At 47.5% G+C, this 72,089-nt stretch overlaps 1 protein-coding gene and 1 long non-coding RNA gene across 2 annotated transcripts; both read right to left on the reverse strand.

Moving 5' to 3' along the window:
• Positions 1 to 8,479: 8,479 nt before the first annotated feature.
• LOC119383776 (glutamate receptor ionotropic, delta-1) lies at positions 8,480 to 54,083 on the reverse strand. Its single transcript, XM_037652075.2, has 8 exons — positions 54,041 to 54,083; positions 40,988 to 41,088; positions 40,573 to 40,663; positions 38,968 to 39,126; positions 35,892 to 36,039; positions 23,742 to 23,959; positions 21,363 to 21,649; positions 8,480 to 9,183 (listed from the first exon to the last, which is right to left on the reverse strand). The coding sequence occupies exons 1-8, from the start codon at positions 54,080 to 54,082 to the stop codon at positions 8,874 to 8,876; spliced, it is 1,356 nt and encodes a 451-aa protein (XP_037508003.1). The 5' UTR covers position 54,083; the 3' UTR covers positions 8,480 to 8,873.
• Positions 16,290 to 19,449, reverse strand: LOC119383777 (uncharacterized). Its single transcript, XR_005181732.1, has 3 exons — positions 19,273 to 19,449; positions 16,507 to 16,635; positions 16,290 to 16,377 (listed from the first exon to the last, which is right to left on the reverse strand). It is a non-coding gene; the product is annotated as an uncharacterized LOC119383777 (long non-coding RNA).
• Positions 54,084 to 72,089: the final 18,006 nt, after the last annotated feature.

Below are 72,089 nucleotides of genomic sequence, written 5' to 3' on the forward strand. Positions count from 1 at the left end.
TTCGAACATGTTGGTCGCTCACCGCTGACCGCTGCGGCGAGAGCGATCGGCCGTTTTTTTCGTTGCGAGCGAATTCGCAGACTCAAAATCGCTCTGTCTTACGTCATGTGAAACGGCCTTTACGTTATTCGCATACTTATCTAGCAAACTGTCGAATGTTATGTTTATATAACTTTTCAGTAAAGAGATACGATCGGGCCAAGTTCAGGAAAACACCGAACGAAAATTTAAAAAAAAAAACATTTTTTATATTTCTTAAACTTTGTCCACTTATTCTCCTCCACATCCGCTTTCACAATCATTAAAAACATATTGTATAATTTCGTTGCACTAATAGTTACGGCCCCTCTAATGAGACCCTTAGGCAAGGATTGGCAATTCCGACTTCTTGCCCAGGAAGTGTATAAAATGCAGGCAAGATTGGATTTCTTTTTATTAAAATGCCAGCAGTACCGAAAAAGGTGTCGACGGCACTGAAGACGTTAATTTTGAAATTATTTGGTCACTGCAGCGGCTACGAGCGTGGGTATACCAAGCAGGCGCGCGCGCACCCGAGATGCTCGTTGTAAGAGACGGCACAGTGAGAGCTCGTTTCCGCGTCCTCAGACCGATTGAGTTCGAAACAGCAACACCTCCCGGCTGACTTGAACGCACGTGCACTGGAGCTTTGCTATTCTATCCGCCCTCTGTTCGCATCGCAGCTAGGCGCTGAAAACACGGCGGAGATGGAAGCAAGATAAAAACTCCATAAGGGAGCTATGAGCGCTCGCTTCACGCACGCTATAGACATTAGACCATTAGACTCTGGAGTTTTCAAGATGTGTGGCGCCACCTGTCGGAGAAGTATTGAGTAGTGCATAGACCGACTCTCTCGCACAGTTTGCTATGGGACCAGGTGCAACTAGCGAGTGCGAAACAACGATTGAGCTTAATATCGCGTGTGTTTGCGCATTTAGCACTCAGAACGAGACCTGTGAATTGCTCTCCGCTAGTCGGACGCGCCACCGAGCCGTCGTGAAGTGCTTGCTGGATCACTTGCCTGAACGACGGCGAAAACAGCAGCAGACGAGACCCCTCCGCACGCTACGAAGATACTCCGCAAAAGACGCACTGTTGCGTTGTGAATTGCCACGGACGTAAAAGACTGAATAACAACGTTCAGTTTTACCGATTTCCATAGTTGTCGTACGAAGAAGAAGGGCGAGAGCGCTGGATACAGGCCGTTGCGAGCGTGTTGGGTAAGCGACGTACCCGCTTTCTCCACAGCCGGTGGCATGAATGTGTGGCTCTGCTGTTCTTTTGCGTAGCCCTGATGCAAAACCGTGGTAACCTTGACTATGAAGCTCAGCAGAGGCTCTGACCGCGGTGCTTGTCGTGTAACACGAAGTGAGCAGCTAGAGGCAGACTGGAGACGCGTGATACGCACACCGCGACGAGTTGGTCGTCACAACACAGCATCGCGGACGTATGTAGTACGTTTTGAAGGCTCAGAGTTCTGGTTCTAACTAGCTAACACCACGTGCGTCATACAAGTAAGTCGCAGAATGTTGGTCGTGACTCCCTTCAGGTTTGTTTCGCCCGTGTCCTCCGCGGTTGCCGTAGCTATCTCGGAGGCCACGGTTTTGCCTTTGGTTGTACCCCGCGAAAGTGGACACGCACGTATCCCCATTTGCAGTACATACAAACGGAAGACGACCATCAAGAGACCATTTGAGGATGCGTAATCAAACACTCCAATGCACAGGAAGCGAGAGATGAATGAAGAGAGAATGCAACTGAAAAGGCGAAAATCGCCGGAGCCATTCGCCCCTGATGAACCGAGTTTTGTACCACTGATCGTAAGATGCATAGCTAAGTAAATTGATCGTGTATGTAGGTACTTTATCGCTGTGGCATACGTATATACCCGATTTTAACGCATTTAGGCTAGAGAACGGATGTCGGAGGGCTTGCCTCGAACTCGGTGTCGTGTGATGCTCGCTTGTACTTGCGAGTTGCAGCGCGCGGGAATAACTAAAACTTATTTTGCATTGTACTCGCAGTTCGCTTTGATCAGCTTCCTTTGTTTCTGAAGCGTGCATTGGCGGAAGAAGCTTTCCATGTCTTTGATTTTCAGGAAACCGCGCCTCGACACCAACGAAAGAGGAGGGTTATATTGCGGCCTATGCACATTCGCTTGCGGGCGGCTCTCTTTGCACTACCCAGTTAGTGCCAGGGCTACGATGAGGGCGCTGGTGGCAGTGTTTTTCGCAGCGCCGCCTGGGCAGAGTCTGACGTCTATTGCCAGAGAAACTGCGCTGCGCCACTTGCGATCAGTGGAAAGCATGAATGTGGCGCTCCAGTGGCAAAGCAAAATATGGAATGTCTAAGGAAAGAAAAGCAAAACTATTGGTGACCGGTTGCGCTTGCCTATCTTAGATGTCGGCAGCAGACGGCCTGAACTGGCCGCGCGTTCGGTCCGCTGTTCACACTTTATTCGACGCCGATAGTGCTTGCGCTTTGCTCTTACTTTACTCTTCCTGTGCGTCATATGGCGCGAAAGTATAGCTCTGAATGAGTGTATTGTGGAGACTACATTTCGAAGCACAAGAAGCTTAAAGGAATACTGACACGAATTTTAAAAAATTTCGCATTGTTGCTTTAAATAGAACACTGGTGTCGAGAAACCTAAAACGACTATTGTGGTGCCTGGGAATGCATCTTATATAGTTTAATTAGCGCCACCTTAAAAAGACACTTTCGCTGTCGATATCGAGGGGGTGGCTTCTCAGTGTCGTTTCATAACAGTGTGACGTCACTGAGATACAGAAACTCGCGACTTACTAGCGGGAAATCCGTCATCTGCTCGTGGTGGAATAGACAACGATGAGTGAATTGTCGTCCAGTGACCCTGACAGTGATTTCTACGATTTAGGCTGCATGCAGGACGCAGAACTCGCGAACTCGGAGGAACTGTCTTGACTCGTGGGGATAATGTCCTTGCAGTGTGGCTGGCTTGCAAATGCTCAGCGACGAAAACTTCAAAGTCAAATTAAAATATTTTAACGTGTTCTCCGGCTCCAGTGTGTGGACAGCGTGGACACTGCATACCAACGAAGCAAAAAATGTCCCTTTTGCGATGTCTCAAAATTGTGTCAGTACTCCTTTAATTATTGCAAAGAAGCAAAAATTTCGCAGAGTTAACGACCTAGACATCAATGCTTTGAAGGAATGTTTAACACCCGAAAGATCAGTGACTGTCAGTGAGACGGACTACTTCTGCTACGCGTGCTTTTGCTACGACTGCAATGAAAGAGCTTCACGGAACGCGCAGCTGAACGATGGCATTCTTACGCCCCCTGAAAAAGAAATCGACGTCATTAACCAGATCACTGCGTCTACCGGCATGTCCTCTTTGAAACCTCCTGGCACAGTTAGAAGTCGGTTCAGGCCAGCCTACGTCGAGAGAAAACAAACTGAGGCGCAGAAGTTGGTTGCCGAAAATGTTCGCTGCAAGATACGGTGGGCCTAAAGTTAAATGGCGACGACTAGACTTGAAGAGCGAGTGGTCCTTCCTGGCAAAAGGCGCATTATTCTGGATTTTCGGCAGCGTTTTCTTGTTCTTGGCATCTATTGAAGGCCTTGTAGTGTGCTACAGCTCTTCTTCGTCTTCTTCGGAGTTCGTTTTATGCCGTGCTGTTTCGGATAACTTCTTCAAGCCAAGCCAGGCCAGGCTTCAAGCCAGGCCAGGTAAGCCATGCTTGTAGGCTGTACTTTTCTTTTGCCCCGCCGCTTGTGCGCACCAGCAAGAGCCTTCATTCTCAAAAGCAAATCCAGTAAGGCACTTGTGGTTCTGAGCTCTGCAATAAGAGAGCTCAGAAGAGCAGCGCATGTGGCATCTGTTTCAGCCACTACACAAAATCGCTGCAGCTGTCTCTCGTCCACTGGATGCTTCTGCTGTTCTTCTTTCCAGGTCCTGCAGAGAGAGAGGAAACATCAATGGCATGACACATTTGCAAAGTACCCATTCGTTGTAGGAGAAAAGTGCCATTTATAACTCTGCCTTTTCTCTAAAATTGTGACATTTGAGAGCGCGCGGGACAAGGTGTTTTTAAGGGATCAGATGATGGTGATAAACCATTCGGGAACAGCGTTTTGCTAACTTTTCCGTTATAGGTTTATTATTTGAATAGAATACTGAAGATCAAAGTTTCATTTCTGATAACTACACACCTGAATGTTAGTATCACTGGTTTCAAAGTCTTTCTTTTGTGTGTTTTGGTAAGATTGGCTCAAAAATGTTTTCTGAAACTTTTCGTGTTAAGCTTCCATCTCTCTACGATGTAATTGATTTTTAGCAATAAAGAATTATGTAGGTCCGGGCAGAATCCACAAAATCTATGAAACAAGGGCAATTTAGTGCAGGAGCCTCAAAATGGCCTCGCCAAGTGTATTTTGTGTCGCTGCAAGAGTGGTATTTTCGGTACTGTTAAGGGGGCAATTTACACATCGTTTATCATATTCAGCCTCTTTTATGTTCATATCAGGATGACTGACTTTCCCAATTTTCTCCAATTTACCCTGTCCTGTACGAGAAGAATTTTCTTTTCAATGTTATTTTTAGTCCTCATTTTCATACACTAAATGAAGGTCTGAGAAGCGCCGTAAATTTTAACAGTGGCATGCTTCAAAGTGCCCTGATTCTAAATAATATGGTATGAAATCTTTTGCATGGCCAATTTCAGTTTTGTTTCCAGGGGGTTATTCTGCGTCTTGGTGTCTTGATGTAGAAAGTGGTCATGTTGGGAACAGGACAGTATCATGTTTTGACCACTTCCCTTGGCTCGCTGTGTCACCTTTATGCTGCTATATGGCAGGATCAATGCATCGCTACATAAATGACTAAAAGAGCCAGAGTCAATACCAAAACATAGCAGAATATAACCCACTGAAAACGAAACAAAAATAGGCTGCACAAAAGCTTTTCTTGGGCACTGCTCTGATTCTTAGCAGCATGTTTTCTATGCTATTGGCCTCGTGCTCCACAAATGGTAGCACTGTGGTTACATCAGCAAGACGACTAGCCTTTGTCACCAGCTGCTATGCTCCAGCTACAATAGCTGCCTTCTCAATCACTTTCTCGACGACGCGTTTTCATTTATCCACACACGTACTCCTGGATTCTCTGCCCAGTGGTACGTGTGCTGCCATCTGCCGGAGCACGCAAAGCATTCAGATGATGCGAACTTACGCATGACTAGGGTTACCAACAGTCCCGGATTTTGCGGGACTGTCCCGACTTTTCATAGAGCGTCCCGAGTCCCGCGCGGTCTTTCCGAATTTGTTCTGGATCGCCCAGTTAGAGATTTCTGTGTGATCACACGCACGCCCAACAGCGCGCGTCACGATACGGGACACGAAGCTCGCACTAATCGCACGCACGAAGCAATATTGCGATTGCTAGCGGTGGCTGCGGCTGCGAGGGGCTTTAGCCCCTATAGCTGAACTTCCGCGTGAAGTGCGACAACTTATGCTCTTCAGCAAGAGAAGTGTTGCGAGCAGCACGTAGCCAGCTGAAGTGCGACAACTTATGCTCTTCAGCAAGAGAAGTGTTGCGAGCAGCACGTAGCCAGCTGAAGTACAACGTCAAGAGGCCGAAACAATGGACTTGTCTGTAAGATACATCAATTAAGAAAACTGATTTCGCTGCCCCCTATGTTACTGTACGCACCCCCCCCCCCCCCCGTCCAGACTTCCTTCACTAAAGATTTGGTAACCCTACGCATGACACTTCTTTTCTTTATTTTTGTTACTTAGTCTCACAGGCGAGAGGTAGAAGCTGGTAGTGATTTAACGCTGAGCGGCATCCCATATCTGTAAAAAAATGCACACGTTCCCTTATGCATTCGCCTTAGATGACTCCAAGATGAAAGCCTCCGGTGTGGCTATCTTACCGTGCACTTTATATTTGACGTCCAAAGTTCACTAATGAAGTGTCACAAATGTAGCGCTCTTCTAATTAGCATTAATTAATGAACTCAGTACTAACGTATATAGTGAAAGTTACATGGCGATAATAAAAGCCAATTAGCATTCACTAGTTAACCACCCCTCACTCACTTTGTTTTGATTATCGTCATATTCATGCACGATCATGCTTTTACTCGTTTTTGCATTGCTTTCGCTCCCGTAGACGTCAGTAAGCCGGCTCACGCGAACGCCGGGCGCGGCTATGCGGAAGCTTTCCGTGACGTCTGCTGCGCCAGAGATCGTCGTCTTTATCTGTATCGTGTGGTTATGTAATATCAACGCGTTAGCGCTGCAAAGACGAAGCGAACGCGCAGCTGGTGCTGTCACGTGATTTTTTCGTCTTTTTTTGTTTTGTCAAGAGGTCACGTGACCTCTAAAGCGTGCATCTCAATCGTAAAATTTAGGGAAGGGGCGAACTAACATTGTGCATGTCTATATTGTCACGTGGTGTTATGTCGACGAAGACAGCAGCCGGCGTGTTCAAGACGAAACTGTTTATTTGGCCGAACTTGTGGCCGGGAAATGAAAACTCAAACTACAGCAATACACGCTGTACACTGATAGCGGCGAACAGGGCGTCGGCAGTCGATAAACTGACAAGCGGTGAAGCGCGTCGGCATTTATACATGTGCCGTCGAATATTCCAGCGTTATCGCTGGTTGTAGCGCGAGCTCTAGAATAAGCTAGAGTGTACGCGTCTTGCGCGCAATCTCCACAAAACGATCTACAATAATCGCGAAGCTTCTCGAACAATGAGGCGTGGTTTGCACTGAGCGTTGCTGACAGTCTTTGTGGGCGAAAAGCGAATGCAGCAAAAGTGATGATAAGAAACGCACGTGGCAATATACAAACGCACTCGTACAAACAGACGCACGAACATACACAAAGGGTGGTTGAACCCTCTCTCCCCCTACCCCGAAAAAAAATTTCTGGCTGATGCCTTGCATAAAGTGGATTGACCATATTCGGACACCTGTGTACTCTCTTCAGCGTTTCGCAAAGCCAAGATTTGGTCTTGCGTAGCAGTTTTGTTTCAGTGCTGCATCCGCAATACTTTCTGATGTAGTAGTCCTTACTTGGCTTACTTTCAGGCTGAGCACTTTATTTGTAAGGTGTGTAAAGCCAAACTGGTTTTTGACGAGCACCAAGAACTATGGAAACTGCAATGGCTTTCCCAAAGGCTCCCCATATAAAGCTTTGCACTGAAATTAGTTAACAACTTACTATAGAATGTGCTTGATACGGGGAAGGTTCCAAGTCGCTCAGTCATAAATGGGCGACGTTTCGTTTTCTACATCTTGCGCAATTACATACAGCCGAGATTCTCATTGCAACTACTCGCAAGAAACGGCTTCGGTGCAGGTTAGTTGCCGGTGATTCAGCACTATCGCATGTCTATTGCTAATTCATATATCTGCCGCAAATAATCTTTTGCAATCATCTAAATAATCCTCTAAAAACCTCTAAATAATCGAAGTTGCACAGCAAGTTGTATGTTTATTGACTGCGCTAATTTACATGCATGATCTTTAGAATGCGAACAAAAGGAAATTGGAGGAGATACACAAGCATCACGTGTTTACGGGCTCGGGACTGCTCTGTGCATCCGATGTGGAGTTCACGCAGCTAGAGTTAGGGTTGGCAGATTCCTGTTGGGATCACCAACAATTTTTCAGTATTTTATTTCCCTCCCCGAAACATATGTGGTCAAGTGGTGAAAGCTCACGTGTCAAATGCGCAATGCGCAGCATGTTTCCGGCGGAGAAGTCTTCTTTCAGTATGCAAAATGTCCGCTTTAATTTCCTGCGGGCAAATGTATCACTAACGTTTCCATAGTGCGTGTTGGGACACCATCAGTGGTGTAGCCAGAAATTCTTGAAGGAACTTTCTTCCCAGGCTCCCTTCACACACATCCTAAAATTATTTGAGCCCAAACACACGGCACGTACCACACACGCACACACCCACACATCCAGGCCCCGACCACGTACAGCGCTCTGGACGTGTTTGGTGCCTGTATGTGTGGGTGTGTGAATTTGCCGTGCGTTTGCGCTCAAAAGCAAACTAGCCCAGCAACAAGGTCTTTTCACTCACATTCTGTAACGGAATACATTATTGGCGACAACTTCTGGCCACATTCGCTCGCGTACAACCATCGCTGAGGAGCACTGGCCAATGTTGTCTAAAGTACGCCATTACTGACTGTTGCTAGCAACATGGCAGCTACTGTTGGGCAACCTTGGTTAAATGGTCGTTTGTGTAGCGTAATGTTCACTGAATCATGGATAGTGCTAGCTCTACATTGGCTCATGTTGGCTATAACATCGACATTTGCCTTCATTCAATCGGAATTCAATGATTGAGTTGCCTTCTAAGTTTTATTCGAGGGCCTTATAGCCTGATCTGGAAATCAAAATGGTGGCCTGTCGACAGACAGAGAGAGGGGGAATAAATAGCTAAAGAGAGGGGTCCTTATTTCAGGATGTCTTAAGCTCTAACAGCGTCCTGGGCCCTCGCGACCAATCTTAGCTGATCGTCGAGGTTGCAGCTTACCGAGGCTCCTTCCCCGTGCTGGTTGTTGGGGTGGGAATCGGGGGGTTTTGTGGAGATTTTCTGCAGCCTCCTACCGTATGGTGAATGGATGGGACGCAAGTCATCGGCAGAAGTTTTATTGTGGACAGAATTATACGCAGGTGCTGTGAGGTTATTTCTGGTTGGTCGGGGAATGTGTTGACCTGTAGTGCTGGGAGTAATTTCTCCTGCTTTCTACGCAGTGACTTCTGTGCGGGAGGGTATATACGTTCTGCTGTCTGTCAGATCCTCCTTGCAGGTGGCGACTGAAATTTTTGGTATGCATCCCGGCTCTAAAACACCGCCTGAGCGCGCGTGCGCATGAAGGCTCTCCAGTGACCGCCTCGGCGCATCTTGGCACGTCTCTTAAAAGGAATCTCCGGCGACGTGCTATCGACACGCGGACGTTTCAACATCTCGATGACCAGAGCGCCGGCGGCGGCGCACATGACGATGCCCCAGAGCAAGAAGGTGGCCAATGTGTCGTCGATGGTGAGGTCTTCGGCCACGTGCTCGCCTGTGCGCCTCACACAGCGTTGCCAGTCTCCCAATTCGTCCGCCATCCACTTGCTTACCAGGCCACTTTCGTAGAGCCATGTGACCCTGCGTGAAGTGACTATTAGAACTTGACTTGAAAAATCATGTGTACTGACATCTTCCACATGACGTCGCGGACTCAGCTTCCTTACGTGCTCGTACTGCAGCATGGTGTCTGTGCGTGACATCAGTGCAAGCCACCCATACAGCTTACGTAGAGAAAAAAAAATTGGGAGTCTTTTCCCTATTGGGAATATGGGGGCACGCCACGCTTGGCGTGTGCGTGCCTGGCGTACTTTTTATTTATTTATTCATTTATTTAGTTATTTGTCATTGCGCAATGCTCCCTCCTAAACGTTTTCCTTCCTCCATGCGGGGAATTCGAGCTTTACCCACGTGCTTACAAGCGAAGCACTTCTGTGTCTGTAGGCAACAACGGTCATGCGTGAAACAATTAAATGCAACAATAAAATCCGGCAACGTGAAGTGACAAGTGACCTATGTAAAAGATTCGAATACTGCAGACTATAAGAACGGCTGATCGCCGACAAGCCCACGACCGAGAGAGCAACAATGATTGGAAAACGACGCATATGCAAATATGCATGCGACCACCGCACATTCGAGGGCCGCATTTCTGTATACTCGCGTTTCTGCATATCCGCCGGTGCCGGGTTGTTCGCGTACCATGCCGCCGCCACTGAAATCTGTAACTCACAAAAGTTTCGCTAAAAACAAAGGAGCATTTCGATTGGCCACTGTCACCTGAAAGGGCACAACATCTGCTTGTGCTATTGACAAAGAAGGAATACTGAAATTACAGAAACAAAGTGAATTTTCACTACGATGAAGTTTGTGGGTTGGTGCAGGCTAGACCACGGCCGGTCTAGAGGCGCGCGCTCCAGACCGGCCGTGGCTAGACATAACGTTAATAAAGGCCTTGTTCTTTACAAAACATGCGTGAACGAGGTTGCGTGCGTGTTTGTGACGCAGCTGCAACGCTCTTCATTTTCGTGCACAGTGCAAACCTCGAGTTCAGGATATGGCACCTTATGTAACTACCAAATCTTGCAAAATGCGCAGAATTTTAGGGCCCTTATACAGCCACTTACCAAAATAATTGTTCAGATATTTCGTCTCATGAACTGGCGCTCTTTGGCCATAAAATGGCCCTTGTGTTATAAAACATCATGTATCATTATCCTTCTCTTCAAAAGTAGAATAATCTAACGCAGAGCTCTGGGTTTGCTACCATCGGAACTTGCAACATATTTTTGTTGCAAAGAGACCTATTTCTGCGAGACGACATTCTGCGCGTCTACACGCGCTCGTATTTAACTGTAGACATGTCCAATGGATGTTTTTGTATAGCAATAAGTCGGTTGCGTCACATATTTTGTGTGTTTCAGACATGTGCTTGATACTTCGAATCCCTTCGCTCGGTCGATAATAATAACTGGAATTTAACGTCCCAAAACCACGATATGATTATGAGGGACGCCGTATTGGAGGGCTCCAGAAATTTCGACCATCTGGTGTTCTTTAACGTGCACTGACATCGCACATTACACGGGCCTCTAGCACTTCACCTCTATCGGAATGCGACCGCCGCGGTCGGGATCGAACCCGCCGCCTTCGGGTCAGCAGCCGAGTACCGTAACCGCTACACCACCGCGGCGGTCACTTCATTAGGTCGAAAAGCAATTTATACATGTGTTCCCGCTCCTCATGAGATACACCTAGCCGGGTCCTGAATGAAATAAATTGATGCGATGTGATTACAGGAAATCAAAGGGTATCGCAACGACACATTGTCTTATACATGATAGAGGCAACCGACTTTCTTTGCTAGACACAACCTTCCGAAGCCAACAGATAATTAAGCCTAGCAAAGCATATATGGCATTATTTATAGTTCCTAATTAAAGTGAAATAATGGTGACAGAAAAGTGAATTAAAGGGACCGACAACCAATTTTTCTGGACCTAGGTTTTTACGGCGCAATAGAAAGCTCACCCTTCGTAGTGTTTGCGGCTGCAGCTGTTAATTCCAAAAGCGCGTGGTTATTTTATTAGGAGTATTTTTGGACCTGAAAAGCCCCTGAACTGTACTTCCTCCAGACTTCCTCCAGCAACGCTATGAAGCGATAGCGATGCCGATAGCCCTAATCGCATTACGATCAAGGTTTCGCTTTCACAGCTATGGGTGAAACTCTGATTAACCAGCTTCATATTGACATTTTCGACCGTTTCAGAATATAAAAAGCCGGTAGAATAACTTTTACGAACTCTCGTCGTCACGTGGGATCCCTTTACCGCCTCGCGAGCTAGGTGCTCGTGGCCTCCGCAATTATTAGAAATATTAGGCGCAAAGAAGACGACGGACGAAAAAGGAGACACACACACAGGTCGCCACAGGCAACGCGTGGCCGGAGGTAATCTCGAAGGCCGCGAGGAGCTCTTCGTACTTTTCCAAGACGTTGGCAGGTGCCGCTAGGCCCTCAGCTAACAACGTTCATGCTGCCGCTCATGAGCATCGGGTTATACGGATGGATGGATGGATGCTATGAGCGTCCCCTTTTAACGGGGCGGTGACATGTCTGCCACCAGGCTCGAAGGAGAAAAAAAAACTTCCTTGTTTCATGTTGTCCTAATGCCTTATCTACATTGATTAAATCTATGTTATTATAACAAAAAATATAAATTCACAGTCCATCTCTCTGCCTCTTAAGGCAGAATAACCTTTTTTCCCCCAATTATTTATTTTTGTACTTTATCTCTACTTTTCTGCCACCAATACTCTAACCGTCTCTTACATATTTCTATCGCGGGCGTGTTCAGCTTTCCATTGTTGTCCCTAAAACCCAAGGCTTCATGTAGACTCGTGCCCACACGTATACCTGGGTGAATATCGCCACATTCAATCAGTACATGTTCCATCGTTTCCTTAGTTCCCCCGCAGCATGTACATTGTTCTTCTTCGTTACTGAATCTCGCTTTATAACTACGCGTTCTAAGGCAGCCCGACCTTGCTTCAAACAGTAAAGCGCTTCCCCTTGAATTATCATAAAACCTTTCCCTCCTTATTTCGTTTTTTTCCTTTTCGGTAGTTACTCAAAGCCGGCTTCTTTTCCATCGCTGTCACCTAATAAGTCCTCGTCAAGCGAAGGCGGCGCCACTATTCCGCTCAATGCAAACGAATGCGTATCTGCACGTTTTACGTTATAAAAGATTGTAATGAAGAGTGTGCTGTATTTCAACGATAATAGAGACAATTATTGGCGTACACCAGTAAAAAGTGACGTGGTATGTACAGGTGCACGTTCACTTCTATGCCGCCAGAGGCGCCGAAAGTAATTTTGAGAGCGTTAAGCGAAAAGTCAGAGAAGCGAAGAGGATTTACTGGACAGCAGCTATGGAGAAAAAAACCGGCTCTGAGTAACTATTGAAAGGATAAAAATGAAATAAGGAGATAGACATATTAGGATAATTCAATGGGAAGCGCTTTACTGTTCGAAGCGAAATCGAGTTGCCTTAGAACGCGTAGTTATAAAGCGAGATTCAGTAAAGAAGAACAACAATGCACGTGCTGCGGGGAAGATAAGGAAACGGCGGAGCTTGTTCTGATTGAATGTGAAGACATCCACCCAGGTGTACGTTAGGGCACGAGCCTACATGACGCCTTGGGTTTTAGAGACAATGGAAAGCTGAACACACCCGCGATTGAAATAAGTAAGAGACTGTTAGAGTATTGGTGGCAGAAAATTAGAGAGAAAGACAAAAATAAATATTGGAAAAAAATAAGGACATTCTGCCGTAAAGGGCACAGAACTGGGCTGAGAATTTAAGTTTTTTTCCCCTGTAGTAAGATAGATTTAATTGAAGTAGAGACATTAGGCCAACATTAAAAAACAAAGGGAACGAGGAACAAGTCTTTTTTTTTTCGAGCCTGGTGGCACACCTGTCACCGCCCCGTTATAAAGGGGACGCCCATAGCATCCATCTATCCATCCAGTGAACAAATAAAAATATAAATCTGCGTTTAATGAGAAAAACAGGGTTCGCTTTAGACTATACAGTAGACAATCCTTCTATTAGCGCGGTTATCTCAAATCGTGTTCTGAGCGGTTGACGGTCCCTTTAAAGAGGACGAAAGGACAACTCGCCACCGGTAGGAACATGGCAATCAGCAATGCGTGTAGACATACGTAACCCCCTTCCTTGCGAGATCCAAACTTACACTCCAATAGCCCACGTGGAAAAGGCACTGCCCCCCTTTGAGCAAAGGTGTCATCATCCTCACTCCTGGCCAATACGTCGTTCCAAAGTCTAACATGCTCTAGTAGAACTCGTTGTTCAGCTAGTTGGTGCATTGCATCAAGGAATTATACCAGCCGAAAACAGACAATGCGCTTTGGTGATTAAAAGAGTTGGTAGTCTAGCCGCTTTCCTGTCTCCTTCACCGTTTCCTGTGTTCGTCTGTTTTCGGCTGGTATAATTCCTTGATGTCCAACATGCGTCGTTTCGAAAAGGTGATGACAAAAGAACGCCAAGCTTACATATAGATGCGTGTGATGTCAAAGAAAATTTGTTTTCAAGCGCCTTGCCATTGTTAAGCAGAGGTTGGCAGGGAGCGAAGCTTTACTGCGGGGGCATCATGCGGTTTTCAAGCCAAGCTTGTATTGCCTTACTCGTGTCGGCATCGGTGTCATGATTTTTCGCAAAAGCTCATAGCGTGTATGTGCCCCACTACTTACCACTGGTGAGTAGTTAAGCACATACGGAATAAGTAGTGGGGCGTGTCAGCATCGGTGTCACGGGTGTTCGCAAAACCTCGTAGCGTGCGTGAGCCCCACTACTCACCATTGGTGAGTAGTTAAGCACACATTGGATAAGTAGTTTGGCGTGTCGGCCTCGGTACCGTAGGTATTCGCAAAAACTCGTAGCTTCTACATGAGTAGTGAGGTATATAGTGGGTGAGTAATGGGGCGTGCAGGTGTCGGTGTTGTGGGTATGGAATGGAATAACTTTATTTAGGTCCTTCGGGACGTGAACTGTCCGCAAAAAAAAAAAAGAAAAAAGAACTCGCAGCGTGTAATATACCACAGAAATCGGGCAATGCCCACTAATAACCACTGGTCCCATAAAAACGAAGAAAACTGCGCGCCCGCGCTTGGCAGGTCCCCCTCTTCACCCGCAGATGGCGCGCAAGAGGAGATAAAGGTAGTCCCTGGATATTTTTGGGAAAGTACCGTCTTTCTTTTAACCAAGCCGCCACGCCGACGACCCTCCTCTCCCGCCTTCCACCTCCCCGCTTCACGGGCCGTCGCCCGGGAAACGCGCGCGCTATCAGCGTGACATAGCATTTTTGATATTAAAGTGGCGCGAGCCGTGTTATACACTCTTAATCGCGTAACCTTTAGTAGAGGCATACATTTTTAAGATTCGTAGCTGTCTAATTTAAAGGTTATGCATTACCTTTTAATATGGTAACTTCTACTATATAGGTCACGGTAGTTTTATAAGTCACAGAGAAACCTTTAAAGCAAAAGGTAACTAGCAACCTCTAAAATTGTAACTTTTATTAGAGGTATAGCGTATTTGTGTCCGTATAGGTATTTGAAAAACTTCTAAACTGAAAGGTTATACAGTAAACCTTCAAATGCAACTTTTATGACAAATGCAGCAGACCACTGCATGGAATTAACTTTATACAACCTGTGCATGCCTCGTGCAAAACTCTTCTATCAGAGAAAGAACATTACACGGGACATGCAGAAGTTGTGTGTTCATATTCCTTCCATTCAGCAAACTGCATTTTCCTTTCATTCACCTGGAAAATAAAGTGCCCTGAAAGAAAGACAGGCGTATCGGCTTACCATGCTTTTTAGCTTAGTGGTACGCAAACTTTCTAATCAATAAATGTTTATAAAGCCTGCGTGTGCATGGTAATTTCTGTGAGAAATATGTGGAATTGTTTGGCATACACAAAGCCGAACAGTTCATGCAGGAGCATAGGCTCTCAGACAATCGTCCAGATGCAAAGCAAATTAAACAAATTAGTCAGAGGAATAAAAAGCATGAAGCACTTTATTTAAAATTCAAAAATATACAGTAATTCAGCTATACGTAACTGAAAAGCTTTTCTTGGAAAAATATTTATATGAGGACTTCCAAACATCTGCCCAAATAATATTTGGCAATAAAGTTTGACCAACCAATTGCATATATAGTGATCAGACTTTCTTTTTCTTCAAAAGCGCCAAGAAACACTTCAATCGGTTTGAAATAACCCCACGTGGGATAGGTTCTTGAGGTCCTAAAAAAGTTTTTCAACCATATTCAGGGTCTGCGAAAAAGCAGACGGGTACATGAGGTTTTTCAGATAGTATATGAGAAAGCATATGACGACGGCACGCTCAATGTTCAGTTCCTTCAGGTGAATTATTTCTTCCTTGCTGCCTCCATATACCCAAGCTTGGTCCTTGTATACGTATACATGTGGTGCAGCAATTTTTATTTCTGTCGGTAGAGCAGCCTGTAATTAGAATCATCAAAGACCCGAAAAACAGTGTTATATACTAAATGCAGCCATTTGCTAGACATTCAGCATTAGTCCAAGTCTATTTTTCGCACGTCATTTGACACATGAGCACTTATCAGTGCGTCTTTCACGCTTTTCGAATACAGTTAGGCAGAGAAAAAAGAAAATAACTTACCTCAATGATCAGTGAGTGCTCTGACGAACCTTGCAAGTGCTTCCAGAGCTCTAAAAATGAAGTTTCCCTTCCTTCCTTCTCTGAGAAAACTTGTGCCGCCTTTTTTAGCCGTTGTTCCGCTTCATCCACAGTGAAGCCAAAGCGCAGTTGGAGCTCAGCACAAAGCTATGGAAGAAGCAACAAACTTATTTCCCTTCACGTCCCTTAAAAAAGTGAATTTGAAACAAGTCATTCGGCCAGACCTATGTTATATTAAACCTTGAGAGTAAAGAAAAAACAATCGGGCCTTGAATACAACGCCACAAGATTAATTTTCCTGTGTGAGTTTACAACTCTACTGTGTGCCACTGCTCAGAAACAGATGCTTTACGATGTTTTAAATCAACGCTGATATGAAGTATAAACTTACAGTTTCTTCCACAAAAACAATTTGGCAAGGGGTCTACATGGTGCTGGCAGCGGTCTTGGTATGTGGCTCTCAAGAGGCACAAAACCCTTTCGTAGTTGATTGTGGCCCCTTTTAAGCTGTTCGAAGCCAATAACTGGAATACACAAAAATACAAATATGACAAAACAATTAAGGCCCCCATTGAAATGGAAGGATAAAGAACATAAACGTCCTTTGGGAGCATTTTGTCTCGTATGAAAATTGAATAAAAATTGCAGCCTACCTGCAACTCTGCCAATGCCACCTCTTTTGTTAGTTCTGGCCTGGATTCCTCCAAGAGAGCAGTATTACTTCTTTTCTGTTGGTGCCGCTGCATTTTTCTTTGCAGAGAAAGCCCCCGTATGAAAACACTCTGTGGAAAACAGTAGAATAGAATGAGCATGAAAACATAAAAATATGGTGGAGCCTATTCAGGATAGAGTAATCTGCCCAAAGGGAAATAAAGCTCAGTACATCGCACTCAGAGTTGAAAAATTTCGTCAGAGACTGCACCATTCATAGATCTCATTATGTTAAACGGCTATATCTATCAGTTTCAGCAAGGCCACTAATCTCACGGAACAATAGTTTTAACTGAAGCATTGCTTTGCGATTTTAACCCATTTTATACCACATTCTCTCACCTGACCACTCTAATTTCCTATTATCTCTTTATTTATATGCCGCTTCAAGGACACTGCGTTAATCTAAAGACCTCTGAATATTTGCTTTAAGCTTATTCCATGCACGTATTTTTCAAAAGCTTGAATAAACACGTCATGACATGCTCACGTGAACAGCACTTCTCGTGTGCTGAATCCGGGTGCCTGGCTTAGGCGTCTCCCACTTGCAGTGAGGGTGCTTTTTGACAAGGGCATCCCCTAGGGCTTTGTATTTCCACCTTCTCTCCGCTTTATTCCCGCAGTCTATTTGGCCCGTTTCACTTCAGAAAAGAAAATAGCGAGTTCATTCGCCCATATGAAGCACAAGAGCAACGGCTAAAGCTGCATGTGTATTTGGTACACAACATGCCTAAAGCAAAATCTAAGAAGCAAATACACACCACATTATGTCTACGGTAAATATAAAAATATATAACTCTCTCAAGAAATATAGCGACTTCTGAGCGAAGTTGGCGACACTGGCTCTTATACAACCTTTCGGGAAGACCTGTCCCTTGAAGTACAGGCTGTACGTACTCAGAGAAAGGCGACGGTTCTTGTCATGCGTAAAATTTTTTTTAGTTATGTAGCGAAACAAAAAAAAACCTGCATCCTATATTACCTACCATCAATACGTTTTTTTTATTATTTTTCGCATAACGATGAGCTACTTGATCATCTAGAGTACATTTTGAAAGTTGTATGTCATTTCAGAGTCCTGACACATAACTTTGAAGCCTAGATAACTTCTGGGATAGATATTTATGGACACATGCATCATCTAAAAAATATCGACGGTGAATATAGGCTAGGACATGAATAGGCTGAATTGTGATGTGCATGTCGCGCAACTGCACGAGAAACGCCCGACTTCACAACATCAACGCCACCTTGGTCTAACGGTAAACAACCAACGGCCACCTGATTCACGAGTTCGTGTTAGCTGTCATCATCCTAGCCAGCGCTCTTTGCTATCACACCTCTGTAACGGAAAGAAGGGGCGCCTCCTTAGTGGACTTGCACGGGTGTACAAATGCTGACATCCTTGCCCCGGCAATGCAAATGTAAGGGAGAGGGGTGACGCATATATTTACGACATACCAGAGGGGATTATAGCAGCACCCTGAGAGCCTTGGTTGAAAAGAGTTTTCAATTCGGTGCTCATGTGAACGCGGTTTTGAGAGCTGACGTAACCAGCTATGTTTACACGAAAAGCGGTCCCGCCTCACTCAATGCTCTTTTAAACCGAAACTTCACTGGGCACCAGAACAGTCTTCCAATTATTAACCATCACACGCTCAAGTAAACGAGCTTTCCGGCCGTGATAAATGGGCCGTTAGCAACAGAAAACACAAGGTGCAAAATTCTTTTTTTTCTGTGCCTTTTTAATAATAAATACGCAGGGACTCACTGCTCACGCCAACCAGTATATGAGCCTGGAGGACGGTACAAACGGAGCACACGGTCAATCAAATCACACCGAGGTTGAACATGGCTCCGCAAATGCGGACTAGCCCGTTTTATTTCGTGAAAAGGACACGAAGCACTTCATCGATATCCCTCTTCTCGCACCACTCAGCATTGATTCATGAGCAGATTAGATGCAATGACACTCCGCAGGTGCGTAGCCACGCGTAGCCGTGTTCCCTAGGCGAGGTACGCACAAAAACCACAGCGCAGATTAAGAGCCACGACTGGCCTCATGCCCATATGCCGCCTGGCATACGTGTGCTCATATAACACCGGCAACAAGGAGCTCACACATGCACGTAGATTCTCCTACCATATATATGCTTCGGTGCACCGCATTGGAAGCGATTATTGCGCTTGGCAGCCGTAGACTAGGTTGTTAGATGAAGGAACGCACTGGTAAATGCTTATCCACTCATTTCAGCATCGTTCTCCGACTGCGCTCGCGGTGACATGAGAAGAACAAGGTGCTCGTGGAGAGCGCGAGGGGCCACACAAGTGCGCCACCGAGAGAACAGAGCCGCCTTTTCATTCGCGTGCGCCTGAGTGAGGTTTGAATAAGTCCTGGGGCAGACAACGCTTTTAGCACAAACACTACACCGCAAAACGCCACATCAGCCAGAAAATGGTACGTAATACTCCTTAGCTAACAACGTTGCGAAAAGATGCCAAGCTCACACGTGCAGACAAAGCAAGTAATACGTGCTCGCGTGATAAGTCCGTCAATTGCAAGTGAGCACGAATTTTAACAAAATATTGCCACAAAATTTATATCTAAATACTAGATTACTTAATTCTTGTATACGAGAGGCAACAACATTTGTCAGGGCATACAAAAGGGAAAACGCACAACGGCTGCAAAACAAAACTTTGCTTACCGAGATAAGCAATCCTGTTGTGGGCGCTGGGACTGTGGTCACAATAGTCGCATCGAATGCGAACCTCGGCATCGTCGAAGGCGCACACCACCATATATTGCTTGCAATCGCATTGGAGCTCATTGCACCGGCCACGTAACACGCCACAAACGTCTTTGTGCTTGACGGGCATTTTAAAATCATACCGAGCACGCCGCCACACGTCTACAACAAACGCGTCACGTTCAGGTAGTGGGATGAGACTATGGTGTAACATAGTTGCTGTATATGTGCTCCCTCAGAGACTCATGATGGCGCGAGAGGGCGCTGAGCGCAAGAAAGGTGCTATAATCGCGGAGCAGACAGCTTCGTGAACAGCCTCTGTAGCAGTTATTTCTGTGAGACTTCATATCGCGCGATTTCGTTGTGATTGTAGAAGGTAAAATTAGTAAATTGCTTGTTTCAGCCACCATAAGCTGAATTTAGAGCACAAGAGTGTTCCTGTTAGCGCTTTATGGGCGTAGTTTCCTGCAGCTCTGGCTGTTGGTCGCTAACGTGTGCTTCTGTTCGGTGTGTGCGTGTATATATATATATATATATATATATATATATATATATATATATATATATATATAGAGAGAGAGAGAGAGAGAGAGAGAGAGAGGCTTGTCGATGGTCTGCCACCGAATTTGCGAACGAGGATACAGATATCCGCACAAGGGACCATCGTTATTGACGCGCGTTAGAAATAACGCCTCGTCTCCCTGGACCCGTCGTGTTTTCGCAGTTCTCTTCGGCAAACATTGCTCCAAATCACGACTGCCGCGTAGCGGGATTAGGCAGAAAACGACGCAGGAGACGAGGTACAGAAGCAGGTACCATACTTTTTTTCTTCTTACCGCGAACGTTGCGGTAGAACACCTCAGAATGCCACGGCCCTCTAAGTATTTCATCGCTCTAACAACCACCTCGCCCACATTGCCGCGCGCCGTGGACGGCGCACTTGCCAGTATTCTAGCACACACAAGCACCAAACCATTTCAGGGCTGCTTGCGCGCGATTGGAGCAATAGAATTTCCTTTCCCGATCGCCCTCTCCGAATCTGTAACCCTTGCCCCTTGAATGTAAACGCCTAAACGTATACGGCGAAGACTCTGTCAGCTCTAAAGGTCACCGTTAAAGGTATACACGAGCCATATACCTTTAAATTTAGATTGTAACCTTTGTGAATCATCATGTAAACCTTTAAAACTTGGGAAGACAAAAAACACAAAAACGTCGGCCCATGTAACCTATAGGATAAAGGATAAATTTTGGTAAAGGTATACATAGAGGATACGCGGTTAAGAGTGTAGGGTTGGCGCCCGCACGGTGGCCGCTTGGGAGAGGATATAGATAAGGTTTGAACACTTGGGAGAAGAGGGTTGGACACTTGGGAGAGGATATGGAGGAGAATGTCGCTACTTTCTATATATTAAGGGACTTTAGGCAAAAGAAGAGGAGGAGGAGGACTACTGCCTTCCCTCAGGAGGAGGCAAAGGGACTGAGCCAATCCGCATGTGAGGGCTGCCATTGAAGAAGTACAAAGACAACGCCGGGCCGCTCCAGAAGTTCGACAAGTGGACGTCGACACGAAAAAACAATGGCAGGCCGTGCCTGAGGTTCGGGCTGCAGAAGCACAAGCGAAAGCCCAGTACTGAGCAGCTAACCCAGAAGTGCGAAGCTGGGACAGGGAATCCAAACACAAGCTACTAGAAGACAATCTCGAGCTGCGGGTCCAGGATGTCATCGGGTTACGAGAGGCTCTAGTCCAGGGCGACGACCACTACGGAAGCCGCCGACGCCAGAGCCAATCCTACTCATCCATTCCTATCAAGATCGGCGATGGCCGGGCGCTGAAAGAGCGCGAGCTTAAACTACTGGAGAGCCGCTGTCGGTGAAGGTCCCATTCCCGGCATGGATGAAGGAAAAAGTTAGGAGGGAGCATTGTGCAATGCGAAAGAAATAAAGAAAGAAGGAAAGTCAAGCACGCACATGCGAAGCCTCGCTTTCCCCGATTTTCCCGACAGAGCAAGGGCTCCTAATTTTCGTTCGGTTCTTCTTGACGATACCTGGTGTATATGCGGCTGTGCAGGTCGCGGCGCATGGAGCGAGACATGAGGAAGGAGAGCCGGTGCTCTTCGATAATCTCGCGGCCGAAGTGGAAGCTGGCCGTCGACTCGCGTCGGCAGAAGGCGGCCATGTGGAACCGCTGCGAGTTGTGGTCCACCATGAACACGGCGCGGCGCTCGATCACTTGCCGCATGTTCTCGTCCATGTACATGATGTTGCCCGGCATGGAGCCGTTCTTACGCACCACCATGCGCCACAGCTTTTTCAGCAGCGGCGATGGCGAATTCTGCGCAAGTAAAATAAAATGCGGTTGTTACTTTTTGGGGTTGCCATTATCAGGGCTGTTATGTAAATGAAATTTGGGTTATTATTTCGTTATTGTGCTATTCTTTTTGCAAAAGCTGTGGAAAGTTGCAAATTTAAAAACAAATGAAATAAAGTCGTCTACTATACCGTCGTGAATCAGCAACAGAAACAATATTACTGATTGAATTGCTAGCCGCACGCGTTGGTACATCTTCTGAGGGAAGTTAACAGCGCTAATCACAAGGCACACTGTCCCGTGTCGTTTGTAGCGCTAGTTTTTTTATATATATAAGACGGTTCTATAACCTACGCGTATTAATACAACTAATGCGGACAGAATTTATGTTTTATAGATGAATTTATTTATCAAGTTTTCTTTTTAGGTGTTCTAGTAGCTGCACTTTGTAGTACTACATTTGTCTTGGTGCAGGGTTACATGTTTATTACCTTCGGACTCATTATGTTGTTGCGGCTTTCGGAAATTATCGCATGATATTCTTCTAGAAATTAAGCAAATAAAATCTGCCGTCCAAACTAATCAGCATTTAGCATTCTCAAATGCAAACTTTCCTTTTTTTCAAATGAGTTGAACGGCTGTCTCAAAAAAGTATCTCTCTGTTTTCCATGTACCTGAAAGGGAAAATCAAAGTTGGTCTCTAGTTGAAGATTGACTATCATTTTCCTACACAAGAGAGAGCTGGTGGGCCGCCACGCCGGGGGAACTGCGCCACACAGGACGACCACTCTTGGCATAGCACCACTCTTGGCACGTCAACAGCAGGCCCGTAGCCAGGTGGAGGGGGGCCGGCTAGGGGCTCGGCCCCGCCGATGTTTTGGTGAAGTAGGTGTTTTAACAATAATAAATAGTGAAATATGTGTTTTTCTCAAATAGTCAAGGTTTTCAGCAAGTGTCCCCCCACGAAAAAACTTCCTGGCTACGGGCCTCGTCAACAGGTACATACAAATGCCCTCATCACTACGACCACGGACTCGGCTCGACTCTAAGAGCGACAACTCCGACAAGCAGCTGTTATAAAACAGTTTTTTTCTCTCTCTCTTTTAGGCAAAGGTTGTCATGACCATGAGACTATCAGGCTGCAGAACTTCAAAAGTGTACGCTATCTATATTCGCCCCATCAGTCACGACAGATCACCAAAGTAATTGTTTGGACGTGGTCCTGTGGTACCGATAAACTGACAAGGAACTAAAGCAATACATATTATGGCTGAGTAAGCATTGTTAGCTGGACATCAGAATACATAAAAGCGCCCTGGAAATTCTTAATTGCATTGGGCGAGTTGGTGGTTGGTCACGATCTTCGTGTAGCGAGTGCTAAACTTACAAGGAAGTAATGAAGGTCATAAAACGCCCACTTAACGATTGATGAGAAATCGTTGAACAGGGAATTTCGTTGGAGCCAACGTTTCGAAAAGTTCACTCGTCTTCGTCAGGACAACTGAAATGAAGACAAGTTCAGTTGTCAAAACGTTGGCTCCACTGACATTATCTATGCAACGATTTCTCTTCACTTGAAGAAACCATCTTCCCCCGAACTAGCTTACTGTTGTTATTAATTTAGGTGCGCGCTCCAACGGCTATTTTTATGTCGCAAGGTTTAGATAAGAGCATCGCTTAGTCTCTAGAATTCATGTTAAAGAGACCGGGCGTGCAAACACGGACACAAGAGAGAAGTCAAGACACCACAAAAGCCGGTGTTGGCGGTGCCTTGACGTCTCTCTTGTGTCCCTGTTTGCACGCCCTGTCTCTTTAACATGAATGCTTACCAACTAGCTCAGCTCTCTTTTATTCAAAGTCTGTAGAGAATGACTTAGCTCTTGTTTGCTTAGGCAACAAACAACTACAAACTCACCCAGTTTACTATTGCGATCAACAATTAGATCCGAAGGTTCTTTCGGTACACCATCTGAAGCGTTAGTCTATAGGTCCAACAACTGTCAGAGAAGGATATCTCCATTCCTCCGCGCATCCAGTTAATCTAAAATTGGCAAAGGTTCAGCAGAAGCTGGTTGGCCTGCGGGTACGAGACCGCTGGTAGCGTGCGTGTACTGACCGAAATCAGGGCTTCGTAGTACGAGCCCTTCCATATGAAGGGCCTCAAGTTTGGTCGGTCGACTACGTCTTGTACGCGGTCCACCTGAGTCGGTTCGTTCTTGACTGCCATGCTGGATTTGAGGTGACCCGCGAACGAGTTGGCGATCACGAGGACCGCCAGCAGCCACGAAGTGAGCACGATGCGCCCCGATGTCTGCGTAGTCGCACGCGGTGAACCTGCGGACAAATGACGCGATCAAAGAAGGGGTGAAGTGGTCGAGTGGTTAATGAAAGCTGAAGTACGTCTAATTAGTAATTAGCATACAGGGCCTGGTAGTAGAACAGTGAGTAGGCGGAGACAGACAGATAAACGAATGGAGGAAAAAAAAGCACGAAGGTCACTTGAGGACGTGACTGATTGAACATCCTACACTAGGAGAGGTAGAAAGCTGTAATAATAGATAGACAAGAAAAAAAGGAAATATAGCAAGACAACAGAGAGGCAATTAATGCGAACACATACATCACAAGCTAACTAGCAATCGTAAACTGAACTAGACTATAAGAAGTACCTCAGGGATTTTGTGCCCTTCTGCATGCAAGTATTTGTTGCACAAAGTGCAGGATCTTTTCCGCCGAATGTGTACTTTCATTCAACAGGTGAAGGAAAGCGGTCACATTGCTGAGTGCAGAAGGATTGGCAGTAATTGGCAGTGACATAAGTGTTCAACAGTATCATCACTGCTAAAAACTTCTCTTCACTGCCTCCCTTGTCTGTTTATGCGAATGCAGGCCAGTGATGAAATAGTTGCCAAGTGAAATTTACCTTGCAGTCTTATGCCAATGAGTAGTATCTTGAAGCAGTGCTAGAGTTGGACACGGAAGAGCTAAAAGTGGCAACAAATCTGAGTACCCTGCATGTTCCTGGCGGCCGCTACACAAACATGAAAGTTAAGGTGTTTATTACGTTGTTCCGTGAAGAAGCTGTATCTATAACGTACTTTGTTGTGAGCAAGAAGCTGCCACCAGAGTCTGGAACAGTGTGCTGGCTTTTCAAAAAAAAATTTACTTTGGTACGCATTTATGACTGTGCGCCACCAAGTTTTTCCTCTGGGTCGGCAGCACCCTGGGCTGCTGCATCAAGACTGCCATAGGCAACACAGCGACCGTGAACGTGAACCGTCGACCAGGGGCGTAGCCAGAAATGTTTTTCGGGGGGGGTGGGGGTTCCACCATGCTTTATGTATGTTCGTGCATGCGTTTGTATGTGTGCGTGTATATATACGCAAGCAAAATTTAAAATTTTTTGGGGGGGGGGGGAAGGTTGAACCCCCCCAACCCCCCCCCCCCCCCCCCCCCCTTGGCTACGCCCTTGCCGTCGACCGGGACAACACAGTGACAGGGCGTGAACGGACAAGCACCTCCACTAAATGTGCATGTGCTTCGATGAAGAACGAACCAGTGAAACCGGTAAATATTCGGTTGTTTAGCTAAGCATGATATACAGGGCTGTATCTGCGCGTTTCCTTCCTGGTGTTGTGTCCTTCGTGCGCGTCGTATATTATTCTTAGCTATGTACCAACACGCCCCAACATCCATTTAAGCAAAGTGGGTTACTTATTGGATGAATTCGTGTCTCACAAAAGGAACATTCACAGTACAAGCAAGTGACGCTCGCAGTGCATTGATAGCGACGAGCACGGTTGTTGGTCGTCGATTACTTGACAAGCCAGTGAAACTCATCGTCATTTATACATGTGGCATCTTACGTTTCAGCGTTATCTCTAATGCTCGCGTAGGTACCAGGATAAGCTCAACTACATCAGCTGTGCACGCAGTCATATCAGAATATTGCAAAACAATCGTGAATGTTCCCATAGGCGTGCGCAGAGGGGGGGAAGGGGGGGGGGTCACCCCCCTATTCACCTAAGAAGAGGGGGGCGCAGAGTCCGCCCCATACATTTACTTAATAGGGAGGGGGCACCGCGATCAACCTTCGCCCCCCCCCCCTGAAGGGGACCCTGTGCACACCTATGAATGTTCCGATACATGGTAGCATGGCATGCGCCGAGCAATATCAGTGGTATGAGTATTAGCCGGTAATACTCGGTCGCCATAAACATACATACTCACAATATTTGTAGAGGTTGTACGTTCCAAAACCATGATGTGGTTATGAAAGACGCCGTAGTGGAGGGCTCTAGGAATTGAGACCACCTGGTTTTCTTTAACGTGCACCTAAATCTAAGCACACGGGTGTTACTTACATTTTTTTTTATTTGCGACATGGACTCGGCCTTAAGGCATAATATTTGTTGTATATATTTGTATTAAATGTGCGCCGTTAGGCCGGTGTTGTGTATGAAGTGAAGAAGTGTCTTGTGGAATGTGTTGTAATGTATTCACCAGTCATAACTGTTTGTGTCACTGTAGCGAAGGCCTGCTTACAGGAGATGACGGGAGCGTTCCGACTGTAACCCTTGGCATGTCCATATTGTCACGGGCGAAATAAGACAGACAGCCAGGTGTTGACGTCTTCCCCAGAACCAGACCAGCAACAACAACGTTCTCTTCTTCTTCCACTCGCGTGTACGTGCCACAGCGGATGGCTCATACATGATGGCATGTGGCATTACTCCCTCTCTCACAAAAGCATCGTCTCGATGCTGGTTATGCGCACTAAAAAAAAAGGAGGAAAGAAAAACAAAACGTCACTGTACAAACGAAACAACTGTGCCCGTAAGGCAAAATGAACATGCTGCAGTCACTGAAGAAGTAAATAGAGAAAGTGGGACACAATAATAACAAGCAGAAAAGCAACAAAAAGAAAGAAGCTAAGTGGCCATTGTAGTCAAAGTCACTCGACGTTCGATTGACGACGCGAGAAATATGGCTTGAGCCTTGAAACATGAACCACATCAGTTTGTGGAAGCCGACGGGAACGTCTTGGGGTGCCTTCTGGGAGAACCTCGTAGGTTACGTCGCTGAGTCGGCGTAGAACCTTGTAGGGGCCGAAGTAGCGCCGCAGTAACTTCTCTGACCGGCCGCGCTGTCGGATGGGGGTCCACACCCAGACTTCATCGCCTGGTTTGAAGGTAACATCTCGGTGCCGGAGATTGTAGCGGCGTGCGTCTGCAGTTTGGCGACTCTCAATACGGCATCGGGCGAGTTGACGGGCCTCCTCGGCGCGTTGAGCGAACGTGGCAGCATCCGTGTTAAACAGTCCCTGGTTGTCGGGGAGGAGCATTGCGTCGAGCATTGTGGTGACCTCTCGACCATGCACTAAGCGGAATGGGGTGAAACCTGTACTTTCTTGCACCGCAGTGTTGTAAGCAAAAGTTACGTAAGGGAGGATATCATCCCAGTTCTTGTGGTCAATGGCCACATACATTGACAGCATGTCTGCAATGGTCTTGTTCAGCCGTTCAGTGAGTCCGTTTGTTTGAGGGTGATAAGCCGTGGTTTTGCGATGTTCTGTGCCACTGAGCCTAAAGACTTCCTGTAGCATCTCTGCGGTGAAAGCTGTTCCACGATCAGTAATTATGACAGCTGGCGCTCCGTGACGGAGGACGATATTGTTGACGAAAAAGTGGGCGATGTCAGCTGCGGTAGCTTTGGGCAGGGCCTTTGTTTCGCGGTATCGTGTTAAATAATCGGTGGCGACCACAATCCACCGATTTCCAGACGGAGACGTGGGGAATGATCCGAGCAAGTCCATGCCAACCTGATGAAATGGTGCTTTCGGTGTGGCGATTGGTTGTAACAGTCCCGCTGGTCGGACAGGTGGAGTCTTACGACGTTGGCAGTCGCGACATGTGCGAACGTAATGCTTGACAGTCTTCGTGAGACGTGGCCAGTAATAGGAGCGACGAATTCGTTGCAATGTGCGCGTGTAGCCAAGGTGTCCGGCCGATGGTTCGTCGTGGCAAGCATGTAAAATATCGTCACGAAGCGAGGTCGGCGCAACTAGCAGGTAAGTAGCTTGCGTATGGTCGAAGTTCTTCTTATAAAGGACTCCATCCCGGAAACAAAAGGAGGCTAGCGAGCGTGCGAAATTTCGAGGAAGACTAGATGTGCGCCCTTCCAGATAGTCAATTAGTGGGCTGAGCTCCAAGTCGTCGCGCTGTTGTTGAGCCAAGTCGGTTGCTGATACAGAGGAAAGGAAAGTGTCGTCCTCATCAAGGTCTGCGTTGGCACTTCCGACTGGTGCACGTGAGAGACAGTCAGCGTCGGTGTGTTTGCGTCCTGACTTGTGAATGATGGTAACGTCAAATTCTTGCAGCCGAAGGCTCCACCGTGCCAGACGACCTGAAGGGTCTTTGAGATTGGCGAGCCAGCATAGAGAATGGTGGTCGCTAACTACTCTGAATGGGCGTCCGTACAAGTATGGTCGAAACTTTGTTATAGCCCAAACAACAGCTAAGCATTCTTTTTCCGTTGCAGAGTAGTTTTTCTCTGCTGATGATAATGTTCGGCTGGCATAGGCAATCACACGCTCTAGGCCATTTTGCCATTGAACTAATACAGCTCCAAGCCCGACGTTGCTGGCATCAGTGTGTAGCTCTGTGGCAGCGGTCTCGTCAAAGTGACCGAGTACAGGGGGAGCCTGGAGATGGCTTCGCAGGGTATCGAAGGCATGTCGCTGTTCCTGACCCCAAACAAACGGTACGCCTTCTTTCGTAAGGTGGTTGAGGGGTTCAGCGATTTTGGAAAAACCTTTGACAAAGCGTCGGTAGTAAGCGCACAGCCCCAGGAATCGGCGTAGATCGCGCTTGTTTGTTGGCACGGGAAATGCGGCGACGGCGCTTGTTTTCTCAGGGTCTGGGCGGATACCAGCGTGACTCACGACGTGACCAAGAAACTTGAGTTCTTCGTAGGCAAAATGACATTTCTCAGGTTTGAGAGAAAGTCCGGCTGTTCGAATCGCCTCAAGAACTGTCTGGAGGCGCTGGATGTGCTGTTCAAAGGTGTCAGAGAAGACCACCACGTCGTCTAGGTAGACAAGACATGATTGCCATTTGAGCCCAGAAAGAACCGTGTCCATCATTCTTTGAAAAGTAGCTGGCGCTGAGCATAAGCCGAAAGGAAGGACTTTGAACTCGTAGAGACCGTCAGGAGTAATAAAAGCGGTCTTTTCGCGGTCACGCTCGTCAACTGCAATTTGCCAGTAGCCGCTGCGTAGATCCATGGAAGAAAAGTATCGAGCGTTCCGTATGCGGTCCAAGGAGTCATCTATTCGGGGTAAAGGATAAACGTCCTTCTTCGTGATCTTGTTCAACTTTCGATAATCAACGCAAAAGCGCAGGGTACCATCTTTTTTCTTCACCAACACAACAGGGGAAGCCCAGGGACTAGTCGACGGCTGGATGACGTCGTCCTTGAGCATCTGCTGGACTTGCTGACGTATGGCGTCTTGTTCTTTTGGCGACACCCTGTAGGCGTGTTGTCGAACAGGTCTCTCGGTAGGCTCGGTGATGATACGATGCTTGGCAAGCGGCGTCTGTTTCACCTTCGATGTTGTAGCGAAGCAATCTCGAAATGAATCGAGTATACCCAAAAGACGCGCCCGTTGTGCGGAAGGTAGATCCTGGTTTACGTCGAGAGTGCTCGCGAATGGCATGCCGGAATGGTCGCACGACGAAAGGGCAGCTAATGTTGAGGGACCCGAGACGTCGGCAATGTCTTCAAGGTATGCGATCGCGGTGCGCCTTGTAAGATGGCGATACTCCTCGCTGAAGTTCGTGACTAGTAGGCGAGCCTGTCTATTTCTGGGTTGAACAAGACCTCGGGCGACGCAGATTTGTTGTGCAAGAAGGAGAGACAAATTTCCCTCCGCGATTACAGTGTCGGGGACGTCCTGCTCACATTCAACGCTGACAAAGAGGCTGCTACGAAGAGGCAGAGTCACAGATTCGGCGGACACGCGTAGGGCTGTCTTCGAGAAGGGGGTGTTGTCAGCCTCAGCTTCAGGATGAAAGGGGTCCTCGAACGACACTAGCAACTCACGTAGATTAATGATTGCGCCGTATTCACGAAGAAAGTCCAGTCCCAGAATGAGCGGACGGGAGCACACAGGTAATACGAGGAAGGAGCCCGTGAACGTCGATGCACGTATCCGAATACGTGCTGTGCACATTCCAGTCGGCTTCACCAGATGGCCACCTGCCGTGCGCAACGGGGGTCCTTGCCATGCGGTCGTAACTTTCCTCAGTTTAGATGCCAGGGCGCCGCTCATAACTGAATAATCGGCGCCAGTGTCGACGAGGGCAGTGACAGCATGATTATCGACGAATACGGTGATGTCGGCAGAAACAGTTTTGCTACTCTCGGAAAATAACGAAAAATCTGAACGGTCATCATCGGGTCGTTGCGTCGAGGGAGGCTCTTTGGCAGTTCGTTGGGAAGCGACTTCACCCCCAGAAGCCGCGGTTCCTAGTTTCCCCTGTGGGGACTCGGAACCTTGACGCAGGGGGCGAAGTCGAAGAGGCATCCTGGAATAGATGACTAGGCGGGTCCATGGTCCCCAAAGTAGGACCAGTAGCATGTGGTGCAGGAGATCGTAGGGCCGCCGCATAAGTCAGGACAGGGACCTCAGGTCTTGGTGGTGCGAGTGGTGCGACCGCCTGTCTGATTTCATTTCTGATGACGTCCAAGAATGCTGGCGCGGTTGGTTGAGGTCCCACTGCTTGGAGTTGGCGGAGCTCGTCCCGCACGACACTTCTTATGAAGTCTGCGAGGGCCTGCCTCTCGCTGTCAGACCCGATAGAGCATGCCGTGGCCGTTATGTCGTGGCGTTCGTACTGTGACGACCGCTGCTGGAGAGTACGTTCCATCGTGGTCGCCTCACTGATGAACTCAGCCACGGTCCTTGGTGGATTGCGTACTAGCCCGGCGAAGAGCTGTTCTTTAACCCCACGCATCAAATGCCGCACCTTCTTTTCCTCGGACATCGCAGGGTCGGCCCGCCTGAAGAGTCGAAGCATGTCCTCGACAAACATCGAAACTCTCTCGTTTGGTCGCTGGTTCCTAGACGAGATGGCTTGTTCCGCTCTCTCCTTCCTTTCAGCGTTGCGGTACGCGTCGCGGAGCTGGCGGCTAAACTCTTGCCACGTCGCAAAGGAACCTTCGTGGTTCTCGTACCATGTTTTGGCAGAGTCTTCTAATGCGAAGTAAACCCTCCGCAGCTTGCGACCTTCATCCCATTCATTGATGCTGGCAACTCGATCAAAGTGGTCGAGCCAGTCATCAACATCCTCAAAAATGTCTCCGTGGAAAGACCGTGGTGTCTGCGGTGCATGAAAAACATGCGGGAGCGGAGAAGAATAGGCGTCGTTGGTTTGACTCGCCTGGCTTATAGTCGAGGTTGTCATCTTGTCAAGTCTTGACAAGGGACCGAATTCGGGGGGTAGTCCTAGCAGGCGGCGGCTGCTTCTTGTTGTGGGAGCTGTGGCTCTCTCCAAGTTGCTAGGAGTCACGGCTGGAAATTGGGAGCCAAGGTGCATGTACCCAGCACCTCCACCAGTGTCACGGGCGAAATAAGACAGACAGCCAGGTGTTGACGTCTTCCCCAGAACCAGATCAGCAACAACAACGTTCTCTTCTTCTTCCACTCGCGTGTACGTGCCACAGCGGATGGCTCATACATGATGGCATGTGGCAATATAAGGTGGTATGCATCTGCTTGCATCACCGAAACAGAACAGCACGGGCATGTAGCACCCACTGGTAAATGCGACCAGTTCCATGTTGAGACAACAGCCGGGGTAAAGGTAAGGTGCTTCGGGTGCTTCGCGTAAGGTGCCCGAAGCCTCCTAAGCATTTCGCCTCCATCTAAGTGTGTCTCAAATAAAAGAAATGCGACCGCCGTGTCTAGGAATCGAACACGGGCCCTCGTGCTTAGCAGAGTAACAGCCTACGCGCTAATCTACCTCGGCGGGCAAGACCAACAAGTATGCGTAACAATATTTCAGGTTAAACAGTGCAAAAAACAGAATCGCGACTGGATGAATTATGTAGGGTGATTCTTTCAGAACTGACCTACTTCATTGAGCTGTAGTTCTCTTAAAAGGGCCCTGCAACACCTTTCTTAGTTATATTGGAATAGTCTCATTATTGACGTATGACTCTTCACGAGTCATATGCCGCAAAAATTTTTCGAATCCGTCAAGTCTAAATGGTGTTACCAAATTATAGAGATCACGTTCCGCAGCTTTCTCCCTCAACTCAACGCAGCGAGCGCGCGGAAAGCTGCGCGCGGCGTGAAGGGAGGGAGGGAGGGCGGAGGTGCGAGGAGGCGACGTCAGCGCCGGCGGCATTTTTTTTTTCATTTTTTTTCTCTCTGGCGTCTCGGCGCAACCACGTGGTCTGTGGCGCCACTTCCGGTCGGCTCGCGCGGTCGTCGTCGAGCGGCGGAGCCCATGGCACCGTGTATCGCGCGTGCTTGAAAACTGCGAGTCGGTTTGGTAATGTTGGGTGTGCACCTCGAACTGCCGTAGTGTTTTCATCGCTCTGCCTACATGGACGCAAACTTGCGTGCGCGTTTGGAACGAATGACAGCTGAGATGGGTTTCGACCCACACTCCGATACACCGCCTCTTCGCACTGCTCGCGCTTGAATCGTATTCAACACGGCAAGCTGCGTGCACCCTTCTCCCAGTGGCGGTACTTCGATGCTGTTTGCTCTTCGAATGCGGGCGCACAGCGAGTGCGGGCTGACCACAAAGAACTACAGACTAGAAGAAAGGATCGTGGGGCATCGGGCCGGCGCGGACCCATCCCCCAGCTGTCTGCAGCTACCGTGAAAATGCGAGTCTGCTTGGTTGCTGTGTCGCGGTTTTGGGGAACCTGAGACTACGGGGAGGATACGCCGAGGTACGGCTCGATGACTTACTGAACAGACAGCGAACGGGACTCTCGCCTTACAGCGAACACAGGTATCCTAAGCTAGCCGGCGCCAGCATTGTTATCGGAGAAATGCTGCACCGCTGCCTCGGTCGGTCGTGAGAACGTGCCGACGATGCAGTTTCCAGCTGACGAGGCAACACTCGAACGGCTGCCACTCTCAACGGCAACCGGCGATGGTCAAAAGCACAGAAATATTCACGATTTCGGCACTGCACATGGTGAAGAAAACGCAACCACGCAACTACGAGCAGACGAGCTGTCGGTGAGACCGGAAGTGCTAATATTAATGTTTGTTCGGTGTTTTTAACGCGATGACAGAATATAAACATACATATTATCTACTTATTGAACTCAAAATTAACAACTAAGGTAATAATGAGGGTGTTATCGTGATTAAAACATCAGCCAATGGTGGAACTGCCGACAATCGCGTCATATATTGCGGACTAATACATCATTTGTCGAGAGAAGAGGGAGCGATTTTCAGCTGACTTTGAGAATTTATTGTAAACTCCAGGCCGCTCGCTTCGCTATAATATTTGGCTCGCGTGTTCTCGGGAGCCTCGACTACCGATTGGCAGCGCTTTTTGACCCTGCTCAAAAAGTGTTGCAGGGCCCCTTTAAAAAGCATCCGATTTTAATCCGGTTAGCGGCAATACCTTGAGGAAGAATGAAAGTTTAACGGCCCGTCCAGTTTTTTTCTGTGCAATGCAGGAAAGAGAGAATAAAGAAATAACGAAAACGGCGAAATGCTATACTAGGAGGGATGACTTGCACCTATAAAATATTGCTAAAAACTCGGATTTGCATGAGGCATAGTTAAGGATTTTAAAGGTTATAAATCACTTACCTACGACAGGTGTTGAAATGACCACTCGAAATGTCAAACTGTTGTGGTTTCAACAGTCAGCAGTCACGGTTTTCACGGTTTCACGAATGTCCCGATTTTCATTATTTCTTATTTATTCTTTTTTTATAGCGGCGTTGTGCATCAAAAAACGGAAACGGCCACTACATTTTCATCCTTTCTTAGTCTTTGGCCGCAAATGGTATTTAAATCGGATCATTTCTAACAGAATTACAGCCCAATGATCACTTCTAAAAGAATCACTCTGTATTTACATATATTGCATTTAACTTACCGCTTCTTCCGAATAACGGAATAAACACCGCGACATCATAAATCTTTCTTCTTCCATATGTGCTGCGTTACAAGTGACAAAGCAATACGTTTCGATAGTGTGGTTGCAAAGCTGCAACCAACTGCAAGCACAGGAAGACAATGTGTGTTTAGTTACGGTTAACCTAAAAGCATCGTCGAGTTCACTTGTCATGTATACTGAGGCAGAACCGGCGCTAAAGACACGGGCGAATAAAGTAGACACACACATAAGAAGCAACGTTACTAATTCTGAATCCTGTTGTAGGCTAAATGCCACATACGTGCAACGCGCACGTATGCATGCGATATGATCACCGAGGTTGAAGCGCTGCATTTTAATGTCGTGTGTGTAGTCATCGTGACCAAGTCGATTCCTTGCATAAGCAATTTGCCTAAGTGCACGCGGACATCTGTATACGCAGTTCTTTCTTTAGATGAGAGTTGGAATGTCCTTGGCCATGTCAGTGCGCCAATATATTTTACGTCACGCCAGTAAAAGGGAAAAAAATACATTAGGCTGCCTTCACCGTGTATATTCCAAGCAATGCCAGCTTTGCGGGACACTAAGTTGGAGTGCTTGCGTTGATGTCAATCGGCGAGCGCATGTTAAGAATATGTAAATCCTGAAGTGATTTCGACAAAAGCAGGTATGTCCAGGCATAACCATCAATTCGTCAATACAGCATTAGTCAGTGAGCATGAACTCGTGTGTTTGCTGAGGGTGCCATCATTCGCAAATATATAGAAATGACGTGGTATTTGTTACTAAGGAGCTTTGTCTTCAATGCAACTCAATTTAGATCCTGCGGTAAGCAAGCTAAAAAAGACAGGCTTGATTTATGAGCCCGCCGTGTTTGCGGGACCTTGAGGAATATTGATATACTACCTGTCCCTGCATCACACTTGAAAGCACTAGAATGCTGTTTATTCTAAAACCTATACTGCTTCTCCTATTTCGCGTATATTTATGAGCAATGATATCCGCAGGAGGCAAAACCGAAACATATGACATAGAATTGGCGATGATACCGGTGCCTAGTCATTTTGTCTTTAAAGGGAACGTCCGACCACATTTATGCTTCATCACAACGTGTTTCGCTGAAATATTTTTTGTTTCGCTGAAAAATATGGAATTCGACGTGGACGATACAGCGTGACATAGTAGTGTATCCTATCGCGATGATATAGAGTATACGCTCTCCCTACTGCCACCGACTAAATAACAGATGTCGCACTAAAATATGCACGCGAAATACAAGAACGAACGCGCAGACTGTGCTTCGTGCGCACGTCAAAAAATTATATTGGTAAAAAAAATCATCACTTCTCCTCCCCTTTCACACTTACTTGTCGAGCCTACCTACCGTGGTGGTCTAGCGGTTACGGTACTCGACTGCTGACCCGAAAGTCGCACGATCGAATTACGCTTCCACCTGGAAGCGTAATACTAGAAGCCCGTGTACTTAGATTGAGGTACACGTTTAAGAACACCAGATGGTCATAGTTTCCGGATACCCGCTACGGTGGTCTAGTGGTTATGGTGCTTGACTGCTGACCCGAAGGTCGCGGGATCGAATCCCGGCCGCGGCCGCTGCATTTTCGATGGAGGCGAAAATGTTTGAGGCACGTATGCTTAGATTTAAGCGCACGTTAAAGAACCCCAGGTGGTCAAAATTTCCGGAGACCTCCACTGCGGCGTCCCTCATAATCATATTGTGGTTTTGGGACGTTAAACTTCAGCAATTATTATATTATTATAGTTTCCGGAGCTCTCCACTACGGAGTGCCTCATAATTATATGGTAGTTTCAATCCCCAACAAATAAGTATTATTACACTTGCCACTGCGACAACACCAGTGAAGTTGTGTATTAGCTTTTACATCTACGTAACATAATAACATATTAGCGTCATTGCATAGCTTTCCTATATATATTTTTTTTTGTTCAGTGATAGGTATAGTTTGCTTAGAATGCATGGGTTACTGCACGGGCCTTTTATGTTGAGTACTGACGAAACGTTTCCGAAGCGCCTGCATTTTCTAAACATTGCATTTACGTGATGCGGCCGAAACAGTAAAGTAATAAGGCATTGTGTGGCTCACTTTCGTACAGAAGGTTGCCGAACAGTTCCCATCCCCATTGGTGCACGTCCTCCGGCATGCTCTTCCAGGACTTCCGGTGAACCGCGAATTCCGACAAGCTGATGAGCAGCGCCAAGATGGGAATGGCGCTCAAAAGCAGAGCCCACACCTGCGCTAGACAGAAGATATGTCGTGACCGCATCTGACGAACACCGAACTTTCCGCTGTATATTCTGCCCTTAAATGTAGAAATCCTATAACCAACCTCGCGCCTGGCATGACAACATTGCGTGAAACGCTGCATTTATGGCGTTGCGGAGTGAGTGGGTGTACTGCCCTGCTAACGACACACGCGCAACGATATTCCTCTTCCACGTGTAATCGCTCATACTCAGTAATGCCCGCGCCAGTATAAGCGTATTAGGTGCGCTCAGGCTCACGGGCACTCGCTAGTGATGCAGAACTATCGGTAAACTAACTATCGATAGTATCGATAGTCTTTTTTAAACTATCGATAGTGTAAACGAACTATCGATAGTGCTACTATCGACAAACTATCGATAGTGCAATCGGTAGTACTATCGTTAATATTACTAGCTATATTACTGCCACGCATGTTTATTGCTTTGCTTTGACGTATTCGGGCTTCACCCACAAAGACTGTTAGCAACGTTTTACGCAGACCGCGCTGTACTGTTTGAGAAGTTTCACAATTGTTTGAGATCATTCCGTTAAGATTACGCGCCGGACGCGAATAGTCAAGTTTATTCGAGAGCTTACGCGAGCACCAGCGATAACGCTGGAAGGTTTGATGACTGATGTATAAAGGACGACGCGTTCCAGCGATGATCGGATTACTCAACGGCTGACAACTGCTCCCGCCGCTATCAGTGCGCAGCATGTATCGCTTGAATATTGAGTTTTGATTTTCTGGGCACAAGTTCGCACAAATAAAGAGCTTCGTATTTCCCAGTCTTGCTGCAACATTATTGACCGTTACAACCACGTGACAATACTATCGATGGTGGTGTGAATAATCACGCGGTTGCTGGCCAGCCATATTGCCAAAATATTTGCGATAGCCGATTACCAACTTGGCTTAATTAATGAGCAATTATTGGCAGAAAAATTAATTATTTCCGCAGTGAAAATGGCGGAATATATCCATCAATAAATTCATATCCAAAAGCAACCAGTTACACCTTACAATTAACTTCTTGATATTTTTTTTCTTTTGAAATCATAACATGCAGTATGAAGAACACAATCATGTCAACTTTCTTGGCCTCCAGCCTGCTCCTCCGGCTCCTCTATGTAACACGCGCGCTGGGAAACAAGTTTATTCTGCAGTGAGTCCGCGCTGTTGATTTTATACTATCGATAGTACCATCCAATTTTTGACTATCAATAGCGCTATCGATAGTATTTTTCACCATCGATAGTTCGATAGTGACTCAGCTATCGATAGTATCGATAGTACAATCGATAGTTCTGCATCACTAGCACTCGCACACGTTTATACTCGCACTTCTCATCCTCGCTCACCTCGCACACTACGTTCGCACATGCAAAGCACGGTAGAATAGGAACTTTTTAAGCGGCTCGTTTCTTTGTTGGACACAACCAAACAAAAGCAACAGACATTTTAGCCAAGGAAAGCGTAGGGGACATTATTTGTTTTTCTTTGTGTTTACTGTAATTATTATGATCGAAATTGAAAGGAATTAAATCGGACGGTGGGATCCGAACCCACAACCTTCGAATTACGCGTCCGATACTCTACCGAAGAGCTGCGACGAAGGGCGCTCCCTCGTCCACTTTCGTTGGGTATTTAAGTGGGTTTAACCCGAGGGAGCGTTAGCCAGCGCCACTCGTCGCCAAGGCGGCGGGTGCGAAACACTCTTTGCCAGGGGGCGTCACGCGGCACGTAAACGTTTTACGATGTGGCAGCTGACCAACACGCCCACGCATGCTACCTAAGGCATCAAGTCTACCGGAGGAAGCGGTAGGCAAAACGTACGAAAGTACGAAAGAACCGGAATTGTTTGAGGGGTTCGGTTCTTTGTTAGACACAACCAAATGAAATCAGCAAACAACTAAGACAAAAGTGGAATCTCCGTACGTCGTAGCTCAACTGGTAAAGCACTGGACGCGTAATACGAAGTTTGCGGGTTCGCATCCCGCCGACGGACCAATCGTCAACACCATCTGTCCTCTTTAATGCATCTCTGTATGACAACCGGACTCCGCCGAAGAGTTGGCCACACTGCTTTGCGGCTTATGGCCAGGGATGACGTTCACGAAATTTTATTCTTTTCGCGTTGGAATGGCCGACAACGCTCTTTCTGGTACCTGTCGTTGCGAGGAGACGCTACAACAGATCCTGTGCGACTGTCCGGTATATTATGTTCAGAGACAGTCACTGGCGTCCGTTCTAGCGCACCTTGACAATAGACAAATGTCTGTTGAAACTATTCTTACATGTCGTCGACAGAAGAAATCGCAGCTGAATGCGACGAAGGCACTACTGAGGTTTTCAAGAAATGCAGACTTGGACAAAGGACTGTGACAGTGATGTCGCGCACCACGCAAGGGTGACGGGCTGTGACTTAGTCTGTGTATTTGCTTTCATATCTGCTGTATTTTGCTCTTTCTTTCCTCTCCATCTTGCAGTCTCCCTCATCCTGTTCCCATGTGTAGAGTAGCAAACCGGTTGTCCTGGATTGGTTAACCTCCCTGCCTTTCCTTCTCTGTTTCTTCTTCTTAAAGAACAACAAATAACACCCCCTGGGCTTTCCTTGGTTGAATTATCTGTTGATTTCATTTGGTTGTACATACGTGCATGCAGTCACTCACATTACCACTTACTGTAATACTGTGATATTACGCGGTGACATCTGGCTTCTGCAGCTGTTTCATGTTCAGGTGCGTTTGTTTCTTTTGGACAGTGAACCTAATGGAATACATATCTACGTCAGAGCAAGGTTGCATCAAATTTAATTCGTCAAAGTAGATGTTTTCTGTCAATCAGAGCGCCATCTCATTTCTCTCGATAGTTTCAACATTTTCGCCTATACATTTTTTCCATTGCGCTCACCTTCCAGTCGAAGGTGAGTATGTAGCCGAACACGTTCGAGGTGCTGACGTCACTGGCCGACAGAATGCCGAATGGCACGTATATGATGGCAGGGCTGTACTCTCCGACGGCATAACGGGGGTAAGTCTGGATGAGTGGCATGATGGTCATATCCACTTCCTGCATAATGCAGCAAATGCAAGCAATTCCCCTCAGCCTATCATTTCGCCTATTCTTTCTCTTACTTTTTTTTTGTATATCGCAATGCCTAAATCTTCGTACTTCGCCTTCTATCTCAACCTTAAGCAGCGTGAAATATTTCCGGTGCTTTCGAATGAGTCATTATCTTAAAAGCTTCTTAAGAACCAGGGACCGAATTCACGAAGCTTTTTGGTTGTAGATGTTTATTTTTGTTTTGTTTTTTGCGATTGGCCAGATGTATCTTCTAAAGATATGTCCTGTATCATGATTGGCTGACACTTCCTCTTGTGCAAAAATTGTTCCTAATAGCAAGTACTAGCTGAAAGTGATAGCAGACATAAAGTTAGCCAAGCGCCCGCCCTGTGGCGGAACTTACGAACCGAAAGCCTTGTGAATTCTGTGCTATATTGTTCGTAACCGAAAATTTTGCCAGTCCTAATTCTCGACATATTACACAAGGCCACGTATGAGCCTTACGAACAATTACGAATCAACAGCTTTGTGGGTTCGGCTCCAGTCTCCCTCCAAACTATTCTGTGACTATTCGCCGAACTGCATAAGCTCCTTCGTTGAGATCTCGCGTAATAGCTCCTTTTAAGCACCGAGCTACAACTAATGAGTATTGAACGAGTTAATCTACTCGATCGATCTACAATAAGTTAAGCTTCATTAGCAAATTACGCTGCTGTAATAGCGAAACGACAACTCTTGTCGTTAATTGAGGCTTTGTAATCCGGAGCAGCACAAGAACTGGAGGCAGACTCGGCACTCAGGTTCCTCAACTATCTCACCGCAAAGTCATCGATCTTGTTACTCAGGCTAACGAGCTTCGTGAACTTTTCCTGAGACAGATTGCAACTTTAATACCAGATTTGTCACACTGCAGCACTGTTGCTAAGAGACAGTCGGCGATTTTTTTTAGGAAAAAGCAGAGTTTCTTTTCCGCATTCTTCATTGATAAGGTCAGCTTCTTCCCGCTAAGTGAGCAAAAATAGTGTCTAATGATTACTTGGCAAGTTAAAATGAAGATTACTGCTGCTCTTTATTGTTCCGTTAACGTTGACGTGCGTTCCAGTCCTTTTAGCCCGACTTGGCAACTTAATTGACACGTGCGTCCCAATAGGCATACGTAATGTATTTTACCCTGGTGTCACCGGACGGGTAATTGGGCGCCGGGAAGCTCAATGGAGTAGAAATGCTCCTCTCTGGTTGGAGCCTTGAATGCGTCAACCAGTCGGTTTTGTGAGGTATTAGTCGTTCTTAAATTTCAACAACAGATGACCAAAATCGTGAACGTATTCCTGTTCTAAATATATGCAGGTAGACTTTATCGAGTTGACATTTGCTAAGCGAGTAGTTAGTGTGTTCGGTACGTCGAGGAGATAAACCCGCCCAGTGTTAGTAATTTTTGCAGCGACTGCTTACCCTCCGCTGCACGAGACCGACCATTCCAGTCCAGGTGCCATTCGGAAGGGCTAATCCCACGTGCCAGTCCGCAGGAACAGTTGCCTTGTATCTGATTAGCGTGTCAAAAATGGCAGTTGTTATCGTACACTCGGCATGTATACGTCACCAACCAGCTAAGTTACTTAAATCCGGCAAAGAAAAACTTCGTTCAACACTCCGCCAACAAGACAAGACGATTTCGGCGATGTTCGCTAGCACATGCGCCTGCCATTAAGCATCCTACGAGCGTATTTCGTTGAAAGGCTATGCACATGCACTGTGGTTTACCTACTTCGACATTCAACTTCAGCCGCCCTTAATGGTTTGTAGTCACAAAGGGCAAAAGCGCGTCCTCGCGCATGGACATTGATATAAAAGACGGTGGAAAACTTACGTCATGTTGAGACTGCTTGTGAGAGCATCCAGTAGCTGACCCATGGGCCCAACTACAATCGGTATTCCATTTCTGTAAGCGATCCTCACGTACGGAGGCCACTGCGCAATGGATAGAACTTCGGTCATACCAGTATGGCGGCTACAGATGAAAATGGCTTAGGAATCGATTGCACACTTCGTGGCGTTGTCGAAACAAAGGTCGTTCCCGTCTTTTCCGCGAGAGAAACAAGCGCCGACTCGACTTTCTGGGTGTTTGTGCCATGTTCTTGCAACGCCCTGGACAGGGGCGTAGCCAGAAATTTTTTTCGGGGGGGGTTCAACCATACTTGATGTATGTTCGTGCGTCTGTTTGTATGTGTGCGTGCCTATATACGCAAGCAAAATTGAAAAATTTCGCGGGGGGTTTGAACCCCCCCAACCCCCCCCCCCTTGGCTACGCCCCTGGCCCTGGATGGCAAAAAACGTAGGGCCTCGCAACCATGTTTCTACCGCCCTATTTCTGTGATTTCTTGCCTTTCTCAAATGTTAGAAAAGCATTTACTCCTGACTATGACAAGTTTTTTGGACAAGCACGGTACACTATACCCTTCCCAATATGGGTTCATACCAGGAAAAGGTACGCAAGCGCTTCTCGAACATTTATCTGACGTGTTGAACTTATCATTCGAACGTAATCAGTTTGTATGCGCAATCCTTCTCGATGTGAGCAAAGCATTCGATAGCGTGAGCCATGGCATTTTGTTAACCAAGCTCTCTTTATTAGGGTTCCATGGCGCATTCTTGCAGCTCCTGCGAAATTTTCTACATGACCGACGCCAGCTAGTTTCGCTTGGGCAAGCCAAGAGCAATTTCCTGTTAATAAAATCCGGTGTCCCGCAAGGCTCTATCCTTAGTCCACTGTTATACAACATTTTTGTGAATGAGTTGGTTGGCGTGGTACCGGTTGGTTTATGTGAATTTGCAGATGACACTGTCATTATAGCTCAGTCAACCAACTTTATGCATTACTTTAATTTAATTTAATTAATTTCATTTAATTTATTTAATATGTCTAAGACAAAGCTGATTTGTTTTCACAACCCTTTAAAAAATTAGATGTACGATTCCAATTGTTATCCTTGTATGTGTACTTCCTTAGACTATGTGGATAACGTGAAATACCTTGGTCTGTATTTTGACAGTGATCTGTCCTGTAAATCTCACGTAGATTATGTATGCAAACGTCTTCGCGGTGTATCGTGCATGCTGTACAATTTAAGATACTATATGCTTCTCTCCATTCGAAAACTTATTGTACATGCTTTGGGTTACAGTGTAGTAAGGTACGGCGTAACAGTATATGGCCACTGTGCGGCGCGCTGGCAAATGAGGGTAAACTCTGTTCTCGGTCATATGTTAAAAAACATTTGTTACGACCTTAACCTCAATGCCAAAAAGGATGCTTTTAAAACCTTATGTGTTACTAATGAGAAGTGCAGTGATTAGGCACTTTTGGAACAATAGTTCCAAAACAAAGTACGTTCCTGCACGTTGTTTGCGTCCCAAAGATACATTTTTAGTACCCAGGCGTCACGCAAGATATGGAAAAAGAGTACGAGATTGCTACGTTCCTCTACACTTCAATAAGCCGCCTCCAAGTGTACTGCGCACCCGGACTAAACATAAGTTAAAAAAGGTTCTCAGGCGAATGATTTATTTATCGTCGTAAGGAAAGTGGCTGTTCTCTCTCCTGTGACGTATTGTATTTTATTTTCATCTTGTTATATAATCAAATGTATAACTTCAAAGATTGGTGTTTTCCGCTGCTGCCAGGCACTGCCGCTCAAGCCCTATGTGGCTTTGGCAGGCCTGATATGTGTCTTACTTTCTTATGAAATGTCCAATAAAGATTATTATTATTACTGCCGAGCATGCACAGTTACGGCCTGCTAATTCGTCAGCGTTACGTTCTGGCTCCTATAGTCTCCCAACCCCGTATGCGCACACGAAAAGAAAAAAATTGTTACGCAGAAACTCTTCATAAGACCACTCGTCACTTCATGGTGATGTTATTTAAAATTAACTACTATGCTTTGTGTGCCAAAACTACAATATAATGATGAGGTACACCGCAATAAAAAACTCCGGATTAATTTCGACCACCTGGGGTTCTTGGTATGAACTTAAAGAGGTCATGAACCACACCTCGGACTTGGAGAGAAAACACATAGCAGACACTGCTATCAATTTCTCGGCCAAATTTGCAGTCGTGCGTGGCAAGGAAAGTTTACAGGTGGAGAGCGAACCTGCCTTTGTCTCAGGCGCCCTCTAGTTATATAGAGGCCTGTGCCCGCTCTCCTCAGAGCTGCCGGCGCCTGCTGTTTAGCATCGAACAGAGGATAGCATTCTATTGGGGTCATTCCACACCAACTGTCCCAGTCGCGGCGCTCGACAAAAATCAATTTCTCTAAAAAAATCTGAGAAAATTACGTACATATAGGTTTTAGTTCTACAGTATTTTCCCAAAATGTTTTGAGCGGCAAAAATTTTTCGGGCACGTGAGCGCCATTTGAACTTCTCGATATGGTGGAAAACCAGGTACGAAAGAAAAATTCGCTATAAATGGACTGTTTCGCGCATTCATTCGAAACTTGTTTTTTTGTGTTTTTAGAGCATCGCGCTTTTATCATAGGACAGATGCTTAGAGTAGCTTTATATTTTTCGCTCCTTAGCGCTTAGGTAAAATTGAGTAAATTGCAGCGTTTTCGGGAATGTTTTTACAAAAGACGATTGTAGACCAAATGCACCAATTATTTTTATAGAACTCTCCATAAAACTTACTATCTCCTAAAGTTTTTGTTTTGCCTGTGTACGGCGCACAGGCCCTAAAATAAAATCCTGAACTTGGAAAAAACGCTACATTGGCCTATGTTCAGACGTCTGTAGCACCCTAAGGTGGTCCAAGAAAAAATTAGCAGAAAAGCGCATACGATTGAGAATCATAACTTCGTCCACAGAAAGTTTAATCGAAGTAGTTTTTGTTTTAGTCAAGAAAACGCTTTTTGAGGTTTAGTCCCACCATTGCATTATTTTGCTATGGAGGCAATACAAACCGACTGAATTTACTGCATAAAAAAAAAAGAGGCAGTGTATTCGTAGCACATGGTTTTCAGTTCCTTTTGTTAGTACCTTATAATGTATATTACGTATCAAAGACATAATAACCAGAGGCAAAAATATAACAATACCATTGTCTTAGATGCCAAAATTCCCCAATAATTCCACAATATTCCCCAACACGCGCACTCATTCTTAGCAGCGCAACATCTTAGCCGCTAATCTACCACGGCAGGTAATGGAGGTGTTGAATTAGCGATGCCGGCTGCCCGACAATCAAGAACACTGACAAATGAAAGTTTTCGTTAATTCGGGCTCCTGGTTACATCGATGTGCACCTTGGCTCGTAAACATAAGTAAGGACCCTGTACAGCTCCGTTCGGTGGGCACACCGGCTTAACTTGCCCACTGCTCTCGTGCGTGCCTATAGCGTGCCGTTTTCTCACTACAATATTTCTGTACTCCCCGTCGCAGCGTTGAACAGCACCCCAAAATGAGTGACTGAGAGGGTCTGAAACATTTTTATTGAAACCAGTGGATTCAGGCCTGGGCCTAGGCCGAGCCAGGGGCGGTGTAGAAACAGTGCCTTCGAGCTGCCTCTTGTGCTCGCTGGATGGCCCATAGTTGTTCTTGCAGACGTGAGCTGATCAGCGCGGCTTTCCACTGCGCCACAAGCCGTTCTAAGGAGACTGCGTTTTCATCTACATGCGCGCATTCCCATAAAATGTGTTCTAGGGCGGCGGTGTTTTAAGTGTGGAGCACCTTAGAGGCCCTGCCTGTCGTCCACCGTCTCATGTTGCATGGTCAAGTAGTGACCAATGCAGTAAATACAGGCCTAAAACAAGGCTAACAATGCTCAAAACCAGTGCAAAATAATCCAACAAGGTCTAAAACATTATAAGCTACCGAAATAACCAAGAATTAATCGCACATAATTTACCTAAAATCACTAAAAAAGTCACAGTTTCGCCGCAAGGCCGAAGCAGTGAATGCGATAGCGACAAATTGAAATGTCACGCGAAGAACGGTAAGCAGCTCGAAACTTGGAGCGCGCTGCACAAGCACAAAAGACGAACTAAAAGAACACACACACAGGACGAGCGCGGACTAACAACTGTCACAGCTCGACACTTAAAGGAGTACTGACACGATTTTAAGACATCGCAAAAGAGACATTTTCCGTTTCCTTGGTATGCAGTGTCAGCGCTGTCCACACACCGGTGTCGGAGAACACGTATAAAATATTTTAATTTGACTTTGAAGTTTTCGTCGCTGAGCATCTGCAAGCCAGCGCCACTGCAATGGACATTATCCCGACGAATCAAGACAGTTCCCCCGAGTTTGCGAGTTCTGCGTCCTGCATGGAGCCTAAATCGCCGAAATCGCTGTCAGGGTCACTGGACGACAGTTCACTCATCGTTGTTTATGTGCACCACGAGCAGATGACGGATATGCCGCTAGTACGTCGCGAGTTTCTGTATCCCCGTGACGTCATACTGACATGAAACGTCACTGAGAAAGCCGCCCCCTCGATATCGAAACCGAAAGTGTCTTTTTAAGGTAGCGGTAATTAAAATATATACGATGCATTCCCAGGCACCACAATACTCGTTTTAGCTTTCTCGAAAACAGTATTTTTATTTAGAGCAACAATGCGAAAAATCTTTAAAATTCGTGTCAGTACTCCTTTAAAGCGCGCTGGTCAAACACAAAGGACGCACGAAACGAGCGCACAGGTATACACAGGAAGAGCGCGAACTAACAATTGTCCCAGTTACTTCTTTGTGTTTGAGCAGCGCGCTCCTTTCGCAAATGCGGCCGCTGCAGCGAGCGAAGTAACGTTCGTGCACTCTGTAACTTCAACGCAACCTTTCCAATGAAAGCGCAAGACGAGCAAACCGCCCCCCATCATGAGATAAGCACGCACCCTCGGGCGACAACGCCCCGTATGGGGCAAAGTACAGCGGAGCGCGTGCATCACAGCGAGAGGGGCGACGACCTTTAAAGCGCGCGCGCCCTTCGCGCCATCTCGCTGGTAATGCAGAAAACACGCTGAAATGCCCTCTAGATCTGCGTATCGCCAGCGTTAAGTGGTGTATATAAATAGCTTGTATGCGGGGGAACGAACGTTCCGTGGCGTAGCCATATAACGCCGCGCGTTGCGGAGCGAATCCGCGTTCCAATCCGTGTGTCGGAACAGACAGACAGACATAGAACTTTATTGGGTCCTGAGTATTTTTCTTAATTATTTTTCTTTTTGCCTCATATATATATATATATATATATATATATATATATATATATATATATATATATATATATATATATATATATATATATATGTATATATATTCTGCTTCCGCTGCAGGAATACGACATTCGTGTTGTGTACAGATCCGGCCGCAAGCACTCGGACGCTGATGCGCTATCCCGCTCACCGTTACCGTCTGACACAGCTTCGCCGTCAGCCACGTTAGCTGTCTTGACGCCCCTTGACTTCGCAGACATGCCGTCGGAGCAACGCAAGGATGCGTGGATCTCCGAACTCGTCGACTTTCTGACTGGTTCATTAGTTCGTCCAGCGTCAAGAACTCTCCGTCGTCAAGCCACGCATTTCGCACTCCGCGACGGCCTCCTCTATCGGCGTAATTACGCACCTGACGGTCGGAGGTGGTTGCTAGTGATCCCGCGCTACATGCGCACAGAAGTCTGCACTGCTTTTCACAACGACCTGCAAAGCGCTCGACGTACAACCGCTTGCGTCAGCGATACTACTGGCGCGGCATGTACACGTTCGTGCGCAAGTACGTACGTGCTTGTACTGCTTGTCAGCAGCGTAAAGCTCCACCTCAACGCCCAGCCGGTCCACTTCAGCCTCTACCTTGTCCGGGACGTCCATTCGACCGCGTCGGCACCGACTTATATGGCCCGCTTCCCCCGACTTCCTCTGGGAATCGGTGGATCATTGTTGGTGTGGACCACCTCACCCGTTACGCAGAGACTGCAGCACTTCCAACGGCTACCGCAAGAGAGGTTGCGTTTTTTATCTTACGCAACTTTGTCCTTCGCCACGGTGCTCCCCGTGAACTTTGAGCGACAGAGGGCGTGTTTTCCTGTCTGACGCTATTCAGGCCTTGCTCGTCCAGTGCAACATCGTTCATCGAATGACCACCGCATATCATCCGCAGACGAATGGCCTCACGGAACGATTTAACCCATTAGCGCCCAGCGTACTTTACAAAGTACACTTCATTTTTTTGGAATAGAAAATAAACTATCTAATATTCTAATTTTTCTGATTAGCATTTTTGATGCTAAAGGTTGCAGCAAGACACTCCTAATCGAACACATTGACTCAGGTCAATTTTTTCTGTGCTACGAGTTGTTAAACTTTTGGAAAACGAGCGCCCGTCGAACGCATGTGACGACTACTACATTTTCTAAAATATTTTAAGGTTTGACACTGTATATATTAAAAAAACAGATTGGTTGTGCTTCAAAAGGAACAATATAATCACGGCGAAGCGCAAGAATCAGCTGTAGTGCACAGTTTTGCTCTGAGAGGTAATCAAATGTTGGTGTACTTTTTGTAGTACACTGGGCCTTTGTGAGAGCTTACATGTGCATTGCGTTGTAGGTTGCCTCAGAGATCAAACCAGGTATTTTCTTCAGAAGAATGCCGTTTTTACGGTCATTTGAGACTCGGGAGACTGCAACAGATGCCGGCAGGGATATACGAGAGCCTCTCAAACGGCTGAGGAGGAGGGGGAAGACGGCTGTGCGAATGAATGCCTTCTGCCTGATGGAACGAAAGAAATTGGGAAGACTGCTTCTGTTTTGATCCGGGAAACGAGTTTCTTTTCGTAAAGGGCAAAGACAATAGCATAGTTGCTATGGCGATGAACTATGACACAGTCGAGCCACTACGCTCTGTAAGCAGATGATCATCAACTCAAAAGAAAAACGTAGTGCCATCACGAAACATCGTCAGCAGCTAGAGAAATATTGGCATGGGAGAGATTCACCTCCACAATCAAGCTGCGTATAACTTCAGCATTTTTATTCGTGGGAAAATGAGATGGAAGCACCTATTTACACAGATCATCAACATTGCTGCACTGAATGCATAGAGGATCTGCCAACCTACTGGAGGTTAGCAGACCCTCTATGAGTCGACTGCTGTCATTCACCTGCACACTTGCAAGACACTACCTGTGCCGTGTACACAATAGAACTATCAAGAGGTCTTCCGTGTCCAGTGTGCCTGCCAGTCCCCTCTATCCATGTGGGCATTTCACAAGAATATTGAAAAACGGTTGAAGTGCACTGTCTGTCATAAATAGAAATGATGCTGCGAAAACTGTGGTGCAACGCTTTGCATGATGCGTCGCTGTTTCGACAAGTTGCATGCGCCAAAACAACTTTTGTATTAGTATAGCAAGGGCCCAGAATGCTGGCTATTCGTGTGCCGAGCCAGCCTGCATTGCTATCGCAAGAGCGCAGCGTACTTTCTAAAGTACAGTATCATAAATTCTGAAGGAATAGATGTAACGCTATGAAACTTGCCAGATGTTTTTGTCTACTGTGGTTAGACAAGTGCGCGAAATTTCAATTACATTCAACAAACAGTTTTTGCTTGGGCCTTAAAGGGGTCATGAACCACTTTTCCAAGTAATGATCTAATGGCCTCAGTATCGGAGTGTACTGCCTCCCGAATCGATTGCCGCAAAAATTTCTCGAATCCGTCAAGAATCAGCGGAGTTACGGGGGTTTGGCGCACGCTCCCAGCGCTTTCTCTCTTTTCTCGTGCCGGCGAGCGCACTGGAAGCTAGACAGGGAGGGATGGCATGGGGGAAAGAAGTTACGCCAGCGCGCGTCATGAAACGCGATCGCTCTCCCGCTGTGATTCGCTTGCGCGAGTGCGGCTACCGTGTACTGAGGAGTGCGGCGCCGGCAAGTAGCGGCACCTTGCGGCAAGAAGCGCATCTGATCCGAACGCCGCTCTCGATTTACGTCGGCTATCGGCCAATAAGCATGCTATGTCTCTTGCTACGTACAGCGGACAGACGCCCCGCCCACCGACGAGAGTGAGAACTGGCCTCTGTTTGAAAAGAGGGTGCCTGGGGAAACGGCAACTTCGCGCTCCGCTTGTGGCCATTACGCGGCGCGCACGACTGTAATATTTGGCAGAGCAGTTCATAGCCGTGTCAGCTTTCCGCAGGATGTGTTTTTTCAATCAGCCCAAGGGGTGCTTCATGACCCCTTTAATGGGTTAATGGCACACTAGGTGATATGTTGACAATGTACACGGCATCAGACCAGACCAACTGGGACACCGTCCTGCCCTTCGTCACGTACGCGTACAACACCACAACGCAAGCGACAACCGGTTTCTCGCCTTTCTTTTATACGGACGCGACCCGTCCTGCACGCTGGACACTGTGCTTCCCTATTCGCAATGCCCATAGACTGTCGCGCCGCCAAGCGGAATTAAGGAGCGTCCTCTCGAGGAGGGTTAGTAGACGATAAAATGGCAGCACTACGCAGTCGCTCCCTTGTTCGGCTGTGCTAACCTCAGTGTTAAAGCATTGGCAAGGAAGGAACACTACGGCTTTGCATGTTCCCTGCATCAGTGAACAAACCGGGCCCTCCGTGACATGAGAAATCTGATTCGTTCTTGCGAGACGCGAAGTTTTCGCGAAAATACGTGGCAACTCGCGCTTTCAATGCTAGCCCACAGCGTACGCATACTATCAGCTTCGCGAGGCTTTCTGTAGCCACGTAGGTTAGTTAAATGTTATCGTCTGACATATTCAGTTGAATCTCACCCTGTTTTACTTGCATATAGCATTGGTCAGTGTTTCTTGTAGAGCATGAATCCCATAACACTGTACGCGGGAGGTCGCGCAGGCTCGCGATGTGCTCTTGTAAAACTCAGCGATCTCAAGTTGTCGATACATTAAAATAGGGCCTCTATCCTTTGCAAGCAAAGCGCTGTTACTAATCGTGCGAGCGACGTTTCAATCATCCGAGGACGCGTCTGCTCCACGCCTTTCGTGGATCGAACTCTTTCCACACCGTCCTTCGCCAGTGTGTTGGTGTTGGTTTCATAGCCAGCGCTGCGCCGCTTGTTTTTGTACGTTTGTTGATAGGTGGCAGCACACTGCAAGCGATTTGCTCGTTGACCGATCCGAGAGCATAATGTTCTTCGCGCCCAGAGACGTCTCTCTAATTGTAAATGTGGTGACGCGGAGTGGTCGCAGTCGTTCGGCGGAGGAATTTCTTCGGATTGCTTTCTGCAGTGATGTTGAAAGAAACCATCTTGACGACGAGGATTTTTCACTGGACATTGAAGACTGTGAAAGCACCGAGAGTGACAGCTGTGACAGCGACGGTGAACGATCAGCTGAACTCCCGAGGAGCGAGTTGCACTTCACGTCCCCTCGTGCGTTAATGTTCTTTCACGCTCGTAAGTCACTTTGATTGTATTTAATGTATAATATCCTTGAGCGAGATCAGAATAAAAGCATAGTTCCTCTTGTGCAATGTGCATTGCATGTATCACAATTATTGTGGATATTATGGAGCGCCGCATCGCCAACACGCTCGAAGTCGACCAGCGAAGCGAAATGGTTAGAGCGATGGAACGTGCAGTCACGGCCACAATCCACGCCTCTCGGCTAACTTCTTCGACGTTGCGAAAAGCATACGTGTGCATTCTTTTCGATATTCACGTTTGGATCGGGCTGATCGAATCTGCAACATGCGAGTGAAGTGAATTGCACACGGCTAGAGTCTCAGCATGGCTGTGACACAAGCGCTACTGAATGGGATGTTAAATGCTCGTGTTCCTTTGAAGACGTAATACCGCGTTTCCGACTGCACAAGTAATGACGGCGGCGTATTATGTTTGCAAACCATAACCACGTTAAACGTGCGGACCCGTGCTGCAGCGATGCATGACGCTACTCGCTGGCGGCCTACTACTGCGGCAAATCCGTCAGGCAGGCTCGGTACGTACTACCTCTGTGTGCCGTTCAGCTCATACGTCAATTTTAGTTCATGCAGTTTTATGTAGCACGCACAGGATTTCGCAAAGCATCGTTATGCACGGTAACGGAGCTGAAATATAACCTTTCACACCACAGCAAATGATTAGGTGGGGGGGGGGGGTGTACTTTGCACTTTCCATGGTTTGGGAAAGTATTTTAGTCTCATATCCAATTGAGCGCGGCTCATGACTTCATCCGGTGAAAGTGGCACGGGCCGTACGTCCGCACGTCCTATCTGTTCCTATGCTAACAAACGGGTTGACCCTCCTCCTGGCGCCATCTTGAAAAGCACGGCGCGCCACCTATAGTTCGTGGGCATTGCGAATACGCCGGACTCGTCTGAATATACTGCGATTTCTGACGTTGCCAGATACGCCGAAGATTGCAGACAATTAGCCCGTTCGCTGACCACCGAGGACCAAGGCCACCAGAAGCTACGGCACGACACCGACCGACCTCTCTCTACTTTCACGACTGGTGACCTCGTTTGGCTCTCGATCCCATCGAGCACTCCTGGCCTTTCCTCGAAATTACGTGCCCGATATCAGGGGCTCTACCGCATTCTTTCTCGCACGTCTCCAGTCAATTATGAGGTTGAGCCTCTCACAGCATCCCACGATTTACGTCGTCGTGGTCGGGAAATCGTCCATGTCAGCCGCCTGAAGCCTTATTACGAAACCGCTATACTGACAACGCCTTAGGTCGCTAGGATGGCTCCGCTATTCACCAGGGGCCAATGTAGTGAACAGTACGTGACGACGACGAAGAGCGAAGAGAGCAAGCCACAGTGCGAGCGACAGCCACGCGCCCCGAGCTTGCGCTTGCCTGGATCTTCGCCCTTGACGTCCCTCGGCGTTCTAGCAGTTTGTACGTGAATAAATCACGTGACATTATATATATATATATATATATATATATATATATATATATATATATATATATATATATATATATATATATATATATATACGGAGCATGCCGGCGACGGCGACTGCAAAAACCAACCGAGAGTGTCCATATAATTGCTGTCGCAATAAAACGCTTCCGAAGCATCCGGCTGATACCTGCGCAGCGCAAGAAAGGGTACCACCGCCTCGGCAGCCGTGCGATTGTCAATGGAATCGCTGGATTGACAGCGCTACGCACTTTCTCAGGTTTAACCACAGTGAAGCTGCATTAAGCGTGTGATTTAGAACTACACTATGGCTTACGTAAGAACGACATTAGCGCATGATTTACGCGGGATTTCGAACTACACCAACATCTACACAGAAACTACATTAGCGCTGCATTAACCGGAGAACTTGTTGGGCCGCCGAGAACATAATACCCGGTGAGATCTCGTCGCTTCGAGTGGTAGTACGTGAAAGGTATCTGCCTACTCATGCTGACATTTTATTCGGTGACGATATTGTGTGCCCGGGCCGGCTTTTATAAAAAGAATTTTCATGGAATGTCTGTGATTTTTACTGCCTGTTTTTGCCACGACTACGACTTTGCATGGCGTCTACACTTAATACCTTTAAGTAACTACAAAAAATTCCCAAAAAAGTGGTGCAGGAAGCCTTGCATCATGTTCATCTGGCTACTCGACTTCTTGACACAGCATTCTCATTTTAACACGAAAGTGTTTTATGCCGGGGTCCACCAAGTACATCCGTGACGGATATGACGTTGATAAAATGGACGCCAACGGGCGAGAAAGAAAAAACCAAGAAAAAGATCCCCCGCTGGGAATCGAACCCATGATCTTGCGGCCGCGATGGCAAGCGCCCGATGCCCTACCGACTAAACTAACTCGGGAGATGCTAGACACGGCGCGAACGCGCCTTATATCTTTCACACATTCTCTTTCGCGGCGGGCGGAGCGGGGTGGTGCCGCCGTCTGTGAGATGTGAAAAGAAGTAATGCTTCACGATCGACACTTACTAGCGCTTACTCCGAGATTGCACGTGATATTGGAGGTCATGGTTAAAGCGTCTCGATAGAGAGATAGACTGGCCGCGCTGGCGTCGCCGAGGTACCCTTGACGCAGTTACGTTCTTTGCCTTTGGCTTCGTGTTAGCGTGCGTCGGTTCATCGGAGTAGTGCAGCTTCCACGTGCACCAACGGGATTTCTCCGCCGCAGAGCACCGACTAACAAAACTGCTGCAATATGCGTTGCAGAAAGGACGCGATTTCGACGGCGAATGTCGTGCCTTGGTGGAGCGAGAGCAGCGCCTGCGAGACAGAGGCCAGCGGGACGCACGCGTTTGCGGCTCAGGCTATGAACCTCTACCTTCCGTGTTGCTGAAGCGCAGTGTGTGTTATAAGTATGCATGAACACAGGCGTCGGCTACCCATTACTAGAAAGCGCACACAGTGCCGTTTCTCTCCTTAATTGACGACGCTTTGAAGAAGTGCATACAGGATACAAGTGTTGATTAGGAGCTTGTTGATATCATCCTTACGCGGGATTCACGATTCGCTGTGTCCAAATATATGTTCACACCGTCAGCTACCACAACGGTTGATTCATGATCATGGGCGTTAGTCGTCGCGATAGAGACATGCTGTCAACATGGGTGCATCCACGTCAAACGGTGCTATAGCTGCCAAACACGAATAGACATTGTGCAAGCTCATCATATATCACTACACAATAAGCACTACTTCTGTGAAGACACGTTTCACTTTCGTGTTATACCGATTCCTATGACGGAGGGATCAGCCATGTTTTTTTACACGTCATTAGGAACCCATTAACACCTCTGCTTGACCACCTATTTTGAAACTGCGCACTTTTGTCCGAGCTTCTCTAATTGTAAAGCACGAAAATATAGGTGACATAAAACTGCAAAGAAAGATCTCCGACGCACATGCGTCGCACGAATTATGCTCCTGATGGCGCTTTGTTTACTTACAGATACGACGGAAACCTTCAGGACATCTTGCGTGGCATTCATCTGTGGGAAAGTGAACACACGATCACAGTTTAGGCGAAATAAAGATAATTTATATCTTACACACTATAAGCATCTCTCTTCTAGACATACTCTTACTCGCAACTCTGCCCCGAAGAAAGGAGTAACCGAGTGAATGGGTGGTAAGATGTGGGAGTAATGAATTAAGCTGCTTTCAAGTTTGACTTTTAAGATCGACCAACTTCAGGCGCTCATCAGTTAGGTGAGTGCATTTCATGAAATAAATTACTGCTCGTGTTGTACGCACTGCAGCGCCAACGCCCGATTCCAGAGCATTTGGGAATGGTAGTGTTGCCGTGCTGTGTGATTGTGGTAGCCGCCGTGTAATTGCTTTGAGGCCTAAAGCCCCACGAATTCATTTAGCTGCTAAATGAGCTGGCTTGAAGCCACTAAGCACTGCTATATTTGACTTGGACTTCTACGGCACATAGATTTGACGAGTGCACACAACCTGAACAGCGAGTCTGAAAGTTGTTGTCAAGGCTTCGTAACACAAGCCTATTCATGCCACAACAGGCACGGTGATCTTAACCTGACCACCTATGTATTATTTGTCGTAGAACAAAACAAATGGTACTTTTCTCTGATGTGTGCGTGTCAACAGTGTCAACACATATGAGTTGCGCAACGAGTGGCTGGTTTTAAGGCCTACCCATGACAAAGCGCTCAGGCATAATTAATTATCAGCAACAGCATCAACAAAGTCGGCAGATGCGCAGGTGGGCGTGTTGCCTTACGTACGCATGGTGGATACATAGCCAATTGGCAAAAAGGACGAATAATGGCGTAGTGGGCAGTTCGCGACACTACTTGCAGTAGGCATTCTAGAATAGTTTGAAAGGGTTTATGTTACGCGTACAAACGTTCCTCTCGTTGCGGCACGGTTGACGTGTCCACCGAAAAGCGAAGCCACGCTAGCAATTGAGAAGGCGTTGCGAACGGGGCCCGATTACGCTATCGCGCTCTACTCTTTAATGAGAAGCTCAAGAGTCTCCCAAAGTTTTTAAATCGCATAAAACACAAATAGATGCGGTTAAGCAACTGCACTACTCAGACTCTGAGCAAGTTGTAATTGCAGGCCGTAGCGGCCACTTTCCAACGCGGGAGAAATGCAAAAATGTTCCTGTACTGCGTATTTCATGAGTACAACGCTAAGGAGCACCATAGGTGGTCCTAATTTTTCCGCCTCCATACAACTGCGGCGTTCCTCACTGTCACGCATTTTGGAGCTTCAAAGTTCAACAATTTCTTTTGATTTCAGACTCATCAATCGAAAACACGTAATACTAAAACACGCAACTTTTCCGGCCATTCGAATAGTCGATCATCGTGAACAACACTTACATGTTACGTGAACGTGAACAACAACAGCTTACGTGAACAACAACAATACATATAATGCCCTGATTACTACAAAACACCCTGTGTCTGGCGCAGCTTAGGCTCAGTTGCTTCTGCGCCATTAAACCCAATTTAACTAACTAACTAACTAACTAACTAACTAACTAACTAACTAACTAACTAACTAACTAACTAACTAACTAACTAACTAACTAACTAACTAACTAACTAACTAACTAACTAACTAACTAACTAACACTTTCAATGAAAGTACATCGCTCGGAGCCTGTCATTTCATTATTTGCAGCCTAATACATGGTAAATTTAATGCACTCATCCGACTCACCTTCTCAAATAAGCAGAACCAAGGGTGTCCAGGAATCGTCCGAACTGCACCAGCTTTTTTTTCGAAAAGACTTATATTCCTTCTTGTGAGACATCGACCGTGTCACCAAGAGCGGCGTTAAGAGCATTGTGTTGTTTCGACCAAATCTACATTCTCCGTGGCCTATGGCAGCATTTAGTCGGCATACAGCTCGTGAGTTATTCGAAGACCTTTACATCGGCGAATGTATTCAACGGCTCGGCTACCGATTTTCTCAGATGCTCGAGTGCTGTCCGTCTGATCATGATTTCTTACCAGAAAATGGCCATTCGTCAGACTAACATAACTGGTGCATCGTGGAACATTTACCGACGGACCATGCGGATAATAAAACAGCGGTGTCGCAGTGTACTTTGGTGGCTATTTTGGTTAGTCACAGAGTCGTAAATTGCAGGGGAGCAGGGTGGCCGCTTGCCCCCCCCCTCCCCCCACCTTTGATGCCAGCAAAGACATACAATAAAACTTTGTCTCTCTCTCCGCAATGTGCCGATAGATCGCTTTCTCGACTACACCGACGACGCTCTAATGTCCGGAAACGGATCAACATATTATGATGAAATGACAATATACTCACAGAACAAGACCCGTGAAAGGTGGAAGATGCCGTGAAAGAGGCTTTGAGTTCCATAGCGTATTGAAGTGGCCGGTCAGCGGTTGATATGTGCAAGAGACGTCTGGAATACTGGCTAAAATAAGCGGGGATGAGATCGATATAGCGGACGTCGTTCTAGTCATACATAAACTGCATTATAAAATCATAAGTTTGTATTGTGAAAAAACCAATTGGCGAAGCTTGCACCAAGTCGCGCAAGGTTTGAAACAGCGAAATTGGACGATTCTGAAGTCTAATCTGGTTGCTTCTAGGTTTTCGCAAGGCTTTAGCTAGATTAGTCACGACACGAATGTCCAAACTCCAGAACCGAGCGTTCGCACCTCTCATAGATCTACGGGCACGTCGTCGTTGTCGTAGGGCTTCCGTCGCTTCGGACTTTTCTCGCGCTCGCCGTTGCCTTTCCCGTTCCGTAGTATGGCAGCTTCGCACTAGCCGTGCCGAGCCTGAAGGAAGAGCGCAGATGGGTGGCCTTCCTTGTTTTTTTGTGTGTGTTTGTTTGTTTGTTTGTCATTATTTTTTCTTCCTCCTTTTCTTTCTCTATCTCTTTGTTTCTTGTATCTATTATATATTGTATTTGTTTCTTTATATTTCTTCGTTTCCATTTCTCTTTCTTGCTCTTTTTATCTTTATTTCTCTTTCTTCCCTTTCTTTATCTGCTTTTTTCTCTCTTGCTTTCTCTTTATCTCTCGATCTCTCTTTTTTATCTCTTTCTCTCTCTTTCTATATCTTTCTTTGTCTTTCTATTTTTATCTCTTTATTCCCATTATTTCTCTCAATTTTTTTTCTCTCTCTCTTTCTTTATATAGCTTTCTCTCCCTCTCTTAGTGAACCAGTGGTGAGTAGTGGGAGTTGGCCAATTTCTGTGGCACATACCGGTGATGATAGCCGTTTCATAAGCTAATTGTAGCCTTCTTCATTTTTTGTGGACCAGAGGTGAGTAGTGGGATTTGCCCGATTTCTGTGGCACATACCCGTTCCTGATGACGGTAGTTTCCTGATAGGCAGCACACACAAATTACGGCTAGCTTAAACAGCTTAGAATAAGAGAGAGCTGAGCTATAGTTCGTAAGCATTCATTCTAAAAAGACAGGGCGTGCAAACCGAACACAAGAAAGAAGTCAGGACACCACAAACGCCGACTGAATAGATGCACAACGGTGAAAAAGAAAGAAGGCACGAAAACTTATCTGCGCATGCCCATGCAATAGGCGAACCTGTCAATCCGGCACGCGTGGGGGTCTACGTGGAAGATAACTGTTAAGGCATTTGATTTCATCTTTATGCAAGTTAATCGACGGTTAGCTCACGCATGCGCTACCACTATTCTCGATATCCCATGCCTCAATCATCAGGCGCGTTTCTTCATTCCTATGTCGGTACAAAACTGCGCATTCGTTGAACTTTGGGGTGCACTTACACTCTCGACAACGTAACGATAGATTAGAAGGTGAGCCTCCGGTTAGCGATCTTTTATGTTCTAATAATCTCTGGTTAATGCAGCGGCCCGTCTGTCCTACGTAGAAGCAAACAGCTTCGCAGTTAAAAAGTGCGCAGCTTCGCTAGTAGCTCAAGCCTGGAACCTAGATAAGTTTTGCTAGTAACACCAAGCATTCGCTAGAGATGCTATGTTTTCGCCAGTAGTGCTACGTAGGGCTAGACTTGGCTATTCTTCTCCGGTTTTGGTCCCGTGACTAGTTGTTACGTGATGTTACGTGATTTCAGTCACGTGACTAGACGGTACGTGATGTTATGCAACTTTAGTCGCCTGATGGAGGCATTACGTGAGGTTATGGCATTTTAGTCACGTGACTAGTTCCGTGGTTTATGGCCGGAACATGGCATGTGACCAGCTGTTGCGCGACGTTGCGTGATTTTAGTCCCGTGAATTGTTGTTACGGGATTTTTAGCCGCGTAATAGTTGTTACGTAATGTTGCATTAATTTTTTGTACTAGTCACGCGATGTTACGTGATATTTAGTCACGTGACTAGTTCTTACGCATCGTTACGTGACTTCGGTTACATGGCTAGTTGTTACGCGATATTACGTGAGTTTCAATGTTGGAGGGGAAATGCGCTACAGTAACTGAGACTTAACAAAGCTTGAGGACGGACGAACATAATGAACACGACAAGCGCAATTCTGAACAGGTATCTTGCGCCACACGTGCCTGGTGTGGGTGACGTCAATGATGTTTCTTCTGATGAAGTCGATTTCTTGTGGGGTTAGTAGAATGGAGCATGAACTGGCGCATGCGCTTTGCTGGTTAGTTATATGGTAGGCCTCCCATGTTTCTCTGGTCTTCTTGTTCTTTGATTTGGCTAATCTGCAGTTTCTTCGAACTTTGGGCTGCATCCGCATTCTCTGCAGTGTATTGACAGGTTGCCTGTTATTGCGGTTTGTTGGCATGCGTAGCGGTACTTTTTCAGCCGTTCGCTTGTCGTTTTCATTACGTTCGTCCGTCCTCTAGCTTTGTTAAGTCTCAGTTAACTGTAGCGCATTTCCCCTCCAACATGTACAAAAAACTAGCACAATTTATAACTTTGGTGATTTTCAATCCCGTGACTAGTTGTTACGTGATTTTAGACCCGTGGCTAGTTGTTACGTGATTATACGTGATTTTTAGTCACGTACCAGACAAGCCCATAATAGTTATTGCATTCCATGGACGGCGTACAAATCGGTGCACGTGTTGTGAAAGCGAAGCATAAGCTGAAGAGGACGAAGCGAGCGCGTTGCCGGTTAATGATGATGATAATTCCTGTTCTCACTCCCCGGCGCAACGAACAGCTTCAAGAGCTCCGCTCTTAAAAGAAGAAGAGGTGGCCAGGATTGTAGAATTAAAGATGGAATAACGCATGACTGCAATAAACAGGCTTGGTGAATGCTGGTCGCACCGAATGCTGGTCGCACCGCCGAAGGTTTTCATGCGATGGCGCAGTGCCACACGCTTTAGCTCGTTCTGCCCAGCCAATAGCATACGTACGGACGTGCCATTTGGCAATTCATTGTAATAAAGCGTCTTCGTCGTCCCGCTACCGTGTTCGTCTTTGTGGAGTCGATTCCTTTCCACAGTGAATTAGTTAAGAACGGCAAATGCCAATATAGCGAGAGGATAAGGACCATGCTAAGACGCTCTTAGCTACTTGCTATTCATAGCGAGTACTGGAACCACCAACCGTTTCTTTTATTCGAGAAGTACGTTTGGGAAAATTATGCGTGAATTTATATTGCATCTCAATAAATGTGCCTGGGAGTCAGCGAAAGAACAAAACCATTTCTGCCAGTGCTCGCCTTCCATCGCGTCGAATTGCTATTGTGAAGCGTAACTTCCGAATGCCAGCCACGCAATACCAGGCTCCAGATTTATTTCAACAACTCATTCCGCCATTCATAAACGTACATGGACGTTTTCCCATCGCACGAGGTAGGGTTGAGTTGGCGGTCGAAACCACGACATTTTCTCAGCAGCGGAAAGCTCAAGCCAGCGGAAATTCATTTAACTTATCGTGCCCATTACGACGGCGACTATATAAGCAGAAAAAAAAGAAGAACACGTCTGAAGGATGTCGGGAAGTTTAAACGACTTCAGGACCTATGGAAGGCAAACGCAATTCAATGCTCAACTGGTTATTGAAGATTTGGGAAAGGTAACTTTTTTAACACACTACATAAGGGAAACAAAAAGGCAACCGTGTTACTCTATTTTTCTCTGTTCATAATCTTGATTTGAAATCTGTCATCATTTATCTTAGAAAGCCCAAACGATAGTCTGACCACTTGCTCGTTAAACAATTTCATTTATTCGATGTTTCATTTTTAATCTAAATTTTCAGATTTGTTTAATTTCATAGGTATTCACCTTAAGCATCCTGCCGCCCGGTTCTTGGCCCATCCCCCTTTGTGGGTGAGCGCCGTCAGGAAGAGGGCATCATCATCATCATCATCATCATCATCATCATCACCACAACTATCATCACCCCTGTGCCACCGTAACTCACGTTCAGCGCGCGGAGGAGACAGAAGAAGAAGCGAGGAGCTCCAAGGTAGTCGTTTTCTCCAGTACTCTGAGGTCGCCTACTCAATGCAATGAAGAAGGTCTCCGTGACGGAATCCACGGCAGCGAATGGCAAGCCTAGTGCACTTACGCCGGCCGCCGCCGAGGCTTCCAACATCAGTCAGGGGCGGTCCTCGATTCCTGCCCATGTGATGCGACATCGGCTAAAGTAAGATCGCAGCGCCGTGTCTCCATCTCTTACGTGCGCTGTCGGGTAGCCAGTGGACAGTGTGCTTTTGTTCAGCTTGTAGACAGATCGCGCCCTTGAAGAGCTGGCGGTTAGGTTTAGAGCTCCTAATATAGGTATTCTTGTGAAATATCCGCAATATTATCGGGTTCTGATAACAAGTGATTTAGCAGCGGCTCTGGTAACTGATTATTCGACCGCCAGTGATTTCCTGCGGCTATTTAATTGGTATCTTTTTTTTTTCGAACAGAAGGAAGAAGAGCAAGCCCTCAACGACAAAAAAGCGACGGCGCGGTGCCTCCATGAGCTCCGACGACTTGGGGTGCTCGATCATCGTTGATGCCGCCACGCTTGCCGACAAGGAGACACTGACGAGACGACTGCCCGAGCACACGCCGTCTCGGGAAGTCCCCCGCCGCGTCAGCAACCTGTCACCATCGTCACCCACCGAACACCCGTCCGCCTTCAAAACCGCTCACTCAAGCCTGTCCGCCTTCAAAAGCCCTACGCCGAGCCCGCAAAGCGGTACGAAGTGCCAAGCGGCTAAACCTCCCAGGAAAGCTTCAGTGCGTCCTTCCCCGAAGGCGACGTCGACGGATGTGCGCGCGCCGCCAGCGGCGTCCGAGGCATTGACCAAGTCCTCCTCGGGTAAGAGGAGTACGAGCGAGCCTAGGACGCCTCCACAGATGAAGCGAACCCAAAGTCGCGGCGCCCTGACAACGGTCACCTTCGGCAGGACTTCCTTAACAACGCTGCTACCCGACATCAACACGTTGCCCAGTGTATCGCCCGGCTACGCTACTGCCCTGGGTGGTAGCCGAATGCACGCTACAGCGACGCGATACGGCCGGCGGTCGGTCCAGCTGCCGCGCAGTGCCGCTCCCCCCTGCGAACCATCGACAGCTGACACGGGGATCCTGCCGAGCGGCTTGCGCCGGGTGGGCTTGCAGACTTGCGCCTTGATGTCTCTAGGCGTGCTCACGTTTCACTGGCTAGCGATGCCGCTGCTGGCGCCCTCCGTGGACCACTGGTGCAGCAAACCTCCGGAGGCGGGAAACATGAGCCGCGCGCGCTGGAGGAACGCCGCCATCCCCGTGCGCAGCGACGGCCGCATCAGCCAATGCACCGTGTACAGCTTGCTGGCCCCAATTTCGATGAACGAATCCGCGGATGCCGTACCTGCCATCTCGCGGGAGGAGCAGAACTGCACCGCTTGGGACTACGACATAGCGTCTGGCGTGAAGACCATGACGAACGAATGGAACATCGTGTGTGACCGCAGGAAGCAGCTGCTCGTCGCAGTCGTGTACAACAACCTCGGAGGCCTTGTGGCAATGCCGTTCGTCGGACAGATGGCCGACCGACTCGGGCGCTGGTACGACATAACGGCAGTGTCACTTGTTTCACGCCGCTTCTTGCTGTTGAGATAGTTGAACATGGCAACTATGGTCATTACAGCCGTCGTAGTTCTTAATTATAATATCTGGGGTTTAACGTCCCAAAAACCACCATATTATTATGAGAGACGCCGTAGTGGAGGGCTCCGGAAATTTCGACCACCTGGGGTTCTTTAACGTGCACTTAGATTTAAGTACACGGGCCTCAAACATTTTCGCCTCCATCGAAAATGCAGCCGCCGCGGCTGGGATTCGATCCCGCGACCTTCGGGTCAGCAGCCGAGCGCCATAACCACTGGACCACCGTGGCGGGGCGTCGTAGTTCTTACTAGTGATACATTTGTTTTCGGGCAAATGCATTCAGCGCTGTAGCCATTGCTGTCGTTCTGGCGTGGTACTTTCGTGATGTTGATGCTAAGAGCTTGGACGGCTGGTTGAGAGCAGCTTCATTTATTTGCAAGATATTTATTAAATCCCGAATTCCCCAATTAGTAGTGTTTAGTAACATAGCCAAGTCTTCTTATGCGTGGTACGTATGCTTTTATGTAACGTATTACACGCCGACTGGATCAGCATGTTGTGGAACCCAGCATATGTGGTTTTTTTATTGCGATAGCAATTATATGGACAGTCTCGGCTGGTTTTTGTCCGTCGCCGCCGTCATGCACCGTATATGTATATATATATATACAAACGCCCCAAAGAAAAATCATTAAGAAAAATGCTCCCGAAGCGCGGAATCGAACCACGGACCTCTCGCTCGGCAGCGCGTAGCGCTAGCCACTATGCCACGGAACGCAGATCGTCCACGTAGCTAACGGCGAGCGTTATATAGACACCCTTTACCGCTGGCCGGACTCAGAGACGGCAGGCGCCTGTAAGCGTTTCTTCATTACCAGCGAGATGGCGCGAGGAGCGCGCTGGGCGAGGAGCACGCCGATGCTCTTTGCCCGACAGGACGTGGTCGCCTTCGTGCGCTTATCTCAAGGAAAGAAGGGGGGTGGGCGCGGGGTAGAGCGGGGGGTTGTATGTCTTGTGCTTTCCCCCACGATGTCCGCGCTGAAGTCGCAGAGCGTACTGCGGTCACTTCGCTCGCTCCAGCGGCCACGTTTGCGAAAAGAGCTCGCTGTTCAAACAAAAATAAGTAACAAATGCGAGGTTTAGTTCGCGCTCGTCCTGTGTATACCTGTTCGTTCGTTTCGTGCATCCTGCTTTTTCTCATGGAGTCCTTTAAGATTCATCCGGTGCTGTTTGGAATCGAAACCATGTCATATGTATTCAGGCTCGCGCCACATGCGAGCTTAGCGAAGGCGCCATTAGATGACACGGCTGTCCGTAGAAAAGCGCACGAACGGATACCGGCTGCAGTACACACCTCGGATACTGGCTGCAGTACCACCATTCTATGATGGCAGTACCGCGTGTCTCTGCTAATAGTTAAAGTTGACGCTCGTCCTGACCTGGGCTCTACTACACATAGCTTGAAAATTCGCATGCTAACAGAGCTTCTAGCTGGGCATGTAGAACGCTCACACGTAAGCACGTGATCACACAAACGCCTCGATAGAACCCAAACAGGAGCATGTGCGCGCTCTGTTCGGGTGTTGTGAGTGCGTGCTTTTTTTTTTTTTTCTTGCTATAGAGCTGCCGAGACTACACAAGGATTGTATAGGCGATTCTTCTTTTTTTTTTTTTTTTGTCCGCAAGAAAATAGCGAAAGCAGCCTACTGCGGAGAAGAGCCTTTTCCGCTATGGCTGGTGCACAGTGATGCACAGATTTTGTTTTATTGCAATAACAATTATTTGAGGCGCATTTTTACTCTCGGCGTCGGCGTGAGATTCCGTATAAAGTCCAAATCGATAGCATCGCCCTGAGCGTCGTATGTTTAATGTGCGAGTGAAAACGTGCGAGGGTCATAGGTCAGAAAACTCACTCATGAGTAGACTCACTCAGACTGAGATCGAGCCGTGAGTCTGAGGCTGAGTGAGTCCGCGTGAGTAATATTTTGGTGAGCTTGAGCCCGAGCGAGTCCGGACCAGAAAAATTTTAGTGAGTCTGAGACCGAGTGAGTCCGGTAAAGGGAAGTTTTGGTGAGCCTGAGTTCGAGTGAGCCCTAAGCCCAAAATATATTTCTTGAGCGAGTGTGCGTGAGCTCCACACTTCATTGCCGACCTATGGTTCTATCTACACAACTTCAGCATTACTATCAGCCTTATGTCGACTCACGTTCATACACCCGCCGACGCACACATACTTCAAAGCACTAGCGTTCATACGCGAGTTCAGTATTTATTATTCAGAGGCGTGAGTTACGTATAAGGAGGGGGGGGGGCAGGTTCACCCCCCTCCCCGCAAATTCTTTCACAGGAAGTTCTTGGTAAAAATATTTCGTGCGATTTACGACTTTCAATAAAAATGTCCTTACTGCATTGCAACCACTGAGAACTCATATGTTTAAGGTTCAAGATCAAAAGACGTTAAGTAGAGCACCAGTAGTGCGAGATATTGGTGTTAAAAAGCATTTACATCATGGTCATAAAAGCTAATTATACGCTAACGGAGTCATGAGCCGACTCACTCGCTCACTTAAACTCAGATATAGCCGTGAGTCTGAGTCCGAGTGAGCGCGATCGAGTAATTATTTGGTGAGTTAGAGTCCGAATGGGTCCGGCTAAGAAAAACTTCAGTGAATGAGTCAGAGTGAGTCCATTTGATGAAAACTTGGTGAGTCTGAGCTCTCAGGGCAAAATGTATTTCATGGGTGAACCTGAGTGAGCTCCGCATTTTTTGCCGACCTATGGTGAGTGCTGCCGACGATCGCGACTCAAGCGGAGAGAACGTGCCGGCCGTCCCTGTCGCGTGACACGCGCATGGACAGGTACCGGAAGGAGGGATGGGGGGGGGGGCGAAGGAAGTTGCGTGGCCCTGGCAGCAACTGAGTGCTTTGTCCAGCCGGGCGTGGTCGCTCGCCGTCGTGCGCGCCCTATCTTGGGAGGGGTTCGCTGACGGCTCATGTTATCGTACTTGCTGTGGTCTCATCTCAAAGTTTGCGTTGACAACACGAAGGTCGCGTCGCTCGCTGTAGTGGCCTCGGGACGAGCGTGGGCGAACGCGGGACGAGCGCCGCTGTAATGGCAGCGCTCGTCCCGCGTTTTTCTTCCTTTTGTCTCTCGTTTTTTTTGTTTCGCGCTGCTCATTACTATGTGTTTCCTAACGCCAGCGTTTTGTTGATTTGCACCAGTTCGCATGCTAAAGGAATGAGCTTTACTTCGTAAAGAATTCCAACTTGTTTCCATCGCGTTCACGGCTCTGCTCTCGCGGCGATACTCCATTTTTTAGACCAATTGACAGAATTGTGAAATTTGTGATGTTACAATGCTTCGCGATCTTCATTTATTTCCATTACTATATTCAGTTCTTTTGTATCTGGAGTAGGAATTAAAATACGTTCGTAAACATTCTTTACACTCGTAAACAAATACGGTATTTCAACTGTCGCGGTAATATTTACGTGTGCATCGTCTTTAAACGTTCAGGGGGGGGGGGGGGTGGGGGTGGAGCGCTGTTTTTGTCGTGCTTTGACCTTGGTGGCCATAAAAAGATGCTAGAGTGCTTCTTGATTGTACCATGGATGACTCTAGTCACTTTTTATTATCATCAAGGCTACAGCCGCTTGAAAAGAAATGCGAAACGGCGGAGAATGTAGATGCCGCACTGTTCGCGCTTCTTTCCGTCGCGATAGTACAAAGTATACAGCGGCGAAGAGATCCGCTGTAACTGCAGTATCGAAGTGAACTTTTAACTTGATAGCGTTAAAGTGCCCGTGTCGCAAAAATTCTGGCGCCGGCGTCCGCATCCGCGGCGTTGCCCGTGGGTGAAAATCCATGATGAATGCAAAGAAGAAAAATCGGGGATTCGAGTCAGAATTATGCGTGGGAGTCAGATGCTTGGTACGGAACACGAGCAGCGAGGAGTAAGCATGCATTTTGCACCGGGAAAATGTTTAAATGCGAAGCATTTCTTAGCGAACCTTTGGCACTTTGAGCGTATCTATCTATCTATCTATCTATCTATCTATCTATCTATCTATCTATCTATCTATCTATCTATCTATCTATCTATCTATCTATCTATCTCTATCTATCTATCTATCTATCTATCTATCTCTCTATCTATCTCTCTATCTATCTATCTCTCTATCTATCTATCTATCTATCTATCTATCTATCTATCTATCTATCTATCTATCTATCTATCTATCTATCTATCTATCTATCTATCTATCTATCTATCTATCTATCTATCTATCTATCTATCTATCTATCTATCTATCTATCTATCTATCTATCTATCTATCTATCTATCTATCTATCTATCTATCTATCTATCTCTCTATCTATCTATCTATCTCTCTATCTATCTATCTATCTATCTCTCTATCTATCTATCTATCTATCTATCTATCTATCTCTCTATCTATCTATCTATCTATCTATCTATCTATCTATCTATCTATCTATCTATCTATCTCTCTATCTATCTATCTATCTATCTATCTATCTATCTATCTATCTCTCTATCTATCTATCTCTCTATCTATCTATCTCTCTATCTATCTATCTCTATCTATCTATTCTATCTATCTATCTATCTATCTATCTATCTATCTATCTATCTATCTATCTATCTATCTATCTATCTATCTCTCTATCTATCTATCTATCTATCTCTCTATCTATCTATCTATCTATCTAGCCGCGTACGTGTGGGCGCTCTCATGATGGCCTCCTGAACTTGGTGTAGACCAAAATTGGCATGAGAGGGTAAGAGGACTTGACGAATATGACTGTCGGGTCATGACAAGAATAACGTGAAAATCCTGCAGCGTACGTCGTCAAACCATTTCCTCCAGACACGTGTGGCACATACCCGTTTACCACGGGCCACGGTGTATGGGTATGCGCCACAGGTGACTGGCAGTTTATATCCACCCAGGAACGGCAAGAACAGACATTGGTAATTTAAATGCGAGAGCATTAAGAAAAACTGACATCCGCAGCGTTGACCCCACAAATGAAAAGAATAAAAATTAGGATCCCAGCACAAATCGAGCACAAGCATTATGCGTGACAATCAGGTATTCTACCAAAAAGCCACGCCATGTCTATAAAATGGCTTAGAAAAACAGCCTATGCAGGCGTAATGTCAGTGCAACGTCAACTGTAGTTGTGGTGCTGGCTATCTAATTTTACAATAAAGCAATAAACACTACATATGCACTCCTACGATACAGGCGTCATATCAGATTAAGTCTGTGGTTCCAGCGCTTGCTCCGCTTTTACAGGAGTCTAATCAACGTTACATTTGTATTCCTATGCTTCAGCAAGGTATATTGAAGCATTGCTCGGCCCCGGAGGAATACATTAACGAAATTTACGCATGATATTGCTACCTGGTCATGAACTGCGGCGAGCACGAGCCCGCATGCAGCAAAAACAAACGAAGAAGTCGTTTGGGACAGCGCGCGCTCTCGCTCAGTCTTTTAAGTGCGAATGCACTTTATAAGCGACCCTGAATCCGCCGTCATCCGCGCTCCTCCTCCTCTCCCCTAGCAACGGCGCGAGGAGCGGAGAGAAGCGTCTGTAGCAACGGCGCAGCGACGTCACGCCCCACGTGACTGCGCGCGCTCCGCCCTACGCTCCGTGGCTGCGCGCGCCCCGCGCATTGCCTGTGGTGATGAAGGCCGGCGGCGAGACGCCGAACGAAAGCGTGCGAAGCGAGCCGAGCACCCCGAAGCCAATCTGGCGCGGGGACGCGCGATGCGTGAGCGAGCGCGGGCCCTCGAATTCAATCGGCCGGACGCGCGCTTCAAGCGAGGTAGGTAGGTAGGTCAAAACATTTATTAGCCATTAAATGGTTACAGAGAGGTGATTGCGTTGGGGCCGTATTGGCCTCCTCCCCTCACAGTACTAGGTGAAGCCCCTATTCCAGGGCCTCATTGGCAAGCAACGCCGACCGCGTCCGTTGAACCAGGGCCTTTTGGGCCTTGAGGTCCTGACAGCCGAGCAGGGCCGCCTCCCAGTCCTCTCTCGTGGATTTGGGATTGGGGGGGATAGATGAGTTTGATTGGCACGCCCAGACTATGTGGAAGGTGTCAGCCACCTCGCCACAGAACTGGCACGCGCCATCAAAGGATGAATTGAAATGCTTTAGCACCGCTGGGCACAGAACAGTGTTGGTGAAAAGTTTTAAAAGGAGGCGCTCGTCAGCGCGATCCAGTCCCTTACAAGGGTCCGGATACCGCCGGTGCTCCTCCTTGTAGTAACTGGTGATGTCTTTGAATGAAAGGGCCAAATTGTCTGATTGAGAGTAGGCTTCCAAAGACAGGGAGATAGCCCGGGAAGAGAGCGCGCGGGCGGCCTGATCGGCCTGTTCATTTCCCTGGCGTCTCTGGTGACCGGGGGCACAAACCAGATTACGCGGAGTTGGATCGAGGTATTGACAGCTAGGTTGCAGTATGCGCTGAGCAAGCGGGGGAGCCCATCCTAGCGCATAGTTCCGACAGGCCCCTCGCGAGTCGGTGATGATGTGTTTCGACGAGAGGTAGGTGAGAGCCAGAGCGATAGCAATCTCCTCCGCGTGTGTTGCGCTGTAGGCTTTAAAAGTGAGCCCGTTTACTATTCTTGTGTTGTGTACGACTGCGGCCGTATACCATCCCCCGTGGTGTGGGCCGGCAACGTCCACGTAACAAACGTGTTGTTGGTGACCAAAGTGTCGCTGCAACGCTTCCGCGCGCGCCTGGCGACGACCACTGTGGTCTTCTCTGGACATGTTGCGGGGAAGGGGTCGGACCCGGAGGGGGCGTCTCCAGGGCTCTGGAACTCTCACCCTTTCCTCAATGTGGTAGTCCTGTTTGATGTGCAGCCGGTCCAAGAGGCGGCGACCGGAATTGGTCAGTGCAAGACGCGTGTATTGGCTGACGAGGTGGGCTTCTCGAAGCTCTCGGAAGGTGTTCACCACGCCCAGGGCCAGGAGTCTCTGGTTGGACGTGGTTATCGGGAGGTCGAGAGCCCGCTTGATGACTTTTCGGTGGATGACCTCCAGTTGGTCATCATCATGTTTGCGCAGGTGCAAGTAAGGGGTCGAGTAGAGAATTCTACTCGTTACGAAAGCATGGGCAAGCCGCCGTGCATCCCTGCTTCGCAATCCGCCCCGCTTGTTCGAGATCCGGCGTACCATACGGCCCACCTGGTCTCCTACCGTCCGAAGTTTGGCCAGGGTGGTGTCGGCCCTGCGTTGGTGGTGTATGAAGAGGCCAAGGACGCGGATCTCCTTGGCCTCACGGATCGGTCCCGAGGAGAGACTGATGCGTAGCTGAGTTGTGTCCCGAGGGGAGGGACGTACGTGCACAAATTCTGATTTAGCTGGGGCGCAGTGGAGTCCACAGTAGGTCGCGTAGTCGTCGATTACGGTCGCCGCTGCTTGCAGGCACGACTCCATGTGGCCCAGGTTGCCTTGCGTGGACCAGATTGTGATATCAGCCGCATAAAGAGCGTGATGTATCCCGGGCAGAGAAGCCAATTTGGAAGGAAGATGAAGCAATGCCAAATTAAAGAGGAGGGGAGACAGGACCGCGCCTTGAGGTGTTCCCCTCGAGCCGATGGTGTATGGCCCGTGTTCCTCACCTTGTATTCGTATGTAAGCTTGGCGGTCTGTAAGAAATTGTCCAATGTAGTTGAATGTTTTGTAACCACAGTTGGTATGGCTAAGGTGGTCCAGGATTACTTCGTGCTTGACATTATCGAATGCGCCTTTAAGATCCAAGGCCAGGACTACCTTGTCGTTGCGGAGACATTCAATAGGATCTAATATGTCATGGTGGAGCTGCAGAAGTATATCCTGTGCTGACTTATGAGGACGGAAACCGAGCATGGTGTCCGCGAAAATGTGCTGTGTTTCGAGAAAGTCGGAGAGTCTGTCGCGCACCATCGTCTCCATCAGCTTGCCGACACAAGACGTGAGGGAGATGGGGCGAAGGTTCTCCACGTCAATAGGTTTTCCAGCCTTCGGGATGAAGGTCACGAGAGCTGACTTCCAGTCAAGAGGGAGAGGAGTCTCTCCATCCCATATAGAATTGATGTATTTGAGGAGCGCGGCGTAAGCTGCATCGGGAAGGTTGGCCAGGAGCTTGACCGTAACCTGGTCACGTCCGGGTGCAGTGCCACGCTTCATCTTGCGCAAAGCCGCCCGGAGGTCGTGGAGCTGGAACGGGGTGTCCAGCTGCGTGTTCTCTTTGCCTGCGTAAGAGCACGCGGCTGTCCGGGGGTCCTTGGTGGTGCACAGGTATCGGTCCCTGAGCGTGTGCGCTAGCTCTGTTGTCGTTCCTGTAAAGTTGTGCATGGCCTTATGTAAGTGGCGTTGGGTTTCCGTGCGTGTTTGTGTTGGATCGATGAGAGCGCGGAACAGGCGCCACGTATTGCGGCCAGACATCTGGCGCGCAGCCGTGTTGCACCGGTCCACCCAGTTAGTGTCGGCTAGTTGAGCAGCATATTCCGCAGCTTGCTGCGTGAGTTCGAGGATGCGCTTCTTGAGGCGTTTGTTGTGTTTCTGTTTTTTCGATCGTTTGGTGAGGCTGCGGCGGGCCTCCCAAAGATGGAGGAGGTGGTTGTCCACGTCCGTTTGTGTTTCCGTGAGCTGTATCTGCCGTTCGTGTTTCTTGAGTGTAGACGTGAGCGATTTCGACCAGGTGTCGTATCCCGACTGAAGGGGCTCTACTATAGGTAGAGAGGTGCGGAAAGTCGTCCAGTCTGGGACACGGGCTTGTGTTAGTGGGCATTTCAAGGGACGCATGTAGATGGTTGTGTTGATTAGACAATGATCACTGCCGAGAGTGTCCTGAGTATTCAGCCAGTCGGCATGGCGTATGTTGTGTGTAATTGTGAGGTCCGGGCAAGTGTCTCGTTGAATCGAATTGCCTACACGCGTTGAATTGGCAGGATCAGTGTGGAGGGTGAGTCCAAGCGTGTAAAGAAGTTCCGCAAGCCTCCTCCCACGCGTGTCCTCCCGGGGGTACCCCCATAACCTGCTCGGGGCATTGAAGTCGCCAACGATCAGGAGGGGGTCCCTTCCCGCCACCTGCATAGCTTGCGCAAAAGTTTCGCTGAACGTAACGTTCTTAAGTTTCGGGGGGCAGTAAATGTTTAGAATATGTACAGGTGGGTCAGATCGCTTTATTGGCAGCACCGACACCATCGTGTATGGAAAACGCGGTGTTGTGGGGAGTGTGACCTCCTGCGCAGTGTACTGCTTGTGAACGAGTATACATGTCTGCGGGTTATGTTGAAATGTAGCGTAGTTTGTGAGTTTGACGCCGGTGCCGGGTTCCTGAAGGGCAACCACGACAGCGAGGAACTCAAAGGTCTCAAGGTAAAGGCGAAGATGAGCCCGCTTCTTGCGGTCCTTGAGACCTCTGCGGTCCTTGAGACCTCTGCGGTCCTTGAGACCTTGCTATTAGTAAAAGCGGCTGAGTTGCTCTGGCTCGCGACTTAGGGTTGGGGGCCATGGTCGGAGACGGAAGGTGGGGTTGCGTTGTTAAGACTACCCAGTCTGCTAGCGCCCGGTGCAGACGTGCCGGAGTCTTCAGTGAAGTCAGATTCATCGGGAGTGACTCTGTTAAATTTCGAGGGGCGGTTAACGTCCGTAATGTGCCCTACGCGTTTAAGGACGCGCGGATTGTCTTGTATCCATTTTTGGATAATGTGAGTTACGGCTTCTGTCACCTCTGTGATGACACTCTCCACCTGACGCGCGATGGTGTCGTGGATAATTTGGGGGAGGTCAGCCAATTGCGTTTCTATTGCAGTCACTTGGGTCTTCAGGGCCACGACGCGACTCTCTACAGTAGTAGGAATCTCCCTGTCTGTTATGTTTTCCTCCTCTTCGCTTGAGGAGGGCGGAGTAATGGGGTGGGTTCGGAGCGAGTGAAGTTCGCTGGCTAGTTTTTCGTTTT

This window comes from Rhipicephalus sanguineus, chromosome 2 (genome assembly GCF_013339695.2).
Source record: "Rhipicephalus sanguineus isolate Rsan-2018 chromosome 2, BIME_Rsan_1.4, whole genome shotgun sequence".
In the NCBI taxonomy this organism is placed as follows: Eukaryota; Metazoa; Arthropoda; class Arachnida; order Ixodida; family Ixodidae; genus Rhipicephalus; species Rhipicephalus sanguineus.

What these genes read in the sequence shown, in the direction of transcription:
- LOC119383776 (XM_037652075.2), bottom strand. Translation starts at nt 54,082, where the DNA reads ATGAATGCCACGCAAGATGTCCTGAAGGTTTCCGTCGTATCT. An exon ending in TGAAGGTTTCCGTCGTATCT is followed by an intron (nt 41,089 to 54,040) that starts GTAAGTAAACAA and finishes TCCATTGCGCAG; the next exon opens with TGGCCTCCGTACGTGAGGAT. An exon ending in TACTCACCTTCGACTGGAAG is followed by an intron (nt 36,040 to 38,967) that starts GTGAGCGCAATG and finishes TGTCTAGCGCAG; the next exon opens with GTGTGGGCTCTGCTTTTGAG.